This window comes from Quercus lobata, unplaced genomic scaffold, assembly GCF_001633185.2.
Source record: "Quercus lobata isolate SW786 unplaced genomic scaffold, ValleyOak3.0 Primary Assembly Scq3eQI_201, whole genome shotgun sequence".
Lineage (NCBI taxonomy): Eukaryota > Viridiplantae > Streptophyta > Magnoliopsida > Fagales > Fagaceae > Quercus > Quercus lobata.
Genome location: NW_022154734.1, coordinates 1,531 through 73,619, shown reverse-complemented (window position 1 = coordinate 73,619; position 72,089 = coordinate 1,531). Strand labels below are relative to the sequence as shown.

The 72,089-nt window shown below is 33.2% G+C and overlaps 3 protein-coding genes and 3 pseudogenes across 3 annotated transcripts; 4 read left to right on the top strand and 2 right to left on the bottom strand.

Moving 5' to 3' along the window:
* The first annotated feature begins 7,450 nt into the window (after positions 1-7,450).
* LOC115973176 (putative germin-like protein 2-1) lies at positions 7,451-8,518 on the top strand. Its single transcript, XM_031093422.1, has 2 exons — positions 7,451-7,562; positions 7,992-8,518. Exons 1-2 carry the CDS (start codon positions 7,451-7,453, stop codon positions 8,516-8,518), a joined length of 639 nt encoding a protein of 212 aa, XP_030949282.1.
* A 7,702-nt stretch (positions 8,519-16,220) lies between these two features.
* Positions 16,221-18,042, top strand: LOC115973174 (putative germin-like protein 2-1). Its single transcript, XM_031093420.1, has 2 exons — positions 16,221-16,332; positions 17,516-18,042. The coding sequence occupies exons 1-2, from the start codon at positions 16,221-16,223 to the stop codon at positions 18,040-18,042; spliced, it is 639 nt and encodes a 212-aa protein (XP_030949280.1).
* A 5,622-nt stretch (positions 18,043-23,664) lies between these two features.
* LOC115973173 lies at positions 23,665-24,765 on the top strand (annotated as a pseudogene).
* Positions 24,766-49,807: 25,042 nt separating this feature from the next.
* On the top strand, positions 49,808-51,734 carry LOC115973180. Its single transcript, XM_031093424.1, has one exon. The coding sequence runs from the start codon at positions 50,176-50,178 to the stop codon at positions 51,490-51,492; it is 1,317 nt and encodes a 438-aa protein (XP_030949284.1). The 5' UTR covers positions 49,808-50,175; the 3' UTR covers positions 51,493-51,734.
* Positions 51,735-55,689: 3,955 nt separating this feature from the next.
* LOC115973178 lies at positions 55,690-57,009 on the bottom strand (annotated as a pseudogene).
* Positions 57,010-58,653: 1,644 nt separating this feature from the next.
* Positions 58,654-60,061, bottom strand: LOC115973179 (annotated as a pseudogene).
* Between the last annotated feature and the right edge of the window lie 12,028 nt (positions 60,062-72,089).

Below are 72,089 nucleotides of genomic sequence, written 5' to 3'. Positions count from 1 at the left end.
TATATATATATATATATATATATGGAAAGTTTATTCACTTGGAAATATATTAAAATTTGAAATTATTGCACTTACTAAGGAATAGCTAATACAATCTTTTAAAGATGAATAGTTATTCCTCATTTTGAAGAATAGCTATTCATAAGGAATGATTATTTCTTGTAATAAAAACATAATTAAACTAAAAAATAACTAAACCATAGGAATAACTATTACATTACAGAACCTATATTACAGTCTACCAAACATGCCATTAATTAATGATAAAGAACCTACTCCTCTCCACATTCTGTTCGAGTGTGTCAATTTGTTATTTTACAACCTCATTGGAAGTTTGTACGCATTGTTTTGCTGTTTCTATGTTATATTTGTAATTTTATTATTATGATACTTTAGGTTTCCTTTTCGATTTTATTTAATAAAATATAGTTTTTATGAATTTTCCTCTTTTCTTTTTCTTTTTTTTTTTTTTAGAAGATTTATGTACTTTCCTTTATTCGTCTTCCATTCCATCTAGAATCCTTTGCTTCAAATTATGAACCACGTTAACAGCATTTTTTTTTTTTCATTTTTATATAATTTCCTTAAAACATTTTATTTTCACATCACAATAATTATCAAATCTGAAAGCAATAATTATGAAAATAATAAAAGTCACATGAAGAACTTCTTCAAATGAAGAAATTGTTACGGTAGCTAGTTCAGACACAAGGTACAAGCCTCCAATTATTCGCATATATAAGAGGAGGAAAAAACAAAAGACAGCCCAACCTATAACCTTATGAATGGAGCCTAATAGTAATTGGGCATGAAGATTAAGCAAACCTAAACATTTAATAATCAGGGGTTCTTAATACACTTCGTTGTTTGCTATTTAAGCACATTTTTTTTTTTTTATTGTAAAAGAGTTTCGTTTATTTTGATCATAAGATTAAATGTGTATTTCTCTTACACTGGTGCCAACTATAGTTTTGTTTAGTGCTAACTCTAAGCAACCCTTAGGTGCTTACTCCTAAGATTTATCCTTTGTTTTGCAAATGTTTAATTTTCCCATTGATATTGTGTTGTTGTCCTTCGTTAGTAGTCTACTTACAAAACCTTTGTAACTAGACATCTTTGTATCCTCAACAAATGATCCACTTGCCTTCCTATCATAGGGATCCCCTAACTCTGGATTTCTTCTACATAAACTTTTTCCACAAACAATCCTCATCTGCAACAACCTGGACTTTTGGTGTTCCAAAGAGCTCTCTAGAAGTTTTCTGACCAATGAACTTACTGGCAGAGGATTGTAGTTTTTTTCTGGTTTGGATGAAGAACACTTACAATCTTTTAATCTCACATATAAAGTTCAAGGTTTGATTCTTGATATGCTCTTGTTTGGCAGCCTCTCTCGAAAAAAAAAAAAGTTTTTATAGAAAAAAATGGGTTAAATTAAAGGCACAACAAATAGGTTTATTATTCACGCAATTCACTCGAGCGAATGTCAAGCAAAGGTCTCGCAAACATCCTGTTCAACTTTTAGTCAACGAAGTTTGTACAAGGTCTCGTAAACTTTATATCTAAGGCTCTAACATTCACTTGAGCGATAATGATTTCACTTGATTGTGTCTTCTGAAACTTGAATTTTTCAATTTTCTTCTAGACTCAACTCAATGTTCTTTTTGTGACGATTTTATGGAAAAACATCACAAAACAACAAATCAATGAAATACAAAGTAACTTTATAACTCACTGAAAAAGAATTAGGACTACTTTCTATCACATGAGACTTGAAACATGCCTTCTTAAAATATGAACAAATACATTAAACTCATAGAGAACATGTATGGAAAAAAAATGACCAGCATAAAATAAGCCTTAGATACATAAGATTGTATTCAAAAACACGGGAAATTATTGTGTACTTCCGGAGTACCATAAGTGCGTACTCCCTTCTCTCACATAAATGGTGGATTCCACTAATTAAATTAATGGTGGGACCCACTATTTATGTGAGAGAAGGGAGTACGCATTTATGGTACTCCGGGAGTACCTAATAATTTTCTTCAAAACACATGAAATTAAGAAAATTAGCATCAACTCACAATACTACTTCCCCTTTTAAAACGAAATGACAAAGAAGATGAAGTGTTTAAGTTCTTACTCTTAAGCAAACAAATTTAGGACTCCCCCTTAGTATTGACCCTCTCTATGCTTTCTTTTCTATGGGAAAAATCTTTTTGATTTCAAAATAAACTTTTATAAAACTATTTTTAGGAAAAATTTTGGAAATAAGAAAATATCCTGAAAGCAATGAGAGTTCACAATGAATGGTAAATAATACTCTCTTTCACTATATGCATATTGAAGCTCATGTGACTCAAGTAGATATGCATGGAGACACATCCAATTATAGTTATTTACGACTATGCATTATAGCTTTCAATGATATATAGTTCATACATGCAAATTAATTTTATTATTATAAATCTGTCTCTTTTTTATTTTCTTTAATAAAATATGATTAGATTCTATAAGGATCCTAAGTTAAAAATCATTACATACCATCTCATAACATTACGCCACATTTGAAATTTTCAAAGAAAAGCATTGGGAATTTGGGTTTAATACCGAAAATCATGGTTCCAATTACCATATTCAACTAATATAATAAAAATATTAAATAAAGAAAAAAAAAAAGTTGAGAAGCCCAAAAGATTTTGTTGGAGACTGGGTCAAAGTCAAACTACTAAAGTTGTCCAGATACAATTAATCCCCTGGTTAGTAATTTAGGGTCTAAATCTTCAATGAGAGAGAGAGAGAGGGGTAAAACTTAGGGAAAGTTCAATTAGAATTCAATTTTGCATTATATATCTAAAGAGAGAGAGAGAGGTAAAACTTAGAGAAAGTTCAATTAGAATTCAATTTTGCATTATATATCTAAATTTATATGAGAACCACACCATAATTATCAACTTGAGTTTGTGTCATTTGTCCACTTAAATTTTTTTAATATTTATGTCAAGTGACTTAATAAGTGCAAAATACTTAGAATTTAATATTAATGAACTATAAAATATTTTAAAAAAATCAATCACATATCCTCAATAAAAATAACCATAGGACAAAGATCACCACTCCTTCTATCTTATTTAAAATTATAATAAAAAAATTATCATAAGTAGTATTAAATTTAGATAAAAATTTTAATATGTGACTAATTATGTTTACTTTTTAAAAAATTGACTAATTATTATATTTTTATGATAAAAATTGTGTTTAATTTTAAATGCATATATATGCATGCATGTGTTACATGCTTTTTTTTTTAATAATTTGACTAATTATTTATATTTTTATAATAAAATTTGTATTTAATTTTAAATTCATCCATGCATTTGCATGGGTTACATGCTATTTTATATATATTAATAGATAAAGCTAAGAGAAAATCAAATTAGGTTTTAAATTTGATTCCAATTATTGTCTAATTATACACCACGTGTCTTTTTTTTTTTTTTTTTTTTTTTCTGTTCTAGGGTAAGCTAATTGATTGTGCAAAAGACTAATTGGTTTTCTTAATATAAAATAACATCATTCAAACTTGAAAAAAAAAAAAAAAAAAAAAAAAAAAAAAAAAAAAAAAGGAAGTAAACACATGCATATATCCAAAAGAAATTAAAATAAAATAAAATAAGAGAGAGAGAGAGAGAGAGAGAGAGAGAGAGAGAGAGAGAGAGAATAATTTGAATCCATATATGTGTGTAATTGTAAATTTTTTTAAATTTTATCATGCATATGCACCGATTATACACTAGTCTATATATATAATAATAGGTGAAGTTGAAAGAAACTCAAATTAGAATTTCAAATCAAAATTCCAATTTTGTGTCATGTGTCTTGAATTATTTATTCTTAAAGAGTATTATTTCGAAATTTTATAGTCAAATATGCGATCACATCATAAATATTCATCCAAGTAAGTTATTAAATAAAAAAACTAAAACGTCTAAAATAAATTAATCGTAAAAATAAATAAATAAAGTGCTTCACTATAATAATAAAAAAATATATATATATATATATATATATATTTTGACAATTTACATTTTATACCTAATAATATCCATACAAAATTTTATAAAGGGTTAACAAAATATAAAAATGACTATTAATAGTATTTAAATTATATATATATGAATTATATTATGCGTCTTATTATATATTTTTAAGTATATTCATACATATGCATAGGGTTACAAACTAGTATATATTAATAGGTAAAGCTTAGAATAAAATTCAATTAGATTTTAATTGGATTTTTAATTTTGTGCAACGTGTCTCATTTAATTTTTAATTTTTTGCCAAGTGAATTACTGAGTATAAAAATTGAAGAGTTCAAATCCAATTAGATTCTAAATTGGATTTCAATTGGAGTCTAATTTTCTGCCATGTGTCCATCTAAATTTTTTTTTTTGTAGCAAGTGAATTATTGAGTACAAAAACCAAAGAATCTAAATCCAATTAAATTCTAAATCATATATATAATGAGAAATTATTACATATTTTAAAAATGTATGGTTTAAAAAAATGTAAGATAATACCATGCATAATTTGAACCTCTTCTAAAAAAAAGTAAAATTTGAACCATATAATTGTAATTGTTTTTAATTTTATCCATGCATATGCATGAGGCTAAACATTAGTATATATTAAAGTAGAACATCCAAATATTACAATAATTGCACAATAAGCTGTCAATATCATTGGTTCAATACCTATTTAACGCTTTAAGACTTAGTAGGGTGTTGTGAAATTTTAAAGTACTCGCAAGTGTACAAACCATACCGAAGTATAGTTTGACAAGAACGAGATCAAACCCACAGGGACTTAAATGAACGTAGAAAAATTTATCAAATCTTAACCAAATTAATCCTAATCTAGTTTAATAAAAATTGGTTGTTTGAAATTAAATATACTAAGCAAAGATGTAATATGAAGCAGTAAAGAAATGAAAACAATCTAGAGAAAGGAATTAAGGTTTTGGAATCCGGCTTGTTAATTCATATTAGCATATATTTACGATCATTAATTTTTCCCAACCACTACATGATAATCTAAAAATCAATCTTACTACCATGGAGAATATTATCATTAAAACTTCTATTTAAATATTTAAAGCATGCTCTTCTTCGCTTTCGAGGATAAAAATCAAATCATCAATTATATCTATAGCCAAACAAATCACAAGAGATATCCAATTTTAAAATCAAGAAATAAAAAACTAAGCATTCAATTAATTAAGGCAAATCCTAAATCATGAGAAAAACATGATTGAACTCATATCTAAAATCCTATCTTAGTCAATTGATATGAAGCAAAAACAATTTAAATCATTAAAGAACAACTATCGTGGGAAAAATCAAATCACATAATTATTATTGATAATCCTTAATAAGGTTTCATCCTCGATCCTAATTTTAAATTTAGCTACTCTTGGTAATTTAAATAAAACACAAGAATAAAATACTAAACATTAAACTAGACAAATAAAATAGAGAAAGAAATAATCACAATGCTATCATGGAGAAAAGCTATAGAGAAGCCACATGTGGCACTACCTCTTGCTCCAATTTTTTGTTTTGCATCCCAACCCTAACACTAGCTTCCTCTAAATTTTGCCCTAAAGAGCCTTTAAATAGATTAAGAAATCTTATTGCAAGTTGAATTCTCGTTTGAAGAAAATCGAAAATTTTTAGGCTTCACTTAACCGATGGTTTTGGCCCATTTAAGATCAGAATTTGGACTTGTGGTAAACACAAAGTTGTAGCCCTTTAAGTTAACTTTCCAAGCCAACTTGAATCATCTCGATTGGACATCTAAGCCAAAAGTTATGCCAAACATACTAACTGATGGGCAAGCTGGAATCCTAATCTGAATTGGACTTAGATTTGGTGCAAATTTCCTTTGATTCCTTGCTCCAATTGGATTTAAATTTAATTGGGTTGGCCTTCTTTAACTTCATCATGGCCCCTGTAAAAGTAAAGTCTATTAGCTATCTTCTTTGCACAAATCCATTTATTTAATCTCATTCTCCTACAAAAGAAAAATTCACGCGATAAAATTCAATTAAGCACAAAATTGATTATTCAGCATTATTCAAAAACCAAATATAAAATACATGAATTTTCTCAAAATAAATATGATAATGCTTTCTAATAATGATATAAATGTGCAAAATTAAGCTATTATCAATGCATATCATAGGGTATGGAACTAAAATGTCTTATGGAAATTATATCAAAAAGAAAAACGACATTTTCGAACGTAGTTCTTAATTTTAATTAGCATGAGATGGAAAGCCAAACACTTCCTTCATTGCAATTAGAGATTTCGTATATACAGTCTTAAACTTTTCCTAACACGAAAATGGTTGAATTGCTGGGATAGAAAGGCTCCAAACACAAAAAGAGAGAGAGAGAGGGAGAGAGAGATTTGGGATGTTACTTGGACGATGAGATGTCTTCTAGCTAGATGGATAAAGGGTTTATGCTAAGTGTCTGAATAATCTTTAGTGTAATCTTCTCCTGATTTTATAGTGGGGATTGGCATGAATGTAGGAAGCCTACTTTGAGATTGCGTGGATAGTTGGGCAATTAATATGTTGTTTTTAGAGAAAAATGGAAAACAAATTTAGTTGTATGATATGGATAAGGGTAATGTTATTGCACACGCTATGTGCAATTGCATGCTGCCCAAAACACAACTGAAAATGTGACCTAAAGTCACGTTTTCAGTTGTTTTAGGCAACATGCATTTGCACACAAGGTATACAACTGGTTTTTCCCTATGGAATTGAATATACCCATCCTAGACTCGAGGGCCCCTAATATGGCACTTAGTTAAAATGCAAGGGCAGTGTTAATTACACACACATCTATACACACGTAAAAAACAACTAAAATCGTGCATTGGAGAAATAATTTTAAATTAGAAATCGCACCTTCAAAGCACAATATTAGTTGTTTTGTTTTGTTTTGTAGAACTTGTTCTCCTTTTTGCTGATTATTTCAAATCAATGCATTCTTCAAAATAAAAATAAAGAACTTTTTAAGTGAAGTGAAGCACTTACAAATATGTACCGTCCTTGTAACTTGGACTTGATGGCATATGTAATGTGACAGCAGGCCTTATAATAGGTTTTGGAAAATTAGATATCTTAATTTAGTTGCCTTCTTGCAGTTGAAGGCACATTGTAATACTACCAATTCTGGTACAGTCTTAACTGGCCAAAGACTCTTTCTTTCTTTGATTTTCTATTTTAATTGTGTCTTAATTTACACTATACTCTCTGCCCCAACCTTATATATATAGGAAGCTACATACATAAGTCTTTCACAACCAAAATCTCAATTGCTTTTATCTCCCTAATCCTTTAGAACTCCTTTATTTGATTCAAAGCTTCCAGATGGCTTCCCCCATTCTCTTCTTCGGACTTCTAGCTTTCTTTTTCCTTGCTGCATTGGCATCTGATCCTAGCCCTCTCCAAGATTTCTGTGTTGCAGATACAAATAGTCCAGGTACAATATGAGCCTTAAACCTGTATACTTCTACTGAAAATTTCACCCTATAAGGTTAATAGTAGTAGCTCCGTAAATATTTGTTCAAACTCTTTTTCACCCGCTCACACCACGATATTCACAATTGTACACATAATGTATGCATTTTTAAAAAAGTAATGACAGTGACACACTACTTGTTATATACTCACCTTACACACACTACCACATAAATTAAAATCATGATTTTAAAACATAATTTCAAAATAAAGTGTGTATGTAGTGTGCAATAATAAGTAGTATTTAATAAAAGATTCTCTGATATAAAAGTTTAAAACATAGAAAAGGAACATATACAACCATGTGAAATAAGTTGTGTGAGAAAAATCATTATCTTTAAATAGTATGGCTTTCATGTTTCTTATTTGCAAATGTGGTGGTTGGTGGCAGTGCTCCTAAATGGTTTGGCTTGCAAGGATCCTAAGACGGTTGAAGCCAATGATTTTTCAAGCAGTGGACTTCATATAGCAGGCAACACATCAAACCCTGAAGGGTTAAGCGTGGCCTCTGCACAAATACCAGGACTTAACACTCTTGGAATTTCCCTCCTCCGTTTTGACTACGCACCAGGGGGTATCAACGCTCCCCACATTCACCCTCGTGCCACCGAAATCTTAACAGTCTTGGAAGGTAGCCTTGAAGTTGGGTTTGTTACATCTACTCCTCCAAACCGTCTTATCACAAAGGTGCTACAGAAGGGTGATGTGTTCGTATTCCCAATTGGTCTCATCCACTATCAAAGAAATGTTGGTAAAACAAGTGCCGCCGCCATTGCTGCTGCAAGCAGTCAAAACCCTGGTTTTATCCCAATTGCCAATTCAGTGTTTGGGTCCAAGCCTGACATTCCTAGTGACGTTTTAGCTAAGGCCTTCCAGGTGGATAAAAATGTTGTCAACCATATCCGGTCTAAGTTCTAGACAAGCTATGATTATTTTATTTCATTAATTTAGGGTACGTTTAGTACACTGAATGGAGATTACGACAGAAATTGTAATCTTTATTATTAGGAATAAAATGTGTTGTAATGTAATAACTAAACTTATTCATTAGTTTGGTTGTTAGTTATAACATTAGACTGAAACTTAACATTTATTTTAGGAAATTTCTTACTCATACAATTATATCTCCTTAAAAATTGTTATTTTTAAATTTAAGAGAGATATGTGTTATTTTTTATGATTTTTTATTTTTATAATTGTTAGATATATATATATATATATATATATGGAAAGTTTATTCACTTGGAAATATATTAAAATTTGAAATTATTGCACTTACTAAGGAATAGCTAATACAATCTTTTAAAGATGAATAGTTATTCCTCATTTTGAAGAATAGCTATTCATAAGGAATGATTATTTCTTGTAATAAAAACATAATTAAACTAAAAAATAACTAAACCATAGGAATAACTATTACATTACAGAACCTATATTACAGTCTACCAAACATGCCATTAATTAATGATAAAGAACCTACTCCTCTCCACATTCTGTTCGAGTGTGTCAATTTGTTATTTTACAACCTCATTGGAAGTTTGTACGCATTGTTTTGCTGTTTCTATGTTATATTTGTAATTTTATTATTATGATACTTTAGGTTTCCTTTTCGATTTTATTTAATAAAATATAGTTTTTATGAATTTTCCTCTTTTCTTTTTCTTTTTTTTTTTTTTAGAAGATTTATGTACTTTCCTTTATTCGTCTTCCATTCCATCTAGAATCCTTTGCTTCAAATTATGAACCACGTTAACAGCATTTTTTTTTTTTCATTTTTATATAATTTCCTTAAAACATTTTATTTTCACATCACAATAATTATCAAATCTGAAAGCAATAATTATGAAAATAATAAAAGTCACATGAAGAACTTCTTCAAATGAAGAAATTGTTACGGTAGCTAGTTCAGACACAAGGTACAAGCCTCCAATTATTCGCATATATAAGAGGAGGAAAAAACAAAAGACAGCCCAACCTATAACCTTATGAATGGAGCCTAATAGTAATTGGGCATGAAGATTAAGCAAACCTAAACATTTAATAATCAGGGGTTCTTAATACACTTCGTTGTTTGCTATTTAAGCACATTTTTTTTTTTTTATTGTAAAAGAGTTTCGTTTATTTTGATCATAAGATTAAATGTGTATTTCTCTTACACTGGTGCCAACTATAGTTTTGTTTAGTGCTAACTCTAAGCAACCCTTAGGTGCTTACTCCTAAGATTTATCCTTTGTTTTGCAAATGTTTAATTTTCCCATTGATATTGTGTTGTTGTCCTTCGTTAGTAGTCTACTTACAAAACCTTTGTAACTAGACATCTTTGTATCCTCAACAAATGATCCACTTGCCTTCCTATCATAGGGATCCCCTAACTCTGGATTTCTTCTACATAAACTTTTTCCACAAACAATCCTCATCTGCAACAACCTGGACTTTTGGTGTTCCAAAGAGCTCTCTAGAAGTTTTCTGACCAATGAACTTACTGGCAGAGGATTGTAGTTTTTTTCTGGTTTGGATGAAGAACACTTACAATCTTTTAATCTCACATATAAAGTTCAAGGTTTGATTCTTGATATGCTCTTGTTTGGCAGCCTCTCTCGAAAAAAAAAAAAGTTTTTATAGAAAAAAATGGGTTAAATTAAAGGCACAACAAATAGGTTTATTATTCACGCAATTCACTCGAGCGAATGTCAAGCAAAGGTCTCGCAAACATCCTGTTCAACTTTTAGTCAACGAAGTTTGTACAAGGTCTCGTAAACTTTATATCTAAGGCTCTAACATTCACTTGAGCGATAATGATTTCACTTGATTGTGTCTTCTGAAACTTGAATTTTTCAATTTTCTTCTAGACTCAACTCAATGTTCTTTTTGTGACGATTTTATGGAAAAACATCACAAAACAACAAATCAATGAAATACAAAGTAACTTTATAACTCACTGAAAAAGAATTAGGACTACTTTCTATCACATGAGACTTGAAACATGCCTTCTTAAAATATGAACAAATACATTAAACTCATAGAGAACATGTATGGAAAAAAAATGACCAGCATAAAATAAGCCTTAGATACATAAGATTGTATTCAAAAACACGGGAAATTATTGTGTACTTCCGGAGTACCATAAGTGCGTACTCCCTTCTCTCACATAAATGGTGGATTCCACTAATTAAATTAATGGTGGGACCCACTATTTATGTGAGAGAAGGGAGTACGCATTTATGGTACTCCGGGAGTACCTAATAATTTTCTTCAAAACACATGAAATTAAGAAAATTAGCATCAACTCACAATACTACTTCCCCTTTTAAAACGAAATGACAAAGAAGATGAAGTGTTTAAGTTCTTACTCTTAAGCAAACAAATTTAGGACTCCCCCTTAGTATTGACCCTCTCTATGCTTTCTTTTCTATGGGAAAAATCTTTTTGATTTCAAAATAAACTTTTATAAAACTATTTTTAGGAAAAATTTTGGAAATAAGAAAATATCCTGAAAGCAATGAGAGTTCACAATGAATGGTAAATAATACTCTCTTTCACTATATGCATATTGAAGCTCATGTGACTCAAGTAGATATGCATGGAGACACATCCAATTATAGTTATTTACGACTATGCATTATAGCTTTCAATGATATATAGTTCATACATGCAAATTAATTTTATTATTATAAATCTGTCTCTTTTTTATTTTCTTTAATAAAATATGATTAGATTCTATAAGGATCCTAAGTTAAAAATCATTACATACCATCTCATAACATTACGCCACATTTGAAATTTTCAAAGAAAAGCATTGGGAATTTGGGTTTAATACCGAAAATCATGGTTCCAATTACCATATTCAACTAATATAATAAAAATATTAAATAAAGAAAAAAAAAAAGTTGAGAAGCCCAAAAGATTTTGTTGGAGACTGGGTCAAAGTCAAACTACTAAAGTTGTCCAGATACAATTAATCCCCTGGTTAGTAATTTAGGGTCTAAATCTTCAATGAGAGAGAGAGAGAGGGGTAAAACTTAGGGAAAGTTCAATTAGAATTCAATTTTGCATTATATATCTAAAGAGAGAGAGAGAGGTAAAACTTAGAGAAAGTTCAATTAGAATTCAATTTTGCATTATATATCTAAATTTATATGAGAACCACACCATAATTATCAACTTGAGTTTGTGTCATTTGTCCACTTAAATTTTTTTAATATTTATGTCAAGTGACTTAATAAGTGCAAAATACTTAGAATTTAATATTAATGAACTATAAAATATTTTAAAAAAATCAATCACATATCCTCAATAAAAATAACCATAGGACAAAGATCACCACTCCTTCTATCTTATTTAAAATTATAATAAAAAAATTATCATAAGTAGTATTAAATTTAGATAAAAATTTTAATATGTGACTAATTATGTTTACTTTTTAAAAAATTGACTAATTATTATATTTTTATGATAAAAATTGTGTTTAATTTTAAATGCATATATATGCATGCATGTGTTACATGCTTTTTTTTTTAATAATTTGACTAATTATTTATATTTTTATAATAAAATTTGTATTTAATTTTAAATTCATCCATGCATTTGCATGGGTTACATGCTATTTTATATATATTAATAGATAAAGCTAAGAGAAAATCAAATTAGGTTTTAAATTTGATTCCAATTATTGTCTAATTATACACCACGTGTCTTTTTTTTTTTTTTTTTTTTTTCTAGGTAAGCTAATGAGGTGCAAAAGACGAATGGTCAATATAAAATAAATCATCAAAACTCGAAAAAAAAAAAAAAAAAAAAAAAAAAAAAAAAAAAAAGTAAAAGTAAACACATGCATATATCCAAAAGAAATTAAAATAAAATAAAATAAGAGAGAGAGAGAGAGAGAGAGAGAATAATTTGAATCCATATATGTGTGTAATTGTAAATTTTTTTAAATTTTATCATGCATATGCACCGATTATACACTAGTCTATATATATAATAATAGGTGAAGTTGAAAGAAACTCAAATTAGAATTTCAAATCAAAATTCCAATTTTGTGTCATGTGTCTTGAATTATTTATTCTTAAAGAGTATTATTTCGAAATTTTATAATCAAATATGCGATCACATCATAAATATTCATCCAAGTAAGTTATTAAATAAAAAAACTAAAACGTCTAAAATAAATTAATCGTAAAAATAAATAAATAAAGTGCTTCACTATAATAATAAAAATATATATATATATATATATATATATATTTTGACAATTTACATTTTATACCTAATAATATCCATACAAAATTTTATAAAGAGTTAACAAAATATAAAAATGACTATTAATAGTATTTAAATTATATATATATGAATTATATTATGCGTCTTATTATATATTTTTAAGTATATTCATACATCTGCATAGGGTTACAAGCTAGTATATATTAATAGGTAAAGCTTAGAATAAAATTCAATTAGATTTTAATTGGATTTTTAATTTTGTGCCACGTGTCTCATTTAATTTTTAATTTTTTGCCAAGTGAATTACTGAATATAAAAATTGAAGAGTTCAAATCCAATTAGATTCTAAATTGGATTTCAATTGGAGTCTAATTTTCTGCCATGTGTCCATCTAAATTTTTTTTTTTGTAGCAAGTGAATTATTGAGTACAAAAACCAAAGAATCTAAATCCAATTAAATTCTAAATCATATATATAATGAGAAATTATTACATATTTTAAAAATGTATGGTTTAAAAAAATGTAAGATAATACCATGCATAATTTGAACCTCTTCTAAAAAAAAAGTAAAATTTGAACCATATAATTGTAATTGTTTTTAATTTTATCCATGCATATGCATGAGGCTAAACATTAGTATATATTAAAGTAGAACATCCAAATATTACAATAATTGCACAATAAGCTGTCAATATCATTGGTTCAATACCTATTTAACGCTTTAAGACTTAGTAGGGTGTTGTGAAATTTTAAAGTACTCGCAAGTGTACAAACCATACCAAAGTATAGTTTGACAAGAACGAGATCAAACCCACAGGGACTTAAATGAACGTAGAAAAATTTATCAAATCTTAACCAAATTAATCCTAATCTAGTTTAATAAAAATTGGTTGTTTGAAATTAAATATACTAAGCAAAGATGTAATATGAAGCAGTAAAGAAATGAAAAGAATCTAGAGAAAGGAATTAAGGTTTTGGAATCCGGCTTGTTAATTCATATTAGCATATATTTACGATCATTAATTTTTCCCAACCACTACATGATAATCTAAAAATCAATCTTACTACCATGGAGAATATTATCATTAAAACTTCTATTTAAATATCTAAAGCATGCTCTTCTTCGCTTTCGAGGATTAAAATCAAATCATCAATTATATCTATAGCCAAACAAATCACAAGAGATATCCAATTTTAAAATCAAGAAATAAAAAACTAAGCATTCAATTAATTAAGGCAAATCCTAAATCATGAGAAAAACATGATTGAACTCATATCTAAAATCCTATCTTAGTCAATTGATATGAAGCAAAAACAATTTAAATCATTAAAGAACAACTATCGTGGGAAAAATCAAATCACATAATTATTATTGATAATCCTTAATAAGGTTTCATCCTCGATCCTAATTTTAAATTTAGCTACTCTTGGTAATTTAAATAAAACACAAGAATAAAATACTAAACATTAAACTAGACAAATAAAATAGAGAAAGAAATAATCACAATGCTATCATGGAGAAAAGCTATAGAGAAGCCACATGTGGCACTACCTCTTGCTCCAATTTTTTGTTTTGCATCCCAACCCTAACACTAGCTTCCTCTAAATTTTGCCCTAAAGAGCCTTTAAATAGATTAAGAAATCTTATTGCAAGTTGAATTCCTGTTTGAAGAAAATCGAAAATTTTTAGGCTTCACTTAACCGATGATTTTGGCCCATTTAAGATCAGAATTTGGACTTGTGGTAAACACAAAGTTGTAGCCCTTTAAGTTAACTTTCCAAGCCAACTTGAATCATCTCGATTGGACATCTAAGCCAAAAGTTATGCCAAACATACTAACTGATGGGCAAGCTGGAATCCTAATCTGAATTGGACTTGGATTTGGTGCAAATTTCCTTTGATTCCTTGCTCCAATTGGATTTAAATTTAATTGGGTTGGCCTTCTTTAACTTCATCATGGCCCCTGTAAAAGTAAAGTCTATTAGCTATCTTCTTTGCACAAATCCATTTATTTAATCTCATTCTCCTACAAAAGAAAAATTCACGCGATAAAATTCAATTAAGCACAAAATTGATTATTCAGCATTATTCAAAAACCAAATATAAAATACATGAATTTTCTCAAAATAAATATGATAATGCTTTCTAATAATGATATAAATGTGCAAAATTAAGCTATTATCAATGCATATCATAGGGTATGGAACTAAAATGTCTTATGGAAATTATATCAAAAAGAAAAACGACATTTTCGAACGTAGTTCTTAATTTTAATTAGCATGAGATGGAAAGCCAAACACTTCCTTCATTGCAATTAGAGATTTCGTATATACAGTCTTAAACTTTTCCTAACACGAAAATGGTTGAATTGCTGGGATAGAAAGGCTCCAAACACAAAAAGAGAGAGAGAGAGGGAGAGAGAGATTTGGGATGTTACTTGGACGATGAGATGTCTTCTAGCTAGATGGATAAAGGGTTTATGCTAAGTGTCTGAATAATCTTTAGTGTAATCTTCTCCTGATTTTATAGTGGGGATTGGCATGAATGTAGGAAGCCTACTTTGAGATTGCGTGGATAGTTGGGCAATTAATATGTTGTTTTTAGAGAAAAATGGAAAACAAATTTAGTTGTATGATATGGATAAGGGTAATGTTATTGCACACGCTATGTGCAATTGCATGCTGCCCAAAACACAACTGAAAATGTGACCTAAAGTCACGTTTTCAGTTGTTTTAGGCAACATGCATTTGCACACAAGGTATACAACTGGTTTTTCCCTATGGAATTGAATATACCCATCCTAGACTTGAGGGCCCCTAATATGGCACTTAGTTAAAATGCAAGGGCAGTGTTAATTACACACACATCTATACACACGTAAAAAAACAACTAAAATCGTGCATTGGAGAAATAATTTTAAATTAGAAATCGCACCTTCAAAGCACAATATTAGTTGTTTTGTTTTGTTTTGTAGAACTTGTTCTCCTTTTTGCTGATTATTTCAAATCAATGCATTCTTCAAAATAAAAATAAAGAACTTTTTAAGTGAAGTGAAGCACTTACAAATATGTACCGTCCTTGTAACTTGGACTTGATGGCATATGTAATGTGACAGCAGGCCTTATAATGGGTTTTGGAAAATTAGATATCTTAATTTAGTTGCCTTCTTGCAGTTGCAGGCACATTGTAATACTACCAATTCTGGTACAGTCTTAACTGGCCAAAGACTCTTTCTTTCTTTGATTTTCTATTTTAATTGTGTCTTAATTTACACTATACTCTCTGCCCCCACCTTATATATATAGGAAGCTACATACATAAGTCTTTCACAACCAAAATCTCAATTGCTTTTATCTCCCTAATCCTTTAGAACTCCTTTATTTGATTCAAAGCTTCCAGATGGCTTCCCCCATTCTCTTCTTCGGACTTCTAGCTTTCTTTTTCCTTGCTGCATTGGCATCTGATCCTAGCCCTCTCCAAGATTTCTGTGTTGCAGATACAAATAGTCCAGGTACAATATGAGCCTTAAACCTGTATACTTCTACTGAAAATTTCACCCTATAAGGTTAATAGTAGTAGCTCCGTAAATATTTGTTCAAACTCTTTTTCACCCGCTCGCACCACGATATTCACAATTGTACACATAATGTATGCATTTTTAAAAAAGTAATGACAGTGACACACTACTTGTTATATACTCACCTTACACACACTACCACATAAATTAAAATCATGATTTTAAAACATAATTTCAAAATAAAGTGTGTATGTAGTGTGCAATAATAAGTAGTATTTAATAAAAGATTCTCTGATTTAAAAGTTTAAAACATAGAAAAGGAATATATACAACCATGTGAAATAAGTTGTGTGAGAAAAATCATTATCTTTAAATAGTATGGCTTTCATGTTTCTTATTTGCAAATGTGGTGGTTGGTGGCCAGTGGCGGAGCTAGGATTCTAGTTTAGGGGGGGCAAGATGAAATAAAGAGTTGAAGGCAAATAAATTTCAATTTTTTTAATTAGTATAATTAAAAAAATACTTAACTAATTTATCAAAAAATTTGATTAGCATATAAAATATAATGTAAGTGATAAGTTGTTTCTTTTTTTTTTCCCCTCGTGCATAGCATTAGATTTATTTATTTATTTTTAATTTTTTTTTAAATTGATTGTATGGCATTTTTTTTTAAATCATAAAAGTATTGATGTTTATTAATTCTATGCTATATTGTGTTTATCGTAAAAGCATTATAGAAGAATTAAAGAAAGCAACATAAAAAATTTGGCATATTGGTTGGAGATGTTGTGATAATATACCATTTTTTTAGTTCCAAGATTACATAGAGTACACATAAGAATTTTTCTCTTCATTACATTAGCCGAGTTTGAAATATTTTCAAAATAAAATTTCAGGTCAAAGCTATTATTACTAAAAATGATATTTGTAGGGGAATATAATGAGCTTCTTGGTAATCATGAGCCAAGAAAAGTACATTACAAGTGGAGCCAAAAGTCACAACCCAGTAGCACAATATTACATGCAGAGTTGCAGAATATAAACTTATAGCAAACAGAAACATACACAAAGAAAATATAGGAAGATATGTATATTAAGGGGGTATGAGTTTGGGTGAGGTCAGGGGGGGCAATTGCCCCCTCTCGACCCCCCCTAGCTCCGCCCCTGTTGGTGGCAGTGCTCCTAAATGGTTTGGCTTGCAAGGATCCTAAGACGGTTGAAGCCAATGATTTTTCAAGCAGTGGACTTCATATAGCAGGCAACACATCAAACCCTGAAGGGTTAAGCGTGGCCTCTGCACAAATACCAGGACTTAATACTCTTGGAATTTCCCTCCTCCGTTTTGACTACGCACCATGGGGTATCAACGCTCCCCACATTCACCCTCGTGCCACTGAAATCTTAACAGTCTTGGAAGGTAGCCTTGAAGTTGGGTTTGTTACATCTACTCCTCCAAACCGTCTTATCACAAAGGTGCTACAGAAGGGTGATGTGTTCGTATTCCCAATTGGTCTCATCCACTATCAAAGAAATGTTGGTAAAAAATGTGCCACCGCCATTGCTGCTGCAAGCAGTCAAAACCCTGGTTTTATCCCAATTGCCAATGCAGTGTTTGGGTCCAAGCCTGACATTCCTAGTGACGTTTTAGTTAAGGCCTTCCAGGTGGATAAAAATGTTGTCAACCATATCCGGTCTAAGTTCTAGACAAGCTATGATTATTTTATTTCATTAATTTAGGGTACGTTTAGTACACTGAATGGAGATTACAACAGAAATTGTAATCTTTATTATTAGGAATAAAATGTGTTGTAATGTAATAACTAAATTTATTCATTAGTTTGGTTGTGAGTTATAAAATTAAATTGAAACTTAACATTTATTTTAGGAAATTTCTTACTCATACAATTATATCTCCTTAAAATTGTTATTTTTAAATTTAAGAGAGATATATGTTATTTTTTATGATTTTTTATTTTTATAATTCTTAGATGTATATGGAAAGTTTATTTACTTGGAAATATATTAAAATTTGAAATTATTACACTTACTAAGGAATTGCTAATACAACATTTTAAAGAGGAATAGTAATTCCTCATTTTGAAGAATAGTTATTCATAAGGAATGATTATTTCTTGTAATAAAAACATAACCAAACTAAAAAATAACTAAACCATAGAAATAACTATTACATTACAGAACCTATTACAGTCTACCAAACATGTCATTAATTAATGATAAAGAACCTACTCCTCTCCACATTCTATTGATATATATATATATAGAGAGAGAGAGAGAGAGAGAGAGAGAGAGAGAGAGAGAGAGAGAGAGAGAGAGAGGGAAAAAGTTAAGAAGCCCAAAAGATTTTGTTGGAGACTGGGTCAAACTACTAAAGTTGTCGAGATACAATTAATCCTAGTTAGTTATTTAGGGTCTAAATCTAAAATTTTCAATTATATAAGAGAGAGAGAGAGAGAGAGAGAGAGAGAGAGAGAGAGAGAGAGAGAGGTAAAACTTAGAGAAAGTTCAATTAGAATTCAATTTTGCCTCATATGTCTAAATTTATGTGAGAACCACACCATAATTATCCACTTGAGTTTGTGTCATTTGTCTACTTAAGTTTTTTAATATTTGTGTCAAGTGAGTTAATAAGTGCAAAATACTAAGAATCTAATATTAATGAACTATAAAATATTTAAAAAAAAAATCAATCACATATACTCAATAAAATTACCATAGGACAAAGATCACCACTCCTTCTATCTTATTTAAAATTATAATAAAAAAATTATCATAAGTAGTATTAAATTTAGATAAAAAATTTAATATGTGACTAATTACGTTTACTTTTTAAAAAATTGACTAATTATTATATTTTTATGATAAAAATTGTGTTTAATTTTAAATGCATATATATGTATGCATGTGTTACATGCTTTTTTTTTTTTAATAATTTGACTAATTATTTATATTTTTATAATAAAATTTGTGTTTAATTTTAAATTCATGCATGCATTTGCATGGGTCACAAGCTAGTTTATATATATATTAATAGATAAAGCTAAGAGAAAATCCAATTAGGTTTTAAATTTGATTCCAATTGTTGTTTAATTTTACGCCACGTGTCTTTTTTTTTTTTTTAATTTGTGTTCTAGGTGAGCTAATGAGGTGCAAAAGAAAAATGGTCTAATATAAATAAATCATCAAAAACTGAATAAACAGAAAAACAAAAAAAAAAAAAAGAGTAAACACATGCGTATATCCAAAAGAAATTAAAATAAAATAAGAGAGAGAGAGAGAGAGAATAATTTGAATCCATATATGTGTGTCATTGTAATTTTTTTTTTAATTTTATCGTGCATATGCACCGATTATACATTAGTCTATATATATATAATAATAGGTGAAGTTGAAAGAAACTCAAATTAGAATTTCAAATCAAAATTCCAATTTTGTGTCATGTGTCTTGAATTATTTATTCTTAAAGAGTATTATTTTGTAATTTTAGAATCAAATGTGGGACCACATCATAAATATTCATCCAAGTAAGTTATTAAGTAAAAAAACTAAAAAGTCTAAAAAAAAATATTAAAAAAAAAAAAAGCGCTTCACTATAATAAAATATATATATATATATTGACAATTTACATTTTATACCTAATAATATCCATACAAAATTTTATAAAGAGTTAACAAAATATAAAAATGACTATCAATAGTATTTAAATTATATATATATATATATATATATGAATTATATTATGTATCTTATTGTATATTTTTAAATATATCCATGCATATGCATGGGGTTGCAAGTTAGTATATATTAATAGGTAAAGTTTAGAATAGAATCCAATTAGATTTTAATTGGATTTTTAATTTTGTGCCACGTGTCTCGTTTAATTTTTAATTTTTTTCCAAGTGAATTATTGAATATAAAAATCGAAGAGTCCAAATCCAATTAGATTCTAAATTGGATTTCAATTGGAGTCTAATTTTCTACCATGTGTCCATCTAAATTTTTATTTTTATAGCAAGTGAATTATTGAGTACAAAAAACCAAAGAATCTAAATCCAATTAAATTTTAAATCATATATATAATGAGAAATTATTATATATTTTTAAAATGTAAGGTTTAAAAAAATGTAAGCTAATACCATGTATAATTTGAACATCTTCTAAAAAAAGGTATAATTTGAACCATATAATTGTAATTGCTTTTAATTTTATCCATGCATATGCATGAGGCTAAACATTAGTATATATTAAAGTAGAACATCCAAATATTACAATGATTGCACAATCCAAATATTACAATGATTGCACAATAAGCTGTCAATATCATTGGTTCAATACCTATTTAACGCTTTAAGACTTAGTAGGGTGTTGTGAAATTTTAAAGTACTCGCAAGTGTACGAACCATACCGAAGTATAGTTTGACAAGAACGAGGTCGAACCCACAAGGACTTAAATGAACGTAGAAAAAATTATCAAATCTTAACCAAATTAATCCTAATCTAGTTTAATAAAAATTGGTTTTTTGAAATTAAATATACTAAGCAAATAATTAAACTAAGCAAAGATGTAATATAAAGCAGTAAAGAGATGAAAACAATCTAGAGAAAGGGAATAAGGTTTTAGAATTCGGCTTGTTGATTCATATCAACATATATTTACGATCATTAATTTTTCCCAACCACTACATGATAATCTAAAAATCAATCTTGCTACCATGGAGAATATTATCATTAAAACTTCTATTTAAATATCTAAAGCATGCTCTTCTTCGCTTTTTAGGATTAAAATCAAATTATCAATTGTATCTATAGTCAAACAAATTACAAGAGATATCCAATTTTAAAATCAAGAAATAAAAAACCAAGCATTCAATTAATTAAGGCAAATCCTAAATCACGAGAAAAACATGATTGAACTCATATCTAGAATCCTATCTTAGTCAATTGATATGAAGCAAAAACAATTTAAATCATTAAAGAACACAAAAATAAAATACTAAACATTAAACCAGACAAATAAAATAGAGAAAGAAATAGTCACAATGCTATCATGGAGAAAAGCTATAGAGAAGCCACATGTGGCACTACCTCTTGCTCCAATTTTTTTGTTTTGCATCCTAGCCCTAACACTAGCCTCCTCTGAATTTTGTCCTAAAGAACCTTTAAATAAATTAAGAAATCCTATTACAAGTTGAATTCCCGTTTAGAGAAAATCGTAAATTTTTAGGCTTCACTTAACCGACGATTTTGGCCCATTTAAGTTCAGAATTTGGACTTGTGGTAAACCACAAAGTTGTAGCCCTTTAAGTTAACTTTCCAGGCCAACTTGAATCATCTCGATTGGACATCTGTGCCAAAAGTTATGCCAACCATACTAACTGATGGGCAACCTGGAATCCTAATCCGAATTGGACTTAGATTTGGTGCAAATTTCCTTTGATTCCTTACTCCAATTGGATTTAAATTTAATTGGGTTGGCCTTCTTTAACTTCATCATAGCCCCTGTAAAAGTAAAGTCTATTAGCTATCTTCTTTGCACAAATCCACTTATTTAATTTCATTCTCTTACAAAAGACAAATCCACGCAATAAAATTCAATTAAGTACAAAATTGATTATTCAGCATTATTTCAAAACCAAATATAAAATACATGAATTTTCTCAAAATAAATATGATAATGCTTTCTAATAATGATATAAATGTGCAAAATTAAGCTATTATCAATGCATATCATAGGGTATGGAACTAAAATGTCTTAGGGAAATTATATCAAAAAGAAAAACGACATTTTCGAACGTAGTTCTTAATTTTAATTAGCATGAGATGGAAAGCCAAACACTTCCTTCATTGCCAATAGAGATTTCGTATATACAGTCTTAAACTTTTCCTAACACGAACATGGTTGAATTGCTAGGATAGAAAGGCTCCAAACACAAAAAGAGAGAGAGAGGGAGAGAGAGAGATTTGGAATGTTACATGGACGATGTCTTCTAGCTAGATGGATAAAGGGTTTATGCTAAGTGTTTGAATGATCTTCAGTGTAATCTTCTCCTGATTTTATAGTGGGGATTGGCATGAATGTAGGAAGCCTACTTTGAGATTGCGTGGATAGTTGGGCAATTAATATTTTGTTTTTAGAGAAAAATGGAAAACAAATTTAGTTGTATGATATGGATAAGGGTAATGTTATTGCACACGCTATGTGCAATTGCATGCTGCCCAAAACACAACTGAAAATGTGACCTAAAGTCACGTTTTCAGTTGTTTTGGGCAACGTGTATTTGCACACATGGTATACAACTGGGATTTTTCTATGGAATTGAATATACCCGTCCTAGACTCGAGGGCCCCCAATAGGGCACTTAGTTAAAATGCAAGGGCAGTGTTAAATTGTTAATTACACACATCTATACACGCATGTAAAAAACAACTAAAATCGTGCATTGGAGAAATAATTTTAAATTAGAAATCGCACCTTCAAAGCACAATATTAGTTGTTTTTTGCGTGTGTCGGCAACAGGAGTTATTAAAATTGAAAATGGCACATCAGCAAAGAGAACTCCATACATCTCTTAGGCGTTAGTTACAAGGACTGGTGTTGTTTTAGGTGGTAGTGGGCCAACAGATCCCTCATTTTGTTCATCCATTTCACCGTCCAAACAGGCCTCATTTCATCTGTTCATTTTCGACTTAAAAAAAGTGCTTAGTTTCGTCCATTTGGGCTGGGCTTTAAAGCCTAGAGAAGTCAGTCAGGCAAAAACCTTCAGCCCTCAACAACTAATATACATTTGATCCATTCTATATTGTAACAACAAATTACGATCAATTCACCAGTTATCTTTCACTTATTAAACATCATAAATTCACCTTTTTGTTTTTTTTTGTAGAACTTGATCTCTTTTTCGTTGATTATTTCAAATCAATTATCTAATACATTCTTCAAAATAAAAATAAAGAAGTTTTTAAGTGAAGTGAAGTGAAGCACTTTTGTATATGTACAGTCCTTGTAACTTGGACTTGGTGCCATATGTAATGTGACAGCCGGCCCTATAATGAGTTTTGGAACATTAGATATCTTAATGTAGTTGCCTTCTTGCGGGCACACTGTAATACTACCAAAGACTCTTTCTTTCTCTGATTTTCTTTTTTAATTGTCTTTACACTATACTCTGTCTGCCCCCACCTTATATATATAGGAAGCTACATACGTAAGTCTTTCACAACCAAAATCTCAATCACTTTTTATCATCCTATTCCTACACAACTCCTTCTTCCTTTGATTCAAAGTTTCCTATACTCACAATTTGCATATGGCCTCCCCCATTCTCTTCTTTTGACTTCTAGCTTTCATTTTCATTGCTGCATTGGCATCTGATCCTAGCCCTCTCCAAGATTTCTGTGTTGCAGATACAAACAGTCAAGGTACAAAATGAGCCTTAAACATGTATACTTCTACTCCCTATAGGCTTAATGTTAAAACCATAAGTAGTAGCTCCGTAAATATTTTTTCAAACTCTTTTTCACCCGCTCGTATCACAACATTCACAATTGTACACACAATGTATGCATTTTTTTAAAAGTAATGACAGTGAAATGCTAATTATTATACACTCACCATATACACACTACCACATGAATTGAAATCGTAATTTTAAAATATAATTTCAAAATAAAGTGTGCATGTAATGTGCAATAATAAGAAGTATTTAATAAGATTTTCTGCTTTAAAAAGATTAAAACGTGGAAAAGGAATATTTACAATCATGTGAAATAAGTAGTGAGAAAGTTGTGTGAGTAAAAATCATTAACTTTTAATAGTATGGCTTACATGTATCTTCTTTGCAATGTTATGGTTGGTGGCAGTGCTCCTAAATGGTTTGGCTTGCAAGGATCCTAAGATTGTTGAAGCCAATGATTTTTCAAGCAGTGAACTTCATATAGCAGGCAACACATCAAACCCTGTAGGGTCAAGGGTGACTCCCATGACCGCTACACAAATACCAGGACTTAACTCTCTCGGAATTTCCCTTGTCCCCACACTCACCCTCGTGCCACCGAAATCTTAAGAGTCTTAGAAGGTAGCCTTGAAGTTGGGTTTGTCACCTCTAATCCTCAAAACCGCCTTATCACAAAGGTGCTACAAAAGGGTGATGTGTTTGTATTCCCAATTGGTCTCATCCACTATCAAAGAAATGTTGGTAATGGAAGTGTCATCGCCATTGCTGCTCTTAGCAGTCAAAACCCTGGTGTTATCACAATTGCCAATGCAGTGTTTGGGTCCAAGCCTCAAATTCCTAGTGACATTTTAGTGAAGACCTTCCAGGTGGACAACGATGTTGTCAACTATATCCAGTCTAAGTTCTAATAAGCTATGATAATTGCCATAAAAAATTACTATACAGAACCAACTTCTCCCAACTTACTTTGCTAGTGTGTCAATTTGTGTGCCATACCCTCATAGGAAATGTGTGTCCATTGTTTTGCTATTCTTTTGTTTTGCTTGCTGTGTATTCGTTACATTTGTAATTTTATTATTATAATTCTTGTTGTCTCCTTTTGATATTTATTATTAAAATGTGATTAAAACGACTATTTGAAAGATTTGTGAAGTGAAGTCTGAATGCATTTAGAGAAGATATCTAAGTTGATGAGAAATGAGATTTATTCAGATTAATTATGATGCAGTGGGTGCTCTGTTCTTATTTACACGAAATAAAGCCCCTTTCAGTTACAACAAACTCTAACATAAAGAAACAAATTCTTCTCAAAATAAAATAAAATAAAGAAGCAAACCAACAGTCAGTAACAGTGACGAAGCCAGGATTTGACTCCAGGGGGGGGGGGAAATTTATATACACTATGCATGCATATTGAAACACACACATATTACATATATGTTGGATAGTTGTAAAGGATTTTTTTTTTTTTTTTGGCATAAATATATAGAGTAAAAATTCCATTTATAAATGAAAATATTTTTACTAATTAAGTATGAACACCAAATACAACTAACGTAAGTTTGTGTTATTATATAATTATCTCAAAATTTTGGTTTTTTATACAAAATTTTATGAAGTAGGATAATTATTACATAAAGAATTTTTTTTAGTAAGGATCCACATGGTGAAGTGGAGAATTGACACCAAGTCCCAGCCAAAACTAGAGAAAGAGATGCAACTTTGAGATGGATATATTGTCAAACCAAATACAAACCTTCTTACTAAAATTTAAAAGCCACCCAACTATTTTTTTTGCAGAGCCGGGGGGGCCAACTGCCCCCTCTCGACACCCCCCTGGCTCCGCCCCTGGTCAGTAATAAAAAACAGTAACAGATTTGACAAAGTGATGAACAGCCAACTAACTCTACGACATGTAGTTTACAATTTAGACTATTAGTCACGACTTGTAGTAATGCAGAACAGAACTCAGCGTGGATAGATGTTCTAGCTTAACAAAACTTTGATGAATCAAGGAGAAAAAGAATTGTGAATTCACCAGAAATTTGAGAAATTTTCCGAGAAATATTTTATTTCAGTCTTCTGACAGGCTTCTAAGAAAGTAAAAAAATTACAAAAATATTTTTTAAATTTCCTATGACTTCACTAAAAAGACCAAATTTCTTGAATGAAATAAGCTAAAATAAATTTAGGCCTATATATATTTAAATAAATAAATAAATAAGCGAAGAAAAATTATTTAATCATACAACCTAACTTCTACATATCGAACCTCTCAAGAAATTTCAATAACACTTGTTCTACATCTCAATCTCCTCCACTTATGAAGAACATGCCCTCAAATTAATCTTTGGATAAAGTGACTAGTATAAATCCGCCATATTAAATTTCTTTGAAATTGTCATGTCACTAGGAATTAAGATCAACTACATGCGCATTGTTAATGATTTTCTACATAATTTCGTAAGGGTCGTATTTCGTTGGCTTCAGCTTTTTGTAGATACCAATAGGAAACCTCTCTCTTTGCCACAAAAGAAAAAAAAAAGAATACATCGTGCTCTTAAAACACCTTGTGCCTTTGAAGTTTGTCGGCTGCTGCCTTACACTTTACATTGACTTCCTCAAACTTCTTCTTTTACCTTTGCTTGAATTAAATGTTTCATCATAGTGTTTGATGCAGTGCTTAAACTAGGGACTTTAGGCAATCTGACTATAAGTCCAATGCATGCTTTGGGACCTTCTAGTAGTGATCATCCAATAGAATTGTGGGTAGCATTGTATTAGGCAAATTTAGCTTTGTGCAAGTGCATTATCCCATTGCTTTGGCTTATCCTAACAAATACTACGAATTTAATTTCTCAAAGTTCTACTCATCACTGTTTGCCCATCAAAATCCATGCTTCTATATTTAAAGCTCTTGTCAAATCTCCTCCACAAAGTGAGCAAGACGTTTTAAGTCACAATCAGAAGTATTGGAATTTGGAATTCCATGTAACCGCACAATGACCTTGAAAGCTTTTTTTTTTTTTTTTTTTTTTTTAATGACCTTGAAAGTTGAAAGAATACTTTTGCAACATGCACCGTATTGGAAGCCTTAAGGCAGGGAATAAAATACACCATCTTGGAAAACCTGTCAACAAATCAATCACAGAGTTTACGACCCTTTGAGTCTTTGTAAGTCCTAAAACACAATGTCCTTGTTCCAAGAAGCCCACCTTACATACAATTTATTCAAGTTCCTTTGATTCCTGAAATAATTCATTGATTTATGATTGAAAAAAAATTACAAATACCTTCGGGATTAAATATTGTTTCCAATGCTTCAAGGTCCAAATGAAATAACAATATATACTATATAGGTCTTGTTCATAAGTCGAACATTTATCCTAAACTTACAAGCATCACACTCCAATTCAAACACCTTATTAGAATTAGGGAGTGTCAAAATTGGTGCTAAAGTTAATTTGCTAGATCTAGGAGAAGAAACATTTCTAACTTGTTCAATGGAACTCATATGATCAACTTCACTAGTTAGAGTGCGTTTGGATTGGGCGTTTTCTGCCCAATTCTGCGTTTGCATTTTTTTTTTTTTTTTTTTTTCACTCGTTTTGGGGCGTTTTGGTTGTTGCGGCTACTGTTCATGCACTGTTCAATGAACAGTAGCCGCAAACTTTGACTTTTCAAATTTTTTTGACCAATCACAGCACATCGTGTACTGTTTACAGACCCACAAATTTCACTTTTCAGCAACTTTTTCATTAAAAATGGGTCCCACGATACTATTCACACATTTAAAAATTATTTCGTTACAGTGTTTTTCAGTTTTTAGTTTCAGTTTTCAATTTTCAGCTGTATCCAAACGGACCCTTAGTCTTTGGAGTAGAAAGTAGTTCTTTTCTATCTTACAACTTTCCAATACATTGAAACAAGCGTGCATGGCCCCACCCGGAGTCATTGCATGGTTCCGCCAATTTCGTTGCCTCAACCCACAGTATATATATATATTTATGTACATATATTGTCATTTATCAAAAATACGTTAGTACATAAGTAAATTGCTTATGATACTATTTATCTTTAGGTAGAGATAAACACTGCAAGATTTTTATGTTTATTTACATTATTTAAGTTTACCGTACGTCTAAACTGATATTTTGGAAATAATAAATATATCTAGATTAGGAGAAATTTCTATATAGACCTTTCCTCTCACTAATATGTGGGTCTTATTTGTTTTTTATTTTTTTTGATACAGGGTCTTATTTGTTAATGGAAGAGATGATGCACATGAATACGATATACCTTCCCTTAAATTAAGCTCTTAGAAGTAAATTAAATATAAATGTCAATCAGAGAAATGACGTAAGAGAATACGAGATACCTAATTACATTTATGAATATAGAGTTTTATTGTATTCTTAAACCAAACTAAACTAAATATTGACCTAATTACATTTATGAATATTAAAATTCTCATGCATCACTTTTCTAATAATTTAGAAAATAAAATATAGATTTCTCAAATCAAACGTTACATTAAAAATTATATAATTGATACTGTCTTAATAAGATTTTTTTTTTTTTTTTTTTTTTGTGAATCGTATGAGATATAATTAAGAGTGAAAACTTTTTTGGAGAGTGATTGAGAGGGAGAGAGGGAAAAAACATCTAGGCCCACCAGAAATTTTTCTCCCCAAATTTGGGGAGAAAACTAGGAGGAAATTTTTCTCCCCAAATTGGGGAGAAAACTAGGAGGAGGGGGGAAGTCTAATTGAGGCCAATTGATGAAAATGTCATGTGCCTTACACATAGGCTTTCGTTCAGTACGTTGCCCCTTTTTTTTCCATCTGGTTCCATTTTTTTTTTTTTTTTTTTTGCTATTTTTTAAAAAAATTGAAGTGTTCATACACAATTTTTTTAATTAAAAAATTTGTCATTTTTCTATATTATTTAATGGGGATATAATTATAAATTTATACTAACTTCATTTTCCATCATCTCATTTTTCTTCTAAACCAAACAAATAAGTGTTTTCATCACTCTATTTTTCCATCCTCCTAACCAAACACAAATAAGCCGGAAGAAAACTAAATTTTTTCTATCCTCTCACTTTTCTATTTCCTTTCCATTTTCTATCCTCTCATTTTATCACTCCTCCAAGCAAACGAACCCTTAAATTAGGCTTCTAGAAATAAATTAAATACACATGTCAATGAGAGAGATCGATGATGCACAAGAATACGAAATACATTCCCTTAAGTTAGGCTTCTGGAAGTAAATTGAATATAGAGTTTTATTATTTTCTTAAATCAAACTAAACTAAATGTTGACCTAATTACATTTATGAATATTAAAATTCTCATGCATTCAATTTTCTAATAATTTAGTAACTAAAACATAGATTTCTCAAGTCAAACGTTACATTAAAAATTACATAATTGATATTCTCTTGATAAGATATAATTAAAGTTTCAAAAAAAAAAAGATATAATTAAAAAAAAAAAGATAAAGGTTGTACGAGTTTTTTTTTTATATTAAAAAAAAAATTAACCGATATCTAAGAACACAAGTTACACTGTATAAGTTTATTTAAAAAAATAAATAAATAAACAAAATTCAACTGTACAGGCGTGCCTTGCTAAGATAGTCACTATTAAAAGAACAATAATTAGGTCAAAAACAGCTGTAATCAAAAGAACCCAAAAACAATCAAGCGAAAAAAGGAAAAAAACAAAAAATCAAAGAGAAACAAAGCAAAACACGACAAAATGTCAGTCAAACGTCATCATACCACGTGTTTCTCACCATGATAATGTCTCCATCACTTGCGTTTTACACTATCAGTATTTTGTTTTTGTTTTTTCAATAAAAATTCCACAACCTTTTTGTCTCTAATTATTATTTTGAAAAAAAGAAAAGCAAATTGATACCTTGTGTGTGCAAAGCGGCCGGGCCCACTCCTCTTGCTGCCTTGGCTTCACCTTCACACAGTGACATTCCACGTGCCCACTGCACCATGTTTCTGCACTTTAGATTTATTTGCCCCCAAAACTGAATTTTTGAATATATAAGTTTACTTATAGACACAATTTTTTCAAATTTTTTATTACAATTATGAATTATCAGTCAATTGATAAGGTTTTTTTTTTTTTAAATTCCATAATTACAATGGTGGGAGGAAGAATTTTAATTCTAAATGTTTCCGTTGAAGATACTAAAAAAGTCAATTAAGCAAGTTACAAAAATTTTAGCATTAAATTGACAAGTTTTTTTATTATAATTTCAAATTTCATATTAATTTTTACTATGGTTCCAATAAAAATAATGCTACTAATGATTTCATGTAAAAATAATATTGCATTAATTATAATCAACCATCTTAATAAATTATGAAATTTGCTACAGTTGTAATGTTGAATAAGAGTGTGTTTGGATAGAACTTATTTTGCTGAAATTGAAAACTGAAAACATTGTAGCAAAATAATTTTTAAATGTGTAAATAGTATCATGAGACCCATTTTTAATGAAAAAGTTGCTGAAAAGTGTAATTTGTGGGTCCATAAACAGTGCACAAATGCACTGTTCACGGACAAAAAGTCAACAAGTGCGGCTTAAAAAAAAAAAAAAAACAGCTGAAACGCATGAAACGCTAAACGTGGACGCAGAAGCTGAATACAAACACACACTAAATAATAATAGTAGATTCATGTAAAAATTAATAACACCTAATCACTTTTGTGTGGGGCAAGATTCAAATATAACGTGGCAACTGTCTCTACCGTAACAAAAAGGAGAAATAAGTGGTACCACTATTATCGTACCACTATTATTATTCATCCAGGACTTATGTAAGAAAAAAAAAAAAAGTCCTGGATGAATAATAATAGTGGTACTTAATGAGAAATAAGAGAAACTCTTTTCTAATATTATTTAGAAGGCATCCTCGAAAAGACTAAAGAAGGATTATGGTGGATTAAGATCACACTTGAAGTTTCTTTACTATGTTCTACACTTGTTCTAACCTTTTTTATATAAATAAAAAAATAAATAAATAAAAATTTCGGATCCCTTGTGCATAGGGGATCTATTCCTATTTATACCCTTTGAGACACTCTCCCTGCCGTCCACCTGTAGGACCAATATTAAGTGGAGAAGATACTTTTAGCATTATTATGATATGTCATTCAACCATTAATTTGGCTTTATTGGTAGGTGAGGTGCATTTAATATAGAGGGGATGGTTGCTTTCTCTAGAAATTTCCCTCTTCATACTGAATAAGTATATTGCCACAACTTGTGTGCCACAACTCACTCATGTGGCGAGTTATGATTAGTGGAGAGTTGTCTTCACATGGACCCACCATCATCCCTTCACCAACCACAACTCGCCACATAAGCGAATTATGACACAAGTTGTGTCACAAGTTGTGACACTAGACTTATTTCTTTAGACTTCTTAGATTGCTTATTGTTTGGAACGTACAAACCCTTGCTTATATCTAGGAGTTGAGCAAGCTTCAACATGTCACTGAGGAGGGAACGCTCCTTGAATAGATTCCAAGGGATGGATCCTCGTCCAGTGCTCCTTCTCGAGACTTGTAATGGTTGTCTCCTCCCTCCTTTTAAGTTGGTCTTTATGGAGGGGCCATTGGGGGCCATTTTGATTAGGCCTGTGCTCATTGGTCTAAGACTTCTCTCTTATTCCGGTCTTTTAGGCCTCGTAACCTAGACCCATTTGCCAAAACTAGGTTCTCTTCCCACAACTTTTACAAGTTGTAATATAGCCCCAAAAAGCTTGCTTAGTGGTTCCTAAGGCATCATGATATTTATGAGATTTTAGGTTTGAAACCTCTTACTAGCGTCTTGAGACCTCTCTTATAGGATTCCTCCCTGTAATAACCCGATGTTGGGGATGACAATTTTGCCCTTTCCTGCTTGACCCGTCTTTCCCCGCTTCGTCCCACGCAAATTTTCCCCTCCTCATAAAAGTGTTAGGGCGAGATTTTAGCCCCGCACCACGGGGCGAGGTGAGGCAAGGCGAGGAAGGGTTTAGAACTTTTAGACCTAACCCGCCCCGCCTCACATTGATAAGAATTAAATTGTAAATTTTTCATATTCTAAAACTCTACTATTTAAACAAATATATCATCAACTTATTTTATTCTACCCAATAAGGATTTCTGCCCTTTTTTTTCTCTAGTAAGGTTGGAAATAAAGTACCAATTTTAACATTTACTTTTGTCTTTATTATACACAAATTTATATACTATTGAATCATTGATTTTGTATTATGAGATTTTTGTTTTTGTTGTGATATTATCTTATTAAACACTTTAATAAATTATTCAATTTTTTCTAAAATTAATTTGATTAATGGGATAAATTTATTTGTAATTTCAAGTATATTTTTATTAACAAAACAAGTTTTATTAAAAATAATTGTAATAGTTGTGAGCAAATTTCCTCAACATACTGGGATGCTAAGCGAGGTGGGAATGAGATAAGACAAAACCATGTGCCCGAGGAGGGGGGGGTGAAGACCCCATCCTTCAACCCGCCCCACCTCATTGCCATCCCTACTCGGTGTGTGTGGGACCAAGAGGCAGTTGTGCATGCCCAAGGAAATAGTCAAATACTAAAAGAAGTTTGAATACCGTGTTTATCAAAAATAAATAAGTTGTAATGTTTTGTAATAAAAGAATCCCCTATGTCATTCTAATAAACTATTTGTCATAATTGGGTTCTCCCCCCCAAAACTTTAATCAGTTGTAAAAGCATCCTTTATGTCATTCTAATCAAAAGGGTGATGTCTATTACTCTATGGCGCCCTATTGCCATCCCTACTTGGTGTGTGTGAGACAGAGGGGGCAGTGGTGGCTCTAGGAATTTTGTTTAGAGTGTTCCTTAGAAAGCATAAATTACACAATCTTATTTCTTTTTAGCCTTTAGGTAATTAGGTTTAATTCAATGTTATTAATTCCATTCCATTCCGGCCATAACGGCTAGAAAATACCGTGCTAGTAAACAAACCGAAACAATAACCCACCCTATTCCATTTCGGAAAAAAATTCGGATCATTCCGGTCTATTTTGGGTGTTTCGGGGTGTTTCAATAAATACTAGCCGAAATTCAAGATTCGGTCGGCATGAAGTTTGTGCTTAAAAAATAAAAAAATAATTGTTCTTAAAACCAAAACAAATTTGCATTATGAAAACCAAAAAATCTCAAAAGGAAAAAAATGAAAAGAAAAGAAATGAACAAGGGTACCTGTATAGCTAAAAAAAAATCGTATTGAGAAATTTGAGACTTAAAACTTGAGAAGAGCCATTCCCGCACTGGTACTGGTAGAAGACATAAAAGTTACGAACAAGGAGGAAGGCAAAATGCAGATGTAAAAGTGTAGACGAAGATGTGATAAAATTTAAAAGTATTAAGTGTAAAAATCGAGGAAAAAGAAGACATGTGTGGTCAAGAATAAACAAGAAAAAATAATTAAAAATGAGAAGTAAGTAATATATGTCTGGTGAGGAAAAATAATATTGCAATAAAAAATAATAAAATGTTGAAAATTGTGTTTGTGGGGATCGTTCGATTAATAGGCCCATAGGATTCAGAATTAGTTCAGGATCGTTGGGCCAGTGGCCCATCCGAGGCTGTATACCCGTCCGAGGACACCATTCTCTTCGGCAGTACGCGTCCGAGGAAGATCGCGTCCGAGGACGATCAGGACGTGGTCTCGCTGCGATCAGATCTCAGAATTAGGTCATCTCAGAGGGTAGAGTAGCCGACTAAAGATGAAAGAGATAAGGCAAACAAATATCTGAAACTACAGCTGCCTCCGCATTAATGACCTCTCAACCAACTCTCTGGCCGCATTAATGTGGAGGTGATACCTGAACAGTAGGGAAGCAACCTTACAGCTGCCCATAGGAAGTTCCAGAAGGTGCCAGATGGGACAGAAAGAAATCTTTCGAACATAACCTACACGTGTGCGGCAAGGATGGAGCGTAAAAGGGGGTATATAAACTAAAAGAATAACATAAAGAAGGGGATTTGGGAAGAAAAAGAAAAGAGAAGAACAGACATAAACTAGAAAGGAGAAAGGAAGAAAAGAAAAAAAGAGATTTGCACTAATCACTAAAGAGAAACGTTCCTTATACCAACTTTAAAACCGTGAACGGGCTTGAGAGTAAATCTTGGAGGTAGATATCACAGTTAACCTAGTTCTTTACACCCACGCTCTACAAATCATATTGTCTGGGCCTTTTACGTACGAACCCAATACTATTTAGGTTCGTCACAAAATCGTGTCCTTACAATTGGCTCCGTCTGTGGGGAGAGCTTGTGTTAGCTTGTACAACCTCTGATACAACGTTTCCGATGGAAGGAGTGGAACTACCTCATCCCGCAGCGGGGCTGCAACAGGATGATGTCAACTTGCATCAGGTGGAATCAAGGGGCTCTCAGCATGGTGGTCCTCGAAGGAGTCCTGAACGGAGGTTAGTCCGAGAGGGGAGTATACATACCACTCATACCACGAGGAGCCATACACGCGGGAAGAGTCATGTTTCCCACGCGAAGCATGGTGGGGATCTGCAACGTGAGATTGCGGACTTGAAGAGAGATTTGCGCTATGCACGACGGGAACGTTCCCCACCTCGTTCCGAACTATCGTCCGGGGAGTCGGATGGAACTAGCTACAGGCGGAGGTCGAGAACTCCGCAGAGCGAGACTTTCTCCTACGAAGAGGAGTGTCACCATAGGCGTAGGTGTAAAAGACCAACTAGCAGGGGCTTGGGAAACGATGCCATGAACAAAGCCTTAAGTCAAATTTCTAGGTCACCCTTTACAAGAAGCATAGATGATGCTACCCATCCTCGGCGGTTCAATCAACCTACGTTCTCTCTGTATGATGGCCATTTGGATCCGGTGGAACATGTAAGCTATTACAGCCAGAAGATGGCTATTCATTCCAGGGATGATGCTCTGATGTGCAAGATTTTTCCGTCGAGTTTGGGTCCAACGGCGATGAGGTGGTTCAATGGCTTAAGGGCCAATTCTGTTGGATCTTTCAAAGCACTGACCCAGGCTTTCGGTGCTCGTTTTATTACATGCAACAGGACTCCTTTGCCTCTGGGATCCTTGTTGACCTTGTCTATGCGAGAGGGCGAGACTCTCAAGAGCTATTCAGATAGGTATTGGGAGATGTTTAATGAAATAGGGGGGAAGAATGACGCTGTGGCTATAACCACTTTCAAAACCGGTCTCCCAGCTGATCACGACTTGAGGAAATCCTTGACGGGTAAGCCTGTTACCAGTGTGCGCTAACTGATGGACAGAATAGAGAAGTACAAAAGGAAAGAGGAGGATCAACTTCAGGGGAAAGGAAAGGCCAAGATGATCCCTCAGGAGAGGAGGGATTTCAGGTCGGATCGTTATAATAATAACCGACCGAGGAGGGACTTTGTTGGCCAATCGGCCTCGGCGAACGCCCAGGTTGTTAATGCGGTATTTCGGGAGCCTGTTCAGCAGGTTTTGGAGAAGATAAAGGATGAGCCATTTTTCAAATGGCCAAACAGGATGGCGGGAGAGCCTACAAAACGCAACCCGAGTTTGTATTGCCATTACCATCAGGACCATGGGCACACGACAGACAACTGCAGGAATTTATGGGACCATTTGGAGCAGTTGGTCCGGGAAGGGAAATTAAGGCAGCTCTTGCATCACTCCAGGGGGAGGACGAGCCAAGCAGGTTTCGAGGTGTGTGGGGATGCTTCATCAAGGCTCCCTTGGGGTACAATCAACGTCATCTTTGCGGCCCCAGGGAGGACTGGATCTTGCCCCACCAGAGTGTTGTCGGTGTCCCGATCCCCGGCCGAGGATCGTTCTCAAGCATGGAAGAGAGCCAAGAGGCGTGTCCCTTTGATTTTGGGTATTTCAGACGAAGATTTGGTTGGAACCATACAACCCCATGAGGATGCCTTGGTGGTAACGCTGAGGATTAGTGGGTACGATGTCCGAAGAGTGATGGTTGATCAGGGAAGCGCAGCGGATGTGATGTATCCGAATTTGTACAAGGGGCTAGGTTTGAAACAGCAGGACTTAACAACCTATAACTCCCCTCTAATCAGTTTTGAGGGAAGGTTAGTCATTCCCATGGGGCTAATCAGGCTGCCCGTGCAGTCAAGCACAGAGGTGGTGGAGGTGGATTTTATTGTCGTAGATGTTTATTCTCCGTATACGGCTATCTTGGGCAGACCTTGGCTTCACACACTTAAGGCGGTTTCATCCACCCTACATCAGAAGGTGAAGTACCCATCCGGAGACCAAGTGCTGGAGATAGTAGGGAACCAAGCGGCTGCTCGGCAGTGCCAAGTAGCGGCTATTCAGCATCGGCCGGAGGCAGAAACCTCGGCTACAGCCGATAATGAGTCATAGCAATTAAAGTCCCCAGCATCAAGTTTAGACGTACCAACCAATGGGGTAGAGTGTGAAGATCTGGAGAAAGTGACTGTTGCTGATGATCCAGAGAAATTCTTCCGGGTTGGGGCCAAGTTGCCTCTGCAAGAGAAAGCGAGTTTGCTGGAGTTCCTCCGAGCTAATGTGGACGTCTTTGCATGGGACCCGTATGAAGCCCCAGGAGTAGACCCAAGTTTCATTTGTCACCGACTCAATGTAAACCCTGCCGTTCCCCCCAAGAGGCAAATTCCTCGGCGACCATCGAAAGAGCATGTCGAGGCAGTCCGAAGTGAAGTTGCCAAGCTAAAACAGGCTGGGGCTATCAAAGAAGTCTTTTACCCCCAATGGCTGGCCAATACGGTGGTAGTGAAGAAGAAGATGGGGAAATGGCGAGTGTGCGTGGATTTCACGGATCTTAATAAAGCATGCCCTAAGGACCCATTTCCTATGCCGAAGATTGACCAGCTGGTGGATGCGACCGTGGGTCACCCTAGGATGAGTTTCTTGGATGCCTTTCAAGGGTATCACCAAATACCGTTAGCCGCCGATGATCAAGAAAAGACCGCTTTCGTGACCCCGGTTGGGAACTACCATTACAAGGTGATGCCCTTCGGTCTGAAAAACGCTGGATCCACTTACCAACGCATGATGACGAAAATGTTTGAGCCACAGCTGGGCAGAAGTATTGAAGTTTATATTGATGACATGGTGGTGAAAAGCAAGGTAGTGACTAAACATGTGGAGGACCTCACTAGCATCTTCGGGATACTGAGAGAACATAAGTTGCGCCTGAATGCTTCGAAGTGCCCCTTTGGTGTAGGTTCCGGGAAATTCTTGGGGTACATGGTGACCCATAGGGGAATTGAGGTGAATCCAGATCAGATTAGGGCCATTAACGATTTGCAAGCGCCTCAAAATCCAAAGGAAGTGCAGAGGTTGACGGGGATGACTGCTGCGTTGAACCGATTCATCTCCAGGTCGGCTGAAAGGTGTCGTCCTTTTTTCCGTCTGTTACATAAGTGGCAGGGATTCGAATGGACCGAGGAGTGCGCTGAGGCGTTCCAGCAGTTGAAAGACTATTTATCCAAACCGCCGATCATGTCTAGCCCTGAAGTGGATGAGGTGTTGTATGCCTATCTGGCGGTAGCTCCTCACGCAGTCAGTTTCTTCTTGATGCGAGAAGACAATGGCATCCAGAGGCCAATTTATTATGTAAGTAAATCCCTCCATGAAGCCGAGGTGAGATATCTGTCGTTAGAGAAGGCCATACTGGCAGTCGTCCATGCAACACGTAAACTTCCGCACTATTTTCAAGTTCACACTGTAGTTGTTTTGACCCAATTGCCTCTCAAATCCATACTTAGAAGTGCTGACTATACCGGCAGAATTGCCAAGTGGGGAACGATTCTAGGTGCTTTTGACATCAAATACATGCCCCGCACCTCTGTGAAGGGTCAAGTTCTCGCCGATTTGATAGCTGAATTCGCTGAGTGCCCTGAGGAAGTTAGTAGGAATCAAGATCACATGGATGAAAAATCGGTTGGCGCGATATCCGCGCCAGGAGGGCCGGTATGGAAGGTATACGTGGATGGGGCCGCAAACCAACGGGGAGCTGGATTGGGATTGGTTCTGATATCTCCCGAAGAGGTCATCATCGAGAAGTCGCTGAGACTAGGGTTCTCGGCTACTAACAATGAATCAGAGTACGAAGCTCTGATAATGGGAATGAGCATGGTCCACAAGATGGGTGGAAAGGCGGTGAAACTGTTCTCGGACTCGAAGCTGGTCGTTGGCCAGGTGACTGGAGAGTTGGAGGCCAGAGACCCAAGGATGCAAGGGTATCTGAACCGGGTTAGGCATATGCGAACAGAGTTCGAATCTTTTGACGTATTACATATTCCACGAGGTGAAAATACCCACGCTGACTCCTTAGCGACCCTTGCCACCTCCTCAGTACGAAATTTCCCTCGGGTGATTATCGTCGAAGACTTGCGTACTCCCACTTCACCATAAAAGGAAGTTTGCCAAATTCGTCAAGCTAGTTTGATTCCATGCTGGATTGACCCTATAGTAAAATTTCTCGACAGTGACGTGTTGCCCGAAGATAAGGTGGAAGCTGAGAAAATACGAAGGAGAGCACCTCGGTACTGGTTATCCGAGGATAAAAAGCTATATAGACGGTCCTTCTCTGGGCCATACTTGCTCTGCGTGCCTCCTGAGACAGTAGAATCAATCCTGGAAGAGTTACATGAGGGCATTTGTGGAAGCCATACAGGAGGAAGGTCCCTGTCATGCCGAGCACTAACGCAAGGTTATTGGTGGCCGAATATGCAGAAAGAAGTGCAGGAGTACGTTAAGAAATGCGATCAGTGTCAAAGATATGCCCCGAATATCCACTAACCCAGAGGAGTTCTTAACCCTCTCTCAAGCCCTTGGCCCTTTGCACAATGGGGGTTGGACATTGTCGGCCCTTTTCCTAAAGTTATAGGAAACAAGAAGTACCTGCTGGTCGGCACAGACTACTTTACTAAATGGGTTGAAGCTGAACCCTTGGCGAACATCCGAGACGTAGATGTGAAGAAGTTTGTCTGGAAGAACATTGTTACGCGATTTGGAATCCCACGAGCTCTTGTTTCAGACAATGGGCTCCAGTTCGATAGCAATGCCTTTAGGAAATACTGTTCAGAACTGGGAATAAGAAACAGATATTCCACTCCAGTTTATCCACAAGGCAATGGACAGGCTGAATCTGTTAACAAAATCATTGTCAATGGGCTTAAAAAGAGACTAGACGACGCGAAAGGAAAATGGATGGAAGAACTACCACATGTGCTTTGAACGTATCGGACAACACCCCGACGTTCGACGGGAGAAACTCCCTTCTCCATGACCTATGGGGCCGAGGCCGTTATTCCCCTGGAAACTGGATTCCCAACGTTGAAGACCAGTGCATTCTCTTCTAGTAATAATGATGCGATATTGGAAAAAAGTTTAGACCTGATTGAAGAACGAAGGGAGAGCGCGATGGTTCGGCTAGCTTACTACCAGCACAAACTCAAGCAGTGCTACGATAGCAATGTGAGGATGAGGCCGTTAGCTATAGGAGATCTGGTGCTAAGAAAAGTCCTGGGGGCCACTAAGAATCCAAATTGGGGAAAACTGGGACTCAATTGGGAGGGACCATATCGGATTACCTCTGTAGCAGGAATAGGAGCTTACTATCTAGAGGACCTAGATGAAAAACCTGTACTCCATCCTTGGAATGTAAATAATCTCAGAAGGTATTATTACTAGTAAAGAAATTTTAATTCAAATATTCTCTTTTAACTTACATCAAATATGCATCCTGTAAATTTCGCATCCTGCATATCATACTGAATTGTTAAACAGAAACTGAGTTATGCCGGGTCCTCGGATCGCAAACTTAGTGGAAATTAACATCCTATCATACTGAATTGTTAAACAGAAACTGAGTTATACCGGGTCTTCAGATCGCAAATTTAGTGGAAATTAACATCCTATCATACTGAATTGTTAAACAAAAACTGAGTTATGCCGGGTCCTCAGATCGCAAACTTAGTGGAAATTAACATCTTATCATACTGAATTGTTAAACAGAAACTGAGTTATGCCGGGTCCTCAGATCGCAAATTTAGTGGAAATTAACATCCTATCATACTGAATTATTAAACAGAAACTGAGTTATGCCGGGTCCTCGGATCGCAAACTTAGTGGAAATTAACATCCTATCATTCATACTGAATTGTTAAAGAGAAACTAAGTTATGCCAGGTCCTCGGATCGCAAACTTAGTGGAAATTAACATCCTATCATTCATGTTGTATTGTTAAACAGAAACTGAGTTATGCCAGGTCCTCGGATCGCAAACTTAGTGGAAATTAACATCCTATCATTCGTACTGAATTGTTAAAACAAAAACTAGGTTATGCCAAATCCTCAGACCACAAACTTGGTAGAAATTGACCTGCTAAGTGGTGTATCGAATTATTAAATGGTAAATAGAGTGGTGATGAGTTTTCCAAATCATAAACTTGGTGAAAATAATGCCCTATGAGCATTCATTAAGGAGTCAGAAAGAGAGAGCTTCGAATGCAAGATTGACGTACAATGAAAAATGTGGGTGAAATGAACCCATACAAAGTTACGACGACAAAGTAAGTAAGTGTGAAGATAACTTAGAGCCATCAGAATGATAAGAAAATAAGCGAGAAAGCCCTCTATTAAGTGTCTATTTAAAATTACAAAACAGTTTCTACTTTTTTAATTTTAATTGGTAATGCCCCCAGTTGATTGAACTGTGGAGTCCAATTCTTGTTGAAAACCCTGTGAGACCGTCTCTGCCTTCGAAGCAGTGGTGGATTTGTTTGGGGAAGCTCCTGGAGGGGAATTGCGAGGCAAAACCTCCTCGTTAGGGTTAATAGTTGGGGAAGGAGTATCAACCTGGTATAGTTGAGGGGCCGAGGGGCGTATCGCTTCGGGGTAATATACGTTCTCTGGCTTACGTAGTTCAGATGAGGCTTCAACCCCGGCACGGTTAAGAGCCTCGTTCCAAGTTCTCGCGCAGAAGATGCGGCACACCTCCGGAACTTCGGCTCTTAAAGCTTTCTCAGTTTCAGCTATCCCAATTTCGTAGCCCCTCTGCTCGGCTTCATTCATTGCCTGTTCGGACTTGATTTTCGCTTCCTCGGCTTGTTCTTTGAGCTTTTCAGTTTTCTCCCTTAGCCTCTGAGTTTCTTCTAGGTGCTTCTTAAGAACGAGAACTTGCTCCTGAGTCTTCTTCAGCTCGGCATTCGCCTCGCGCAGAAGCTTGGCTTGTTCCTCGGCCTGCTTCTGGTAGCCTTCTGATGTCGATTCTGCACTCTTGCGAGCTTCTTCTTCGACCTGTAGCTTTTTCCTTGCATCGGTTAGATCCTGTTCAAATTTGGACAAGGTTTGTACAGCCATTACCCTTCTTTTCCTTTCACCATCTAGCTGGTTGGAGCAAGCATTGAGCATCTCATCTAGCTTGAAGGTATTTTGGATGATCTGTAAAAAATAAGGGGGGGGTGAGTTAGCGTTATAGTTAATGAAAAGTGCGCATTAGTAACAGTCACAGAATGGAACAGTGTAAAAGACAGCTTCTCACCATGCCCAAATATCGTTTATTGTCAAGGATGAGTTGATTTTTTCTCACATTCTTTAGCTCAGCCATATCCTTCGGGAGCAATAAGGCCTCCTCTATGGCCGAGGCCACATGACACCCAATGCCGCCGTTAAAATCCCTTATAGAGGCATCGTCTCGCAGGGGCTCCCCACCGAGCATAGAAACTGGCAGCCACGCTTGTGAATCGGGATGTGGGGAATTGGATTTTTCTTGGCCCCGCGTAGCGGGGTGCCTAGTTTTCTGCTGCTTTGCAGCTCGTTGGACATCCTCCTCTCGAGTGGGACGAGATTTGCTCGCATCTGCCACCCCCTTACCTTTCTGTTCTCTGCGCTTCTCTTGCTCGGCAGCGCTGGGCAGCGCTGGTTGCGGAGATGATCGAGGAGGGTGGCGAGGAACTAGAGGAGGAGACCTGGCTGGAAGAGGTGAAACCTGGGATGGTATTGTTTGGGCAGGTGCAGACTTTCCCTGTTGACCTCCTATCAGCTCCATCAAGCTTTTCTGGGGTTTCCTTTGTACCCCCATCTCGTCAGAACTTTCCTCGGGGCTTATGGGCTGATCGAAAATCTCGAAACCGTCCGTGGATTCAGATACTGTTACAACGGTTTCCTTGTTTTTTCCCATTTTCCTTCTCCTATTGGTTCCCTTTTTCTTGAGGGAAGGTGAGGGTGAAGAAGGCCCCGCCGAGACGCTGGCCACAAAAAGAGGCTCTGTGAGGGGTGTGTGTTTGGGAAGTGGAATACCCTCTGGAACAATGAACTCTTCGTAGGCAACACTGATACGGCGAAGCCGAGGATCGCGTGCCCTAATCACGCACTTCGGCGCCTGAAAGCCAAAAGAAAGGGGGGTATAGCCAAGAATTAAATGTGCTGCCCGTAGCTGACCATCAGCCTCGTTCACGTATATTTCAGCTTTCAATAACCTGTCTAGGCTCGCTTTATTGACTAATCTGAGATTGGGTTTCGTGTAGCGTCTATCTGCAAAACCGTTAATTTTAAAGTTAAAGTCGTAAGACACGAAAATAATAAAGGTAAGTAAAATGTGTTCACGAGCTAAGTAGCGTAAGCCTATAACTTCGCACCCACCTGGTGTTCCCTCTACTGTCGGGCAAGGTAGACCATTATGCCATTCCCCAGAAAAAATAAGGAAATCCTCTTTTAGGTACTTATTTGAAGTAGGGAGGCACTAAATTAGCCTTATTGCAGGATATCTCGACTTGAGATAATAGTCCTGGTCAGCTAAGCGGTGAAGGCTGTACACCCAGTTCACGTCGTGATGGGATAGATTTAGATCCATTCTCTGATTCAGAGCGTCTATACTCCACAGAACCCTAAACATATTGGGAGCGCATTGGGTGGGGGATAGCCTAAAGAAACTAAGGTAACCCCTAGTGATACTACCCATGGGGATGGTCATCCCGCCTTCAATAAAGGCGATCATGGGGATAACCACTTCCCCAGTTTGCCTGGCGTCAACCCACTCCCTTTGGGATGCATACCTCATCCCTACCGTTGGTGGGATATTGTACTTAGAGCGGAAGTTTCTAATACCCTCTTCGGAGTCAACGAGACACCGAAAGGGATTCCTCTGTTTCCCCATTTTTCTAAAGAGACTTAGTAGAGAAAAAACTTTTTAGTTTTGAATAAAAATGGTAAAAGCTTCAAGAGGACTTACAGGTTCAAAGGAAGGACCTCAGACAACGTACGATTATTTGTAGTCGCCAGGAGAACAGTGAAGACTGGAAGAAGGCAGATTCAATGTATAAGCTCTGGAACCACGTAACCATTAAGGGTAAGGTGCAGGTTTAATTTGGGAGCGCCTTTATAGTCATGTGAAGATTGTGAGCGGTGAAATTCCCGCTCACAAAACAAGAGAAGCCCCCTACCGTTTGATTTGGATCTCACCGTCGAACGTGGGAGACAAGGGAGTTGTCAGAATTTAATGCTGCCAAAATCGGGGTGCTGAAGCGTCAGGGGCATGCCCCAAAATGTGCACAGGTGCAGGCTTATGACGTCAAAATCCACCTTTTCTCCTGAGGAGTCGAAAAGTAGGATTTTGAGGGGCTATTGTGGGGATCTTTCGATTAATAGGCCCATAGGATTCAGAATTAGTTCAGGATCGTTGGGCCAGTGGCCCATCCGAGGCTGTATACCCGTCCGAGGACACCATTCTCCTCGGCAGTACGCGTCCGAGGAAGATCGCGTCCGAGGACGATCAGAACGTGGTCTCGCTGCGATCAGATCTCAGAATTAGGTCATCTCAGAGGGTAGAGTAGCCGACTAAAGATGAAAGAGATAAGGCAAACAAATATCTGAAACTACAGCTGCCTCCGCATTAATGACCTCTCAACCAACTCTCTGGCCGCATTAAAGTGGAGGTGATACCTGAACAGTAGGGAAGCAGCCTTACAGCTACCCATAGGAAGTTCCAGGAGGTGCCAGATGGGACAGAAAGAAATCCTCCGGACATAACCTACACGTGTGCGGCAAGGATGGAGTGCAAAAGGGGGTATATAAACTAAAAGAATAACATAAAGAAGGAGATTTGGGAAGAAAAAGAAAAGAGAAGAACAGACATAAACTAGAAAGGAGAAAGGAAGAAAAGAAAAAAAGAGATTTGCACTAATCACTAAAGAGAAACGTTCCTTATACCAACTTTAAAACCGTGAACGGGCTTGAGAGTAAATCTTGGAGGTAGATATCACAGTTAACCTAGTTCTTTACACCCACGCTCTACAAATCATATTGTCTGGGCCTTTTACGTACGAACCCAATACTGTTTAGGTTCGTCACAAAATCGTGTCCTTACAATTGGTAGATATCACAGTTAACCTAATTCTTTACACCCACGCTCTACAAATCATATTGTCTGGGCCTTTTACGTACGAATCCAATACTGTTTAGATTCGTCACAAAATCGTGTCCTTACAGTGTTATATTGGGTATTGTGCTTAGCCGAAGGAATCAAGTCACTGCCTAGCTTGTAGTAGTTTTATTATAATTTTTCTTTTTTCAGATTTTAGTTCAAATTTTTTTTTTGAGTTTTTCTTTTTTGCTTGAAAGAATCTAATATATTGTTAAGTTGCTCAAATTATGGACCAAAATTTAATTTTATTGGCATGAAAAAAATTCAAGATGGTCCCAAAAAAAATTTTTTAAGACAAATAAATATAAAATTTTAAATTATTATTATTATTTTTATTATTATTTTTTTTTTTTTTAAGTCAGGGTGGTCCTAGGACCACCCTGGCCATAAGGTGCTGTGAGGGGGGCTTGTGCAAATCCAAAGAAATAGTCAAATATTGAAAGAAGTTTAAATGCCTTGTTTATCAAAAACAAATAAATAAATAAGTTGTAATGTTTTGTAATAAATACATCCCCTATGTTTTAGCAAAAAAAAAAAAAATCCCCTATGTCATTCTAATAAACTATTTGCCATAACTGGGTTCTCCTCCCACAACTTTAATAAGTTGCAAAATTTTGTAATAAAAGCATCCTTTACGTCATTCTAATCAAAAGGATGATGTCTATCACTCTGGAAATATCTTTTAATTATTGGATTAAACAATGGTAACAAGTTGTATTGACCGAGGATAGGTTCCTTTTTCGTTTTTCTTTTTTAAATCATCGTGAAATGGAGGAGTTATTCAAATGTGGAAGCGGCTAAAAGTTTTTCACTTAGAATTTTATAAAGAGCCTTTGGTGGTAGTTTGCTATGCAGCGTGTTTTTAAGCTAATTATCAAATTCAAATTCCTAATCACTTTCTAAAGGTAACCAATTAAAGGATGGTTCCTATTATTGCATTGTTGGGTTGAAAGATTTGTTGAATTAAATTATAATGTGAGTGCACCATTCTTTTTATTGCTTCACTACATTTTCTATCCATTTTTTTGTCCACAAATGCCTTGTCCCCACTAAGGTTCCTTACTTCTTATGTAAAGATACATGTTGTTTGGATGTGTTTATTTTTATTGTTATATATTTATTAAAATATAAATTATGTAAAAATACACTTATAATGAAAAAAAAAAAAAAAACATTAAGTTTAATATCTTAGATAAAATATATTAAATTTCTCTATCTAACTCAAATAATTAATTACATTAAATAACATTATTTATATCTTATTGGTCAATACAATCAGGTGTTTAAATCTATTTGAAGAATCTTTTGTTTTTTTGCTGAAATTTAATTGAATAATCTAATGTGTTATAATTTATAACCAAGGTATTGTATCTGATTTTTTCTCTTGAAAAAAGCATAGTTAACCACAATAAATAATACTAATAATAATCTAATATAAAGAACAAGAAAAAGAAAGTGACATGAAAGCTTTAAATAATACCTAAATTACTCTTTACCCTCCTAACCTTTCGAATTAACTTTTCTTAAAAAGTCATCCGACGTTTGCCAACTCTTTCAGATTAATCATATTTCCCATGTGCAACAATATGTATTGAAGAGCCGAATATTAATGCTCATTAGAGGGTTCTAAAGTTGAAGCCAGCGTTTTTGAGTGAAAAAAAAAAGGTTATTCAGAGAATCTGAGATGTTTGGTGGATTGCAACATTGTAATATTTCTTTCAACCTTTCAGGGATTTAAAAAGTATAAAATTACAGAAGGAAAACATAAAGAAAGAAAAGTCGACAGGAACTTATGAGTTATGACCTCATGCATAGCATGAGTAAGCTAATCTCTATTGATTCAACTAAAATTGAGCGAGAAATATTACAATTTTTACCATATAACCTTAGAAATTATTGATATATCACTAATTACAAAATGGTAAATCAAATATTCGTTTATTTTGTTGTTGAAGTCCACCAGACATACTTATTGTCATAAACATAAGTATGTCTACAATAAACTCTCCATTAAAATTATGTCTTTAAGTCATAAGATTATGATCATATAGAGTTCTTAAATTAATTCCATCATAGAATTTCTAAAATCAACCATTTTGAAAGTGTATTAGATTTTATGATGTTATCACTATTTAAACAAATTTGACTATTTTTATTATGATTTCTATATAAATTATTGATGATGTGATAAAATTTAATTAGCTCATTTTAAAATGGATAGATATAATTTTAGCTCGTAACTCTATAGCTACTGTGAAGCTATCCTATCCTAAAACCTCTAACTGTGATTTATCCGTGAATATAAAAAAATTACTGTGTGTCCTTTTCTTTTTTTTGTTTGAGATAGAATTACTGTGTGACCTTGATATTGTCTAATCAATGTAACAAATAATAAAGTTAATAAATTATTAAAAGGGTTATGATGTGACATGGTGGAACCCCCCTCATATTTGACATAGACATTATTTAGTTTGATCCATAGTCTAAGATGAAAAATACAATTAAAATGGAAAACCACTAGACGGTAGTGAAACCCAAGATAAAAATATAGCCAAAATTAGTGCTATATAACCCTCTTTACATTACTTCTTGAGCTAGATATACTCCACCACAAATCGAGAAACAATTTTTTTTTTCCCTAAATCCATTTATTAGTAAACAAAAACTCTACTAAAACCCAGTTATTGAAGTCCATTTTCCCTCTCTCCCTCCAAAAGAACTTACTATTTAGTAAACATCAAAACATTAAATAAATAAAATAAAAATAAAAATAAAAAATTATAACTTATCCATATGTGATTTGACTGAAATTTAAGTTATCTATTTTTGGTTTAAAATTTGATACTTTACCACTTGAGGTTTGACCAAAATTTAAATTTTCTACTTATGATTTAAAATCTCGTGATACAAGTGTTCTGTTAAATTCTTTTTGATCTTGTATTTTTATATTTTTTGTATTTTTGGAGGAGAAAGTGGAGCAAAATTACATATTTAGCCATTTTTTTGACAGAGGTGAGTTACTAAACTCTAATTGAGCTAACCTCAAGTAGATAAAGTGTCAAATTTTAAATTATAATTAGGCAACTTAAATTTCAGCCAAACTATAGGTGGATAAGTTGTAATTTTTCTCCAAAAAAAAAAAATAATTAAACAATTAAAAAGAAAAAGAAAAAGACGTGAAAGAAAAGAAGGGGGAAGCTACCTACCAGAGGCTTTAGAGTTGAAACCAGCATTTTTGGTAAGGAAAAAAAAAAGTTATTGAGTTATGCTTGGTTGGTGGCAACATATTAATATTTGTTACAAGAATTTAAAGAAAGTTAAAAATGAGAAATTTCAAGGGAAGAAGCATCCTAAGAAATTTGGATAAAATTTAGTTACAAATTTGGTTGTAGATATTGGGTAAGGATTTGCTGCAAACTAAATTGCAGCAATTCCTACAAAATGCACACATGTCAAGTGGCTATTTGGTGGAAAATTCAATTTTGACATGGAAGTTTTTATTTAAATAGGTGTTTATCTAAAGTATTGATATACGTGCATTTTTGTAGGAGTTATTGCAACTTAGTTTGTGGCAAATCCACATCCATATCCATATCCATATCCGTATCTTAATTATGAAATGATTTTTGTCTATTTGAAATTAAATATAGAAAGCATAATAATTTTTAAGTCCTAGCATATTAACACAAGCTACGTCTTAATTATAAAATGATATTTGTCTATTCGAAAGCAAATATAAAAAGGAGAGTAATTTTTAAGTACTAACATCTTCACACATGCTATTTGAATGTTTAGACTTTTTTCCCCAATAAAAAATATAAAATTTTCAAATCCTAAAGTTTAAAACATGTTTGAATCCTCTTTCTCCGCTTACTGTAATAATGGAATTATCAAAAAGATAAAACCCTTAGCAAACACATTTATTTGTCAACAATATTATGAATTGTAAACAACTTCTTTTTATTCAATTTAAAAAAAAAAAAAATCTTTGAAGAAATACACTTAAAAATATATAAGATTTCTTCATACCCATAACATCAAAATTAAAAATAAATTGTCCAACAGTGCTAGGGGATTCTTTAATATCAATACATATTAGTGGAGAATTTTTTTTTTTAGAATTTAGTATATTCATAGAACAAACAAGACACAAAGCCTACAGACTCTACAAAAAACAAAACTAACACCCTCTTGCGGACTTTACAACATGCAGATACCAAAAAACAAACAAAAATTTCAATTAGCACTCCTGTTAAAAATTGATACTAAAACATCTGCTTAAAGTTTAAACTATAGAATAGCACTAGTAAACACAGTTGGCAACAAGAGCCATTAGGAAATCAAAGGAATATACTCAGGTAACAAGGTGCACGCAATCCCATCTAGAACTTAGAACTTTGTTTAATGGAGATAAGTAAAAGGCTAGAATTAACAACAAAAGGAAAACATGTGCATAATAATAATTATTATATTTTTATTATATGATAATTTGATAATTTGGGAAGAAGAAATTTGAATATTGAATGTCTCCATAAATTATGCAAAGTTATGTCAATTGAGGTATAAAACTTTTGGCATACAATTTCGTTCTTCCATCTCACAATAATTTATTATTTGAGAAGAGGAAGTTCGAATATTGAATGTCTCCACAAATTACGCAAAGTTATGTCAATTGAGTTATAAAACTTTTGGCATACAATTTCGTTCTTCCATCTCACAATTATTTATTATTTGATAATTCAATTATTTGAGAAGAGGAAGTTTGAATATTGAATGTCTCCACAAATTACGCAAACTTATGTTAATTGAGTTATAAAATTTGTGACAGACAAATCCGTTCTTGCATCTTACAATTTTTATTCCCAACCACTTTAAGATTATTATTAGTTACAAGAATACTCTAAAAATTCCTTCTTATCTTAAGATTTGTAACCTTTGTTATATTCCCTCTTCTTTATATTTAACATTTACTAGTTTTAGTATAAATAAAAAATAAAAAAACATTTAAGATTAGTTAATCAATAATATCTTCTTTATATTTTAAATAAATACATATTTAATTATTGTTTGAGTAAAAAGGAAAATTAATAATAAAAAAAGTTCTAAAAAAAAATTCACCTCCCCATAACTCAATCCACAAATCCGGGATAAAATATACGCAATAAATAATAATATAAATAAGCATTATTTACCTTACTTCCCCAGCTAGATTTTCTCCTCCAAAAATTAGGAGACAAAAATTTGCTTTCCAGATCCAGTTAATTAAAAAAAAAAAAATCTTATTTTAAATTCCTCCAATAGAATTTTATTAACAACATTCAAGGAACCGACCAGAAAAACAAAAAACAAAAAAACAAAAACAAGAACAAGTATTAGTTTTTGTCTTCTGGTAAACGTCGAAGTTTCAAAGCTTTTGTAAAATTCAAAGCCAACTGCTAACACGCGGTTCTCATAAAAAAAAAACTGCTAACACACGCGGCTATAGACTGTCTGACTCCCAATTTCCTATTTGACATTTTCCCACAACACTGTCTCAGTAACTTCCTATACTCGCTTTTCTTTGCTTTTGCTTTTGCCAAACTTCTTTGCCTTGGCCTTGGGTTCGATTACCAAACTTCTTTTCTTCGTTAAAATAATACTACTAAACACAACAACACACAATGTATAAGATCATCAAAAATCCACTCCATTTTTCTCACCACCAACAACACCAAGTCTCTTAGTACTAATAAGTATCATTGGATATACTATTCCTTTTATAAAACAAAACAAAAACAACATCATAGGATTCCACAACTCACTTCCCAACCAAAAACCCAGAAAAGAACTACTCTCAAATCATCGTCAACATCAACTTCCACATCGAGATCAAAGAAAACGATGCCTCTTCCATGGAAGAAGCAGAAGGTGAGTCGTATATCAAGAATAGTGGCGGATCTTCAGTCCTCACCGAAGCGAGGTGGGTCTCTTGTTGTTCAGACTGGCTTTCCCACTTCTCTCATCGACCTCTTCGTCCAGAACCGTGACCGACTCAACAAAAACAAGAACAAGAAGAAGAAGAAAGAGAAATCTCCCTCCTACGAAGACGACATACCCAGTAGTCCTGTTGAGATCCAACAAGAAATTCAAGCCGATCCGGCACTTTCAATTTCACCGACTCCATCTGGGTCGGTGAGTTTTGGCGTTGACGAGGATCTGACGCCATTGAAGTTGAAGGAAGCAGAGGTTAGCGAGGTTTGTAGCAAAGAAGATCAGGTTTTTAAGAATTTCGGTGTGGTCTTGAAATTTATGTTTGTGGGGGTGGTTGTGGTATTGGGTTTCATGAGTACTAAACGACTTGCCGTTTGTATTACCTTCTCCGCGTTTCTGCTTATTCTCGCTGACTATCTTTGTAAGCGGTCCTGTTTCTTCTCGGCTAGACCTGCTTTGGAGTCTTTGGTTCAAAGGGTGCAGAAGGGTTTGTTGGTAATCAAGAATATCAAAACTTGTGAGGCTGTGAATGGTGTTGTGGAGGAAGTGATTGGTGGTGGGGCTGAATCGAAATCTGTGATCGACGAAATCCAAATTGTAGAGACTAGTTTTGTTGTTGATGATTCCAATGAGATTGTTAGTGTTGGACCTGAGATTGATTGCTTTGAAGATGAGACAAAAAAGGCGGCGAAGGAGGTGGTGGTGGATGGATCACAAGTGTTGGTTTGTACAGATGAGAGTTCCAAAGGTTGTAGTAGGAGAGGAAAAGCAAAGAAGATCTTCAAGAAATTGGTGCCGAAGAGGTTGCGAAATTTGAAGAAGGAAAAGAAGGGGAAGAGGATGATGGAGGAGGAGTCTATCAGTGAGGCATCGAGCAATTTGGGGGATGAATATGATACATTGGGGAGCGGAGTTGATGAGGAGAAAGAGGATGGTATTGGTATAGACCAAAATCAAAGCGTACGTAAATTAAATTCATTAGAAGAAGAAGAATTAGGTGGTGATGGAAATTCTAGTATTGATCAAGTATCACGGGCTGGCAATGAGTCGGCAGTGATTGGTGAAAGGAAGGAGGGGAGTTTGGGTTATATAACTCTCCTTGTGATTGTTCTTTCTGGACTTGCAGGAGGTAAAGTTGTGGCTTTGACAATCACAATTTCATGGTGTTTCATCTTGAAGTTTTTGAAGTTTATTGGAAATAGAAGAAGATCTGTAAATGTGTCTTAAGGCCAGGTGCTATGTCCCTATCTCAAGTTAGAGTTTTTGGGTAAAAAAATTTTCCACTTTATAGTGATAGTGTTGTTTCCATTTTGTTAAAGTGTTAATTGAATCCTCAAAAGTGTATTCCGAAAGCTCTGTATGATAGAAATGCCAACCATTTTGTTGGCAGTGTAGCCAGAGCTTTTGTACTTTGAAATGTAAATTCACAGATACGAAGTATAGTGCACAATTTTAACTCTTTCTTTGAATGTTTGTAGTGCTTGGTTGGCAGCTTTGGCCATTGGTTTCCTTTTATTTCAGTTTTTTAAGTTTATCTATGTTTGTCACTCAAACTCATGTGCCTCGATGTTCGGTATTGCCCTGTAAATTGCATAAACTACATGTATTTCAATGGTCCTTTCTCCTTGCCCCTTTGCTCATAATTTATTAGAGAATAAACAAAACTTAAAATACTATAAACTAGTTTAGGTTTCAGAATTTCTCAGGTGAAACAGATAATTGTATGCGAGTGATTCTGTGATTATGTTGAAAACTGTGGAATGAACCCTCGTGTAAAACTCTACTTAAACAACAACAACAGGGCCCAAACTCCAAAGTTGTGGCAGAGTCCTGTGTGTTTCATTTGGAAATGTAGAATGCACAAAATCTCACCCATTGCTCATCACAGTTCTTATATTACAAATATGTGTGAATGGGATTTAGATTCCTTCTTCATGTATCATTATCTTAGCCTTGTACATCTTCTTAAAAGAGAATTAATTGCTTAGAAATTTGGTATCCACCTTTCCATTCTAGTTTCTGTATTGGCAGATGGAAAATTCAGTTCTACATCCTGCCTACATATGAACTTGTCATCTGATGGCTTTGTAACATAAATTGGGGAAGGAATGGCATCCTTTAGATTTTTAATTTTTCCATTTTGGTTCTGCTTCCCTTTTTTCTCCTTCCATTCCATTCCATTACTAAAGATTTCGACCACTTGTTATTCAGATTCTCTTCACTTTTATGTCTCCAATTCATAGAACTGATGCCTGCCTACTTTTTCCTACAAAGTTTTAGACAATTCTTGTCTCTGCAAGTCCATCCATTGACTAGCAATCTACCACTAATTTGAAGGGGCAAGATTTAACAACAGTCCATGAAGTTTCCCCACCAATATCCCCTTTGCCATGGAATCAATAAAGTTTGTTTTTTCCTTTTTATGAAGAAAGTCCTAAGATACTCCTTTGCAATTTACGCCTCGTGCAACGCTAAGTTATTCACTTATTTGAATAACCAATCAATAACTCAATTAAAATCCCAGCATAACAGAAAATTTGATTCCCATATAACCTCAAAAAACATATCAATAATAGTATTCTTTTTTTTTTTTTCTTAAAATTTGCTTCTGAAAGGACTATAGCCGACTTAAAACTTTTCATTTTTTAAAACTCGGATTGGAATCATTGGATGCCTATCATAGAAAGTCATTCTATTTTTTCAGTCTATGTATTTGATTGTTTTGGTCCCCTGCTGTATACTTCCTGACCTGATATTTGGGTGACTCCTGTTTATGACTTTGAATTCAATTTTCTTTACTTATCAGAAAAAAGTAATAGTTATTATTCTTGGCAAAGACATTTCAACATCTGTGGAACTGCATTAGAGTGGTTCCCCAGTTGGTCTCTCCAAGTGCCATACAAGTCTAAAATTGTTATTTTGAGAGCAAAATCATTAGTATCTGGTAGGCTTAAAACTACTAATAATAAAAATAAAAATCTCCCAATTTGCCTTTATCCCACATCAGAAATTACTCTTATCATGAAGAGGAAATCCTGCACGTCTTCTTGGTGAACCAAATTTGTCATTATATATTCAATTCTTAATAAATTTTGTCTTAGTCTGTTTGTCATTACTTCTAATAGTGGTTTCACATTGTTCCCCCATCAGCAACCAGATAAAATTGTAAATGGAAAGTTGCACTATATGTATAAAAAAACATTGTTTATGCAAAGAAATTTCAATAGTGCTCACCAACCAGATAAGATTTTATTCTCTTCACTAAATCCTATTGTCATTTGCTGTCTATATTCTAGCGTATTGAATTTTGTTTCTAGATTGCTAGTGTTATTAATTAAATCTAAAGGAAATCTGAATGTTCAGAAGGATTACCACACCTATAATATAATGGCTTTTACAAATATTAAATGGAGTATGAACTTTCACGATGCCCACACAGGGGCGGCTTGATGCATTTGGGGGCCTAAGGCGAAAATTTATTATCTTGTATTAGATGCAAATTTTTTTTTTGATAAGTGTATTAGATGCAAAATTAATACTAATTAATATGAACTACGTAGAATTTTTTCTTTTTTTAGAAATTTTATAGACAAAAAAAGTTTAACAAAATTTTTCATACTTGTTGATGTGCCAGATTAATAGTGGTAAGTAAAAAAACAGTGTTAGTGGTAGATTTAGATGAAAACTTAGATTAATATTTTTTACAACAAATTCTAAATTTTAAGTTGCTTTTTGTTTTCTATTTGAAAATATCACTATAATTATTATTTTTTTCCATCAATAACAACCTACTACTTAACATTAGTTGTAAAAGTGTTGTAAAAAATATTACAAACGTTGCATTTTTCTCTCTTTTTTATTTGTTTTTCATCTGGTAAAAAAATATTATTTTATTTATTAATTATAAATAACCCTATTGGTTAAAATTTGAGGGCTTTTTTTTACTTGGGGCCTTAGGCGACCAAATTTCTTGCTCTAGCATTTAGCCGGCTCTATGCCCACGGTGACTGCAAAATTTGCAAGAAGGTTCTTTCATCATCTAGATAGAGCAAAGCTTTGGTTTAGTACATTGGACCGGACACTATGTGAACACATTAACCAATTTTAGATAAGTGTTTAAATTGAGTTCAAATCTTCTGTCCTACTTTTTTTGCTCCACTCTATATTCCATCAATAAAAACTTGTCACGTATTCACCTAATTAATTAAATACTATCATTAATTAATAATGATAATATTAATAAGTTAATAATGATAGTATTTAATTAATTATGTTAACACGTGACAAGCTTTTATTAGTAGAGTATAAAGTGGAACAGAAAAAGTAAGACATAATATTTGAATTCGTTTAAATTGTGTCAGGTTCAGTGTACTATACCCAAGCCAAACCGGTATAAACTATATCACTGAGATTATTGAAGAATTCAAGATTAAAACAAAAATATTTAATAAAATCATTTCAATAAGATATATAATATATCACTTTTGACTATAGGAATACAAACATGGTCCATGACACGGACTTGAACCCATATTCAATTGATTACAATCCCAAAGCCATGGAGATATTTGCAAAAGCAAAAACGTGATAGTCTAGAAAACTAGTGTGGTGTTTGGCCACGATACTTAGAACCTGTTTGGATAAACTTTTTTCATTATTCAATTTTCGTCACTCAATTTCCATCACTCATCACTCCTTTTTTCACACTCATTTGGCAATATTACTTTTATTTTCATCACTCAATTTTTTCATACTATTCATGGGTCCCACACCTATCAGCCAGTATAGTTTTTTTTTTTTTTTTAGTACCCAACTCACCGAAGCTAATAAAAAAAAAAAAAAAAAAACAACCAAACAGCCAACCCTGGAAAAGAAAGAAAAAGAAAAAAAAAAAAAAGAACAACGCCAACCTAGAAAAAAAAAAAAAAAAAAAAAAAAAAACCAGCCAACGCCAACCCCAAAAAAAAAAAAAAAAAAAAGAGTCAAAAGGTGGTCAAAAGTTGTGGCGGTGGGTCCCCTATGTGTGTTTAATTACAATATTACCATTGAGTTATGAGTTATGGAAACTGAAAACAGCTAAAAGTTATTTTCAGTTTCCATAACTCATAACTCAAAAATCAGAGAATTGAGTGATGGAAACAGAGTTATTGTTTGCCAAACAAACTTTTTACTATAGGTCCTATCATTTTTAAGTTATGAGTTATGGAAACAGAGAATTGAATTATCAAAAAACTTAATCCAAACGGGCTCTTAATACTTCAACACTCAAGTCAGATTCTCTTTTTCTTTTCTTTTTTCTCTTATTTTCTTTTTCTTTTTTCTTTTTTTCTTTTTTGTGGGATAAAACGAAACTTTTATTGAAATCACAAAATAAATCCATGTGCACTAGGGATGTACTATAGGAGATACAATCAGGAACCCATATTACATATTACAATGGTCAAGCAAATCAGGAAGAGAAAGACATGAAAAGAGTCTGTAAGGCAAAACTCCAATCTAGCAAAGTATGAAAAAATAAAGACTTAATCTTGAAAATGGACCGTTCACATCCCTCAAAATAAGATTAGTTCACGGATTATGTTGTTTTTTATTTGTGTAAAATTGTATAAAACAGTTTGTATGTAAATTTTCTTTCTTTCCAATTAGGCCACCACCGATTATGATCTCTATTTTGTCCCACTTTCCTTTTTTCCTATATGGAAAATTTAACAAATGTCCTAAAAGTATTAGTTTAGAAATTATTTTTAAAAAAAAATTTATAGGAAAAGAAAAAAATAATTGATTTTTGGGATAAATTTTTATATTTTCCAAAAAAATGACAACAAATATTCTAAAGGCTATATGGCAAAAATCCAAAACTAATTCTCTAATTTTCAATTTTTTTCATTTTAGTCTTCTAACTTTCAATTTTATCAGTCCTCTAACTTTTAATTATTGTCAATTCGGTATTTTGTTAACTATTTGTTAAGTGACTCCATTAAATGAGCAAAACGATATCGTTTTAAATCTTTTTTTTAATTTTCGTAATTAAAAGAAATTAAAAAACTGTTATTAAAATAAATAATAATAATAATAATAAAATTTAAAAAAAAAAACTTCACAGACTGTGTTTGTTAAAACAATGGTCCCCATAGGAATCGTGTACGACTCGTTCAACGGAAAATCCTTCGCCGCGATGTGTGGGACCAAAGGCGTCGGAGCTCTGTACCTCAGAATCTCACGCGCCACCGCGTGCGTGTACTTCATTTGCGCTATCTGGTCGCTGGTTATCAAAGAATCGGACTCTAGCAGCCATATCGACTCGACTTCTTCGCGCACTTTTGCCAAAACCTCCAGATGCGAGTCTAGGAGAGTCACGGCCCAGAGGAGCGATGAAGTGGAAGCGTCCTGAGCAACGAAGAGGTAGCTTCCGATTTCGACGTCGCTGGGCAGCGCCGTTGTTTCGCCGGATTCGGATAAAGCTGTTAACACCTTCACAGTCTCACAGTCTCTTGCATCCAGAAATCGATCAAGCACGTGGGTTCTTTTCCTTTCTTCATGTTCTCCTTGCTCTGTTCTACACAGACAGAGTTTTTACTAAACGGTCAACGCCGAGCCTCGCGTTTCGAAACGCCGTACCAGGAAAATCGAAGGGTAGCTTCATGAGGCCAACATTGAAGAAGTTGTAATCGGTGTTAAACCTCTCACGTGCCTTTGGGCCAGATAAGGCCCAACAAACACAGTCTGTAAAGTTTCAAGATTCATCAGTCAACCTTTTTTTTTTTTTTTTTTTTTAATTTTTAATAACAGTTTTTTTAATTTCCTTTAATTACGAAAATTTAAAAAAAAAAGTCCAAAAAGGCTGAAAGTCACCATATGATTAACATAATACCGAATTGATAACAATTGAAAGTTAGAAGACTAAAATGATAAAACTAAAAGTTAAAGGATTAAAATGATAAAATTGAAAGTTAGAGAACTGAAATAAAAAATGCTGAAAGTTAGAAAGTCAATTTTGAAATTTTGCTTATACATAATGTAAAGATAGAGTGAGAAATGAGAACTTTTTTCAATAAAAATTAAACAGAGCTTAATACTTCACCTTTCTTTTTCTTTTTTTGTTTGATTCCAAAAAAGAATTAAATAGAGGAGGGGATCTCAAGAATTATTGGTGGGTTAGTTTATTATTTTGTTTTGGGACTCAGCTTTTTTTTTTTTTTTTTTTTTAATTAAACCTATCCGTACGTTTAATTTTTAAATTGTACGGAACCTATTTTTCATAGAAGCACTCATCATTGAACCCTACAAAAATGTCTTTTGAGGGAGTGCAATTGCATTCACTCACCACAACGTGGCTTGGTCACTGCTTATCGTTTCTTACCAAGGTTGTATGAAAGGTTATGGGTAGGTATATATAAAAAGTAAAATTGAAAGAGGTGAAAATGGTGAATTAAAATGCAAAGGGTTTTGTGTGTACGTGTGAAGGATGAAAAATCTTGAAACACTGAACTAAAAGTTACAAAGAATATTTATTTTATAATTAGAAAAGTCTTGAAATGTTAAACCAAATAAAACAAAATGTCAATATTTAATTTGTTTTTATCTTTGATTTGGCATTTGAGAATATTTCAAAGTTTTTTATATAAAATGCGTCACTTGGCAAAATCTCATACTTTCCCATATGAGGCCTCTTCTTTATTTTTTATATATATATTTATATATTTTGATTGTGAAAATTTAGAAATCATTGTTGACAAATTAGAGCAGCATGGCAATAAGCTTGCAGCTTTTAGCTCTTTGACACTCTAAACAGTTTCGCCTCTATTAATTTTGCGCCTCTCTTCCAATCCTATTGGTGATAGCACCCAAACTTTTGACAACACAAACTGAATAAAAATTCCCATTCCCAATCTTTGTGTTTTACTTTGTATCATATGTTTCTTTTTTCTTTTTTTTCTTTTTCCATTACTTAGAAAAGATGCGTAGCAAGTTAGATTGGTATCATGTAAAGTAGAACACTCAAATTAGAACAAAAGCGTAAGCTTGCTTTCAGAACATTTTCATAGGAGTATTGTTTATTACACACATTTCATTTTTTGAATTGAAATCGTGAATTCAAGTCACAATTTTAGTTCAAAAAATAAGTTGTGTACAGTGTTTGCAATAAGGTGTGTGCATTAACAATTACTTTTTTTTTTGCTAGGTAATTATGGGGGATAGAAAACCCGAGCTCAAAGATACACATGGTACCGGGTACCACCGAGCTACAAGGCCCAGTGGTTGACAATTACTTTTTTCATATTGTCAAGACAGTTACATGCATCAAGCTACAGAGAAAAGAATGATATTTAGTTAAAAATATAATCCATATATTATAGAAATTGTAGGTGACATATCATGCAACCTTAATCAATGAAAATCCAAGTACAACCTTAGAAAATAAATTTGTGTGATATAACATTAGCATAATGAAAACACTCGCCTAGTAATATGATGGCTTAGAGCTTCATAGTATTCTGCTCGGCTAGAATTTTACTTGAAGATAATCAATTACAGACTTGTCCACCTGGAAAGCCATGGACAGAATATCATCTGCAATGGATGGTTTTGATCCAAAAACGGCATTAGCAACAGTAATGATTCCAGGGTTTTGGCTACTCAAGGCAAAGATGGAGATGGCCTTTCCTTGACCCACATTTTGCTGGAAGTAAATGAGTCCAACTGGAAAGACAAACGCATCACCCTTCTGAAGGACCTTTGATATGAACTAGTTGTTGGGATTAGAGGCCAAAAAACCAACGTAGAGGCTGCTTTCTAGGACTGTTAAAACTTCGGTAGCACGAGGATGAAAATGTAGTGGAATAAGACCCCATGGAGCATGGTCCAAGCGAGCCAGTGCAATACCAAGTGTGTCTAGTCCAGGAATTTGAGCAACAAACACTGGAGTAACGCTAGAGCCAAGGGGATTAGACGTGTTGCCTGCTTTGTCTAGTCCACTAAGGAAGAAGTGGTCTGCCTGTGCAAGTTTAGGGTCCAGGCAAGCAAAGCTGTTAGCTGCCATAATCACACTAGCACAAGTAAGATTTTAATGCAAAAAAAAAAAAAAAAAAATTGAAACAAAACAAAACGTAAACTGTTTTAATTTTTGAAGTTTAAAGTAATCGATTTTAGTCTCTAAAAAGCTTAAAATGAGCGATTTTAGTCTCTAAAAATCTAAATGAAATCAATTTTGGTCCTTGACAAACTTAAAGTGATTGTTTTTCACTACTATGGAGTTATGACGCATCAGTATTTAGTTTGGTTGTGCCATCTAAGAGACTAAAAGCAATCATTTTAAATTTCATTGACTAAAATCACTCATGTACTAAACTTGAGTTTCCAACCATGTATTTAAACCTACAAAAAATTTGAAGTTTGCATTATGGATAGAATAGAAGACAGTATGAATAATCTTTAATGCAAAATAAAGCTAAGCATGTTATTGTTGGGCCACAACCTGAGCTAGTAGGGTCTGCAATGCAGAAATCCTGCACAGGACTAGGATCCGATGCAAAGGCCACAGCACAAGCGAATGCAAGCAGGCTCAATACGAAAATAATGTGGTTTGCCATTTTGATCTTGGTTTCTAGTAATTTCTGTAAGCTCATAGAAGATATCAAATTTAACTACCGAAAAGAGTTTGAGATGTGAAGCAATCCTTACATGAACTCTCTATATATAGACTAAGAAGACAGAACTTCATAGGCATATGAGTAAGAATGAGTCCAGATGAATGCTGGACAAGCTGCCGTCCTAATACCAGATGCTGAGAAAAAGTCTGAGACTCTCATCTTAAGCCAATTGTAGCTAATAGCATTTTCCAAAAGTTTATTTATGATATGCACCAAAATAATTACCATGTCCTAATATGTCAAATGCAACAGTCCAGATTTCAGATTAATTTTTTGTGAAAAATCTGGTCTAAGAGAATTTTGTCAGTTTTTTTAATGCCTCAACAAACACCACATGCTTCACTGCTATTTTTACTTAACATAATCTACATAATATAGTTAAGAGAAAATTAAGCTTGCCGTTTAAGAATAGCATATTAATTAAAAACATTATTCTCAAGATAATTGCTTTTGTTCAGGATGCAGGCCTGGTTTGGGTTTAAAATGTTCAGATTATGACTTGATTACAATGCAAGAGAGGTACGTCATCCTTAACCTAAAGAGAACCATCACCACCATCATATAAGTTAGATTCATAATCCAAATTGGCCGAGTGGTTGAGCACTCGGTCTCAAAGTAACTGTCTTGGGTTTGACTAGGAGCTATCTAATTAAAGTCCGGACACCAACACTTTGAAAAAACTCCCTGGGCCAGCAATTTACCCCGTTAAGGGCCCACAATTTAGTCTCTGGTTGAAAGATTTGAGAAAACACCGTGGGAAACCAAAAAATAAAAATAAAAAAAGATCTTCCTATGTTATATTATTTAATTCTCGACAATGAATCAATTAATTTGATAGCTCAGATATTGTTATTCATAAAGAGTCCATGCACTGAGAATGACAGCACTGTATGTTGTATGAGAGCGTCTTTTTGAATGAAGTCTTTCTAAATAAGATGAAGTCTTTCTGAATTAAATAGCAGATGAAGTATGATTCTCATAAATGAAGTCTTTCTGATTCAAATCTTACTTCAGATCTCTTAACAACTGCTTCCCAGCTTTCTCATAAATTTTCATAAATTATTTAGTGTGTGACCTAAGGACACACAATGGTAAACCAATTTTAAAAAAGTTTTATCATAAATTGAAAAAGTTTTGACAACTTTTTCAGTTTCCAATAAAACTTATCCAAAAATGAATTTATTAGAGCATACATTAACCGGACCCTTTCCAAAATTTTGCACATGTTAGTAAAATCCATTTAATAAAGCAACCTCAAAAAAAAATCACCTAAACGTCAGAGAAAATCACCTAAGAATCTTACTAGTACTCAAAGTAGAGTCATCTCTGAGAACTAAATAGTAGAGTCATCAAAGTAGAGTCATCTCTAAGAACTAAATAGTAGAGTCATCAATCAAGAAGTAGCTGTCAACTCATTTAAGGTTGCTACCAAATATAAGAAAATGAGATTAGTTTTATAGAAAATACTTTTTAAAAAATGACTCATTTTTTAAAAAACATTTTCATCGAAATAAACAGAGTGCAAGAGTTGGTTAATTGCAAAAAAAGAAAAAGGAAAAAAAGAAAAAGATAAAAGGTGCTTGTGTATTTAGGAAGAAGTGAAAATGTTAATAAAATTTAACAGATTTTGAATACCTCAGATTCCTATTTGACATTTTTTGTTGGAAGTTTTGGTATGAAACAAAATTCTGTTCAAACTCATGTGCCTCGATGTTCGGACTGTCAATCTTATTTGTACTTGCATAAGGTACATGTATTTCAGTGATCCTTTGTCCTTATCCCTTTGCTCATAATTTATTAGAGAATAAACAAAAATTAAAATACTTTAAATTAGTTGAGGTTTCAGAATTTCTCAAGAGAAACAGATAATTGTATACGAGTGATTCTGTGATAATGTTGAAAATAATGTGGAATGAAGCCTTGTGTAAAACTATACTCAAACAACAGGGTCCAAACTCCAAAATCATGGCAGAGTCCTGTGTGTTTCATCTGGAAATGTAGAATGCACAAAATCTCATCCATTGCTCATCAAAGTTCTTATATTACACAAATATGTCTGAATGGGAATTAGATTTCTTTTTCATGTAACTTTATCTTAGCCTTGTACATCTTCTTAAAAGAGAATTAATTGCTTAGAAATTCGGCATACACCATTTCATTCTAGTTTCTGTATTGCTAGATGGAAAATTCAGTTCTACATCCTGCCTGCATATGAACTTGTCATCCGATAGCTTTATAACACAAATTGGGGAAGAATGGCATCCTTTAGATTTTTCATTTTGTCTCTTCTTTTTTTGTTGTCCTTCCATTCCATTCCAATACTAAGATCTTGACCACTTGTTATTCAGATTCTCTTCCCTTTATGTCTCCAATTCCATAGAACTGATGCCTGGCTACATTTTCCTACAAGTTTTAGACAATTCTTGTCTCTGCAAGTTCTTCCATTGACTACCAATCTACCACCAATTTGATGGGGCAAGATTTAACAACAATAGTCCATGAATTTTCCCCACCATTTCTCCCCTTTGCCATGGTATCAATAATGTTTGTTTTTCATTTTTATGAAGATACTCCTTTTGCAATTCACGCCTGCAACGCTAAGTTATTCACTTATTTGAATAACCAATCAATAACTCAATTAAAATCCCAGCACAACAGAAAATTTGATTCCCATATAACATGAAAAAAATATATATATCAATAATAGTAGTAGTTATTATTCTTGGCAAAGACATTTCAACATCTGTGAAACTGCATTAGAGGGTTCCCCAGTTGGCCTCTCCAAGTGCCATACGAGTCTAAAATTGTTATTTTGAGAGCAAAATCATTAGTATCTGGTGGGATTAAAACAATTAATAATAAAAATAAAAATCTCCCAATTTGCTTTTATCCCACATATACCCTTATCATGAAGAGGAAATCCTGCACATCTTCGTGGTGAGCCAAATTTGGCAATATATATTCAATTCTTAACAAATTTTGTCTTAATTTTTTTTGTCATCAATCAATCAATATATATATATATATATATATCAAAAGCAGAAATCTCATGTGGGAAAGTATAAGGTTCTGCCAAGTGACGCAGTCTATGCAAAAAGAATTGAAATATTTTCAAATGCCACATCAGAAATAAGAACAAATTAAATATTTAATTTTTGTTTCATTTGATTCAATGTTTCAAGATTTTTCTAATTAAAAAAAAAAAAATTCTTTGTATGCTTTGGTTCAATGTTTTTCAAGATTTTTCATCTCTCACACATATTCTTTACATTTTAATTCACCATTCTCACCTCTTGTACTTCTACCCCTTTATATATACCCACTCATAACCCTTCATGTCATCCCATGTCAACTACACACCAACCAAAAACTATGTCATTTATCTTCAATCTTTCAACAACACCTACCTAGCTCTAACATTGTTGCTTCATCTAATGCTAACCCATATGAGTTGACTACAATCAAGGGAGGCTTGCATTTTATATTGAGTGACAACGACAATTATGATTTTGATATTAAGGCCAGAAGTTGTGAATTTGTGGGTTTTGCAAATGATGTGATTGACTGTGGGAGTTTGGAATGTGTTTTTTGTTTTAAAATTAAGGAGAAAGAGAAATACACATTCTATATCAACTTTTATTCTATAATATTCCTTTAAAGTTTTTTTATTTTATTATTTTATTTCTCATTATTTCAATTGAATAATTATAATGGATATATGTGTGCAATTTATAATTATTATTTTTCATGATGAATTGATTACTAATAAAATTCTATAACAATTATGCTATAATACAGATACAACATTCTCCAAAACCATTTTACATAAAACATTACAAAATTATCCGCGCATATCACAGGTGACTTATTAGTTACTTATAATAGTGGTTTCTCATTGTTCCCCCATCAACAAACAGATAAAATTGTTAATTGAAAGTTGCATTATATGTATAAAAGAACATTGTTCATGCAAAGAAATTTCAATAGTGCTCACCAACCAGACAAGATTTTGTTCTCTTCACTAAATCTTATTGTCATTTGCTATCTATATTCTAGCATATTGAATTTTGTTTCTAGACTGCTAGTGTTATTAATTAAATCTAAAGGAAATCAGAATGGTCAGAAGGATTACCAAACCTATAATATAACGGCTTTTACAAATATTAAGGGTCTATTTGGATAAGCTATTTGAAAATGAGAATTTTTAAAATGTGCGTTTAGAAAACAAAATTTTAAAAATTATATTAAAATGTTTGGTAAAATTTGTGTATAGTATTAGTCTAAAATTGTTGTTTTGGTGCAAATTACCAAAGAGAACTGGAAAAGACTTAATTCTGATGATATTATTCTATCATATTTGAAGTAGCTTATAATAATAATATTAATAATAATAATAATCACTTCCCCTCTAGCCTTTTCTTTAAATAAATAAAAAAAGTATTATTATCAAAAGCAAAAGCTAAATTAAAATAGGGATTTACTAACGTATACCCTTAGGGCATATATTAGTAAACCATTTAAGGAAATTTTTTATGAAAAAACGAAAAAATAATTAACTATTTTGACAGCTTTTTCAATTCTCCATAAAAATAACCCCAATTACTTTCTCTTTCCCCAAAACTAATATTAACCACAAATAATGAAAGTGAAAAAGAGATAGCAGAGAGAGAAACCAGAGATTTCCTTCACAGTTATTGCAAATATGGAAAAAAGAGCAAGTGGACATGTTGTTCCTGTGAGTGGTGCTTTCTTATTTCCATTTTCGATACTGCAACGATTGGGCTCTTTCTTTTGTTGTGATAACATTCTCCACTGCTGTTGCAACTTCCGCCTGAGACCCTGAGCACAATGTTGTCGCTAAAAAAATCAGGGAGGTAAGGTTATTTGTTGGCTAGTGGTTTTGTCATTTAGCAAATGCATAAGGGTATATTAGGTATTCAAGCCTTAAAAAGTATTACAAGATCTGCGTTTTAAGTGCTATTTTCAAAAAGTTAGCTAGTACTCCAGTTTCAAAATGTGATATTTTTTGTTTGAAAGAACGCAATTTCTAGTAAAATCACAATGCCAAACATACGCGTATTTGCGTTTTTATTAAGAACACGCGTTAAGGCTTTTAGAACAGCCTATTCAAACGGGCTCTAAATGAAGTATGAACTTTCTTGATTCCCACGGTGACTTCAAAATTTGCAGGAAGGTTCCTTCATCATCTAGATAGAGCAAAACTTTGGTTTAGTACATTGGACCGGACACTATGTAGATACAATGACCAATTTTAGACAAGTGTTTGAATTGTGTCAGATTCAGCGCACTGGACCTAAGCCAAACTCATATAAAATATATCATTGAGATACATGAAGTATTCAAAGTTAAAACAACAATATTTAATTGAAGAATTTCAATAAGATATAATATATCACTTTTAACTATAGGAATACAAACATGGCCCATGATTTGTATAATACCATAGACTTAGATGCATATTCAATTATTTCTCAAAAAAAAAAAAAAAAAACATATTCAATTGATTACAATTGCAAAATCACGGAGATATTTGCAAAAGCAAAAAGGTGAAAGTCTAGAATACTAGTGTGGTGTTTTGCCACCAATACATCATACTTCAACTCTCAAGTCAAATTCTCCTCTTTTTTTTTTTTTTTTCTTTTTTCTTTTTTTAACGAAACTTCTATTGAAACCACAAAACAAACCCATGTGCACTAGGGATGTACTATGGGATATACAATCAAGATCTCATATTACAATGGTCAAATCAAATCGGGAAGAGAAAGACATGAAAGAGTCTTTAAGGCAAAACTCCAATCTAGCAAAGTATTAAAAAAAAAAAAATTAAAAAGTTAATCTCGAAAGTGGACCATTCACATCCCTCAAAATATGATCAGTTCAGGATTTCGGTTGTTTTTTGAGCTGCGTAAAACTATGTAAAATAGTTTTTATGTAAATTTTCTCTCTTTTCCTATTAGGCTACCACTAACTCAAATCTTTATCTTCTCCCACTTTCCTTCTTTTCATTTTTTCCTATATTAAAGACCCCAATTTACTATATATATATATATATATATATAATGCAGAAGATAACGTGAGAAAGGAGAACTTTTTTCAATAAAAAAGAGATCAATACTTCACAAAAAGATTCCAAAAAACTTTAAAATGGAGGAGATCTCAAGAATTATTTGAAGGTTAGTTTTTTTTTTTTTTTTTTGGGACTCGGTCTAACTTTTTTTTATTAAATCTATCCGTACGTTTTAAATTGTACGGACCCTATTTTTTACCAAAGCACTCACCATTGAACCCCACAAGATATCTATTGAGGGAGGGCAATTGCATTCACTCACCACAACGTGGCTTGGTCACTGCTTATTGTTGCTTACACACCAGGTTGGGTAATGTAGCTAATGACTGGTCTGTATGTGGAATCATCCGCCAAATTGCTTCTAATTGTGAAAATTTAGAATGATGTTAAGAAAACGCTGTTCATCATATAAGTTTGCTGACAAATTAGAGCGGCATGGCAATAAGCTTGCAGCTTTTAGCTCTTTGACACACTATACAGTTTCACCTCTGTTAATTATGTGGTTCTCTTCTAATACTATAGGTGATGGCACCCAAACTGAAAAAAAATTCTCATTCCCAATCTTCGTGTTTAAATTTGTATCATGTGTTTCTTTTTTCTCTGACTCCTGCAATTTGAACCTTTTCTCCCTTAAACCTTAGACATTTTGTGTATGGGGAGGTGTCAATTCAACTACATGGCCCTCAACATATAAATAAATAAATAAATATATATATATATATATCATTTAATAAATATAGAACTTCTTTTAAAAAAAAATCAATCTGTTTATAATAATTAAGGGAAATCTTAATGGGTACTTCACTTGAGCATATGTGAAAAAGGCATATACAAACCACAAATGGTAAAGGAGAAAGAAAAAGTTGCTAATCCCTTTTAATATGGTTAATTGCTTTGCCTCAATCAGTTGCCCAAACAACATACTGCTTATTCATACCACAACCACAAATGACAATGCAGCATTAGCCATCTGTAATTGCTAATCTGAAAGTATAGATTTCTTTAATAGCTCTATCTTCGTTTCTTTTGGCTAATATGTCTTTACTGAATCAAAATCAAACCACAAAAATCATATAAAAGTCACGAAATTAGAGTTTAAAATTATAATTAAATTTTTAAAAGAAATCTAGGCACAATTGCACAAAAATTCCATGTAACTAAGTCACACTTAGGAATATTGGACCATTTTTCCTTTGTATAGATAGGGGGGTCCCAATGGGATGAGGGGGCTAACAATTTTCTTTCCTTAGGAATATTGGACCATTTTTCCTTTGTATAAATAGGGGGGTCCCAATGGGATGAGGGGGCTAACAATTTTCTTTCCAAAACATTTATTGTAGGAACATAAAAGTTTTTCATTGTAGACTTTTCACGATTGAAGAATATGACTTGCCAACTAATCAAACTAGAGTTTTTAGTACCGACAACAATTTCACAACATCAAGAACAAACCCCAGTGTATATAGTGTCAAATTCCATGGTCTCTTGTTACATCAAATGAGTGTTTAATTTTTCTTGCAAATTATTGAATAGTAAATCTTCTGGGCCATAGTCTCAATTACAACTTTCAATCATGTTGGACTTGGATGACACCTATCAACACCATATCATTATGAGATGTAGAAAAAAATTGGAGTGTACACAACATTTAGTGTGGATGGAAAGAAATTTCATCCTATTCCAATTGGTTAGGTTAGTAAGGGACCTATTCCAATTAATGATCCTAGAATTTTGTATACAAGTAATAATCAAGGAAACTTCTACCTAAAATAAGTCGGACTTTTGGCAAGAGAGAAAATTGATGTCTAGACAAATCAAGCTAAGGTCGACTAAAATGGACCATATTCTTAATTTCTTATCTCTATTTGTTCCATGTACAAGACTTATAGTTAATGCTTGGCATATAAAAGTTGAACATCTTATCTATAGTCCATCCTTTGAAAACTTGAGAAAAAATTCATTTAAACCAACACAATATATAAATTATAAAGGAATCAAAGAAAAATTGTCAAAAATAATGAAAATTTAATATATGCTTAAATCTTATAAGGATGAACACAATAGCAATATCCTTATTTTAAATATAAAATATATATATATATGCTTATTTTGTACATATGCTAAAGTCTTATCACAAAATTTTTTGAGACTCATGTTGATTAGTGATTAGGAGTTATCAAGGAATAATCATCAATATATATATATATATATATATAAGCAGACATCTCATGTAGGAGCACATAAGGTCTTGTCAAGTGACGCTCTAATTTTGCATTTAGCATTTTTTTACCTCTTTCAGTAAGTTTTTTTTATTGTTACCCAAAAGTTTATATTAACTTATTTTACTGTTATCTCATTAGTCTCTCATTAATTGCCTAAGATTTCATCACACATTTCTCTCTTTTTCATGTCTTTTAGCATGCCCACCATTTCAATATTTAAAAAAAAGCAAAAAAATAACAATTAAGGATTAATAGTAATAACTAACCAAATAAGGCCTTGGAGAGAGATAAAGAAACACAAAAATGTTGTGGATTGTTAAATAAAATGCATTGTTTCACTACAAAATCAAAATGTATTGTTTCACTATAAAAGGCCTAAGACTAACAAAACATTTGAAAGAGAGAGAAAGAGAAATCTGAGGGGCCACCGCCTCCGTCATATTGGCCTCCCACCACCATCAAGATGCTGAAACCCCTATGAGTATTTTTTTTTTCTTTGTAATTAAGGGATTAAATATGATTTAGGTTTGGGTAATTTGGTTGGATAGTTTTTGTTTTGGGTATATAAGTAGAGAGAATATCTGGTACGCAATGTAAAGCTATATTCTACAATGGTTTTAAATAATCTATAAGACACATGCATACACACTTGCCCACACCATGTTTTAATGTCGCACTATTGATGAGTGGAAAACAATCAGAGAGTTGACTATACTTTTATTTCATAGTATGAAATATGTGAATACAACACAAATTAGTTTATTTTCGTGGCCCCATTATTCTTTTGCATTTATTTTTGGTTTCATGATTTAAAAAATAATAATCTTACTTTAAGAAGGCTACAGATATGCAGTGAAGCTACTAAACCAATTTTTAATATCTCTAAATGTATATATTTCTTTACTCCAATTTAGTTTACTTTTTCTTTATAATTTATGTACGACATTATTAAAAATTGTTTTACATAAAATATCACAAAATTATCCGTGCATCACACAGGCAACTTACGAGTTGTAGCTAATGGCATTTTCCAAAAGTTTATTTATGATATGCACCAAAATAAATACGATATCCTAATACGTCAAATGCAACAGTCCAGATTTCAAATTAATTTTTTTGAAAAAACTGGTCTAAGAGGATTTTGTGTCAATTTTTTTAATGTCTCAACAAACACCACATGCTTCACTGCTTATTTGTACCAAATTAACTTAATCTACATAATTAATAGAAAATTAAGCTCGCCATTTAAGAATAGCATATTAATTAACAACATTATCCTCAAGATAAATGCTTTTGTCTAGAATGCAGGCCTGGTTTGGGTTTGAAATGTTCAGATTATGACTTTGATTGAAAGAGTGGTATGTCATCCTTAACCTAAAGAGAACCATCACAACCATCATATAAGTTAAGAGTCCGTGAATTACCTCAGATTCCTATTTGACATTTTTTGTTGGGATTTTTGTATGAAATGAAATTCTGTTCATTGTTAAATAAGAAATTGAAATTCCTAATAATTGTTGTTGTATTCGTTGTTCATCAAGGACTTGATTGGACCCTAATATGTAAACAGTATTATAAAGGGTTTATGGCTTTAGCTTAAGAATGCTTTCATAGAGAGGAGAATAAAACTCTTAAAAAAGAACAGAGTAAAATAGAGAGAAAAATTGTAACTTGAGAATCTCATAGTTTGAGAGGCTGAGTATTTTAATCATATTGAGTATAGTAGAATTGATCTCCTCTCTTATTGAAATCAAAATGAAATAGAAAAATATTGTAGAGAAAATTAATATTGAGATGCCGAAGTAAAAGAGATAGAGTACACGAGAGTTATGTGGATCTCCTCTCTTATTGAAATCAAAATGAAATAGAACAGTATTAGAGAGAAAATTAAGATTGCAATGCCAAAGCAAAAGAGAAAATGTACACGAGTATTACGTGGTTTGACCTGGTAGTCTACTTTCTCAAGATAAAGCCCTTAGTAGCTACATCTTTGATATTAGCAGTGTGTCCCATTTTATTATTATAAAATTGGTTGATTAGTTATTACTTTGTAAAACTCTCTCTCTCTCTCCATTTTACATTAAAAAAATTACGTACACATGGGTTAGCAACCATAAAAGGGAAAAGGAAAAGTATGTCAATAGGCACCACTTCAACTGTTGAGCATGAATATGTTGGAATAGTGGCTAGGAAGTAAATTGGATGTTGCTTTAAGTGTATAAACAACTTGTGAGTTAGAATACTCTTTTTGAAATGGGCTTGGGGGTTACACCCATAAGGCCTTTATCTACTCGCCTTTATCTACTCGCCTCCTTCTCCTATTATTATTATTATTATTTAGTACAATGCACTCCAAAATTTAGGACTAAGGCTTCGTTGTTGTAGTATTATTATCTAATACGAAATTAAACTGATTTTGTGAGACTATTTTGTTCAAAAAATGCCCTAACCTATTTGCCACGAGTTTAGAAATTATATCATAGCTAACATTACAGGCTAATTGGTATAAAATGACCAAAAACTTTTGCATTCACAATCAAAAGTTTGTTTGCTTCAATGCAAGCCTCCCAATTATCTTCCAGTGAAGTTGCTGTCCAATTTCCTGTTCGTATAGCATTTCATATAAGTAAGAATAATGATTTGTACATTAGTCCCAGAATCAACAATCTAGACAAAAACATGCATGCTAAGAATTTTTTATTAGATATTTTAAATTTGCGTAAAGGAGTAAGCAAATACTAAATAGAAATGTATTTAACGTATGTTTGCCTCAATAACAAGCCTCCCACCTATCTTCTAGTAATGCTTAAAGAAGAGACCACGAATTCCATCAGGCCCTAAACAATTAATTTTAGGAGATTCATTTAGTGCCTAACTCCTCTTTATTTGGTATTTCATACAATAAGAAAATGATTTCTACAATTACAAGCATCAACAATCTAAACAAAAACATGCGTGCTAAGAACTTTTTCTGTTAAATATTCTTTTTTTTTTCTTTTTCTTTTTTTTGAGAAAGTTCTGTTAAATATGCTAGAGAGGAATTAGTAAATGAATTTTGGACGAAATTGACAATCCTAAACGTGAAAGGATTAAACTGCAATTTATTTGTTATCTTTCTATCCTTAATTCATTATTCTACAAATTACTTAGAATTTAGAAATAACATACATGTAGTCATTGAAAAACCAACTGCAACCAATTGATGCTTAGTCCAACGTTTAATAACATGCCGTATTTATTGGTTCCCGAGTAAAAAAAATAGAGAGAGAGGCATGGGCAAGGGTTAGGTTCAGTGCACAAATGGACTGAACTCATGACAATTATTAAAAATGTGTCCAAATTCCAACAGGTCTAGTGCAAAAGAGCATTAAACATACGGCAATTCCAAAAGCCACATAGCATTCACAGTGAGCTCAATAAATGTCTTTTGCCTTTTGTTTTCTTTTTTTTCCAAATTTTGATTAATCAATCCCTAATTTTTATTCCAAGATGCTCAATAACTCGTCAACAAAATATTACAAAACTACAGTACCTCAAAACCTATAAGCTTGCTAAATGATGTCTCTCTTCAATCGTTTATTCTCTACCAACTCTTTTTCTACGGTACCAAACAATAAAACGTCTGAATGAAATAAGGAAAAAAAAAAAAAAAAAGTAGAGAATTCATTGGAGTAATGTATTTTTTTTTTAAAGTTGGATTGCTAAAATAGAAAAATGACTGTCTAGTAAAAATTGTTAGAAAATTGGCTAGAGTTCATTGTAAATGCCTAAAGTGGTGTCTGCTTAAGAAAAAAAAAAAGGCATATAATGAGCAATTATTAAGCTGGTTGAAACTTGCAATAGGATGAAATAGAAAATAAAGCA

Excerpts from the sequence above, each read along its gene's own strand:
- LOC115973176 (XM_031093422.1), top strand. The coding sequence starts at position 7,451 with ATGGCTTCCCCCATTCTCTTCTTCGGACTTCTAGCTTTCTTTTTCCTT. Across the intron at positions 7,563-7,991 it reads TGCAGATACAAATAGTCCAG|TGCTCCTAAATGGTTTGGCT; the intron begins GTACAATATGAG and ends GGTTGGTGGCAG.
- LOC115973180 (XM_031093424.1), top strand. The coding sequence starts at position 50,176 with ATGCCTCTTCCATGGAAGAAGCAGAAGGTGAGTCGTATATCAAGAATA.
- LOC115973174 (XM_031093420.1), top strand. The coding sequence starts at position 16,221 with ATGGCTTCCCCCATTCTCTTCTTCGGACTTCTAGCTTTCTTTTTCCTT. Across the intron at positions 16,333-17,515 it reads TGCAGATACAAATAGTCCAG|TGCTCCTAAATGGTTTGGCT; the intron begins GTACAATATGAG and ends TGTTGGTGGCAG.